Below are 69,729 nucleotides of genomic sequence, written 5' to 3'. Positions count from 1 at the left end.
CTTTCCACAAGAGAGCTTTGTGTAGTGTACTCTCATAATTAAAACGGTGGAGAGTAATTAGAGTAGTTGCATTTGGTTGCTTCATTGGTTTCTGTCTGCCGGTGCTTGTTGCCCCCTCTTTTTGTGTTGGAAGAAAAGGCAAGATGCTCCAACCCCAAGTTTTATTCAATCTGAAATAGTTTGATCATTCCCCTTGTGCTCTGAGAATTGAGCTAGTTATAGATTCTGGCTGCTGTCTGCATTATGCTCTGAAACATTGGGGTTCACTGTACAGAGGCTCTTAATATCTGCTCGATAGCTCTTTAACTCTTCTGGGATGCTGTCTAGTTATATTATGTGTCAGCCTCATTTAATAAAAGTGGGGCAGGGGGGAAACCCCTTTCTATTCAAAAATAAATAAATTATGTGTCAGTCCCCTGCTTTCTGTGCTGACTCAGTGGTTCTTATACATTGCTTCCTCACATTCAGGCCACACCATTTTTCAGCACACGTACCACCACGATTTCTCGTTGGCCAAGGCTTAAATCTCTTGAAGCCATCAACAAACTGAAGTCTTCCTGCTTCCACCAATCTCGAATGATGGCAGACGTCACAAATGGCAATTCACACTGTGATATTCAGAGAAAATATCAAGTCGTGGTTGCTGCTACCCGTGAGATGGGCATTGGGAAGGATGGTGCATTGCCATGGAAGCTGCCTAGTGACCTTAAGTTTTTTAAGGACCTCACAATGGCCACATCAGACCCATCAAAGAAAAATGCTGTTATAATGGGAAGGAAAACATGGGAAAGCATACCCACTAAGTTTAGACCATTGCCCGGTCGCTTGAATGTTATTCTGACTCGTTCAGGCAGTTCTGATTATGCAAAAGCTGAAAATGTTGTTACCTGTGGAAGCTTGGATTCTTCCTTAGAACTACTAGCATCTGCTCCCTACAGCTCAACAATCGAGAAAGCTTTTCTAATAGGGGGTGGCCAGGTACTGAGGTGAGTTATTGGCTTTTGCAGGAATATTTTTTTGATGCACATTGTTCCTAGTTATCTGGTATCATAATCACTTCAACCACAATATTTTGCTGCAGGGAATCGCTGAATGCATCTGCATGTGAAGCCATCCATCTTACTGACATAGAGTCCACCATTGAGTGTGATACTTTTATTCCTCCTATTGATCCATTGATCTTCCACCCGTGGTATTCATCTTCTCCAGTTGTGGAGAACAACATTAGGCATTCTTTCGCGACCTTTGTTCGCGTTAGAAAGTCAGCAGAAGAAGCTAATGATCCTAATGTCAATGATACTAAGAAGGAAAAGTTTGAAATTCAGATTTTTTCATTTCTACCAAAAATGATCTTCGAAAAGCATGATGAGTACCAGTATCTCAATCTTGTTCAAGATATACTACGAACTGGTGCTCGGAAAAATGACAGAACAGGAACAGGAACAATATCAAAATTTGGTTGCCAGGTACCGTCCCTCAATATTTTCAGTATTTCTTTTTTGATTTGATGGAAAAAGTTAATATTTGTTTCTTTCTTACCAGATGCGATTTAACTTGAGGAAGAATTTTCCATTACTGACAACAAAGGTATTACATATGCTCTTTGTTGAATATATGTACTTCTAGTTTTCAATTATAACAATACTGAAGTCAGTGTGCTTGCTACTAGAAGTCCAGAATGCAATGTTCTTTGGTCCTATTATTTTGGTAATTTATTATTTGACGGAAAGAAAGCATGGATGAACTGTGAATTGATCAAAACACCAGCCTTTTCAAGTTTAGGAAATAGCAACTGCATCAGGCTAGTGTGTTTTTTAATCTTTAGGAACCTGAGAAGATACCTGCCTTCTTAATTGGGCTAGTGGACATCAGTATTTGTTGTTTCTTAAGCTCAGATGGTTCTGAAGTATTTTTTTTTCTTTATACCAGTATAATGTTAGACACTCACATGCTATGAGATCCTTACATCCTAACTCTTAGGTCCCATGTTCCAGTAAATTGCAAAAATTGGATGCCAATTAGATCATACACTTATTTATTATCAATTAGGGATACAAGTGGCGTGGCACATATCCCACAACCCAGTACTCGTTAGTATTAATTTTGCAGTCAGTGCACTAATTGAAGAGTTTCACAGGGTAAGTGGGCTGCTACTTGCATCCCTATTATCAATTGCACTTATCCATCACCAGCTATGCAAATGTATTTTTCTATGGGTGTCAGACATCACACAATTTGAATTTGGTACTATTAGTTCATACACCAGTATAAAAAAAATCTTCTTCTGAATCATGAACAGGAAGTTTTGGGTATTATCTCCCATGTGGCCTGCTTTATATATTCAGAGAGTAGAATATTTTACCTTGATCTTTAATGCATTCTTTTGTTTTTTGTATGGTTTTTCTAGAGGGTGTTTTGGCGTGGTGTTCTTGAAGAACTGTTGTGGTTCATCAGTGGCTCAACGAATGCAAAGGTATTTGAATATTTATTTTCATTGAGTTGCACAGTCCTTAAGTTTACATGTTGAATAGCCACTTTTGGGGTTGGTGTCTTGGCTGGATGATGGTAAAAGGACAGGTAATGAACCTTCCTCATAGAGGAGTATGCACTCCTGTGGTCACTGACATATTTCTGATTATGGATACTCCTTCATAGCATATTGTGCTGTTCACCTTAGAACCTGCTTCGTGCTGTAATTACGCCGATGTGTGATCAAGTACAATGACTATTTTTGGACTAGCCTTTTCTGAATAATCCCCTTCCATAAATTTAAGCCCTTCTGGTGTCTGTCAAGTATTATTCTTTTCCAACCCTATACAAATAGGTGATCACATGCATGTTATTTTACTGCCTATTCATTTTATTTCATATTTGAAGGTAACTCGTGTGTTTAAGCTGTTTGGGTCAACTCTTTTGAGCTTCTACATGATTGTATCGTAGTTAGCTATTTGAGTTTTAGTCCGGTTAGCTGCATTTCAGGACTAGATAGTAGGTCAATATTGCTGTAATGCGTTGATGGTTCATAGTTTTTCCCTTTTCATGACACTGTCCATAATTTTTATTTACAGGTTTTACAGGAAAAAAACATTCGTATATGGGATGGCAATGCGTCAAGGGAGTATCTTGACAGGTAACATCTCTTGGATAGAGCTGTGCACAGAAATAAAACAGTATAATATCCTAAACTTTGATCTGCCTGGCATATTTTCTAGTATTGGTCTATCACAAAGAGAGGAGGGTGACTTGGGACCAGTTTATGGATTTCAGTGGAGACATTTCGGTGCTGAGTAAGCTTACATTGTTTTAAGAACTCCTCTCTTGTTCCCTAACTGTGCCTGTCTTACTGTGTTCTAAACTGTCGTAACATTTCACAGATATTCTGACATGCATGCTGACTACACGGGGAAAGGTTTTGATCAGTTAGCTGATGTCATTAACAAGATCAAGAATAACCCTGACGATAGGCGTATCATTCTGTCTGCATGGAATCCAACAGATCTCAAGAAGATGGCACTTCCACCTTGCCACATGTTTGCACAGGTTAGTAACTTAGTATAGTTTACGGATAGTTTTTTCTTTGTTATTTTTTGTTATCTGGAAATCCTTATGTTTAGGTATGAAGTTGTATAGTATACATCATTATGTGGCTGCAATGTACATGACCGTACTCTATGCAAAACATGTTAACTGTTTTATCTGTATTAAATCGCTCATATGTTTTCTTGTGGATGTTGCCTATAAGCTAAGGTCCCCTCTGAAGATTTTAGATTGTTTCCTTTACCATGTTTCTACATACATTTACTTTATTTTGCAAAAGAATAAAAAGTTCCAAATCCTCTATATCTGCTTGTAAGTACTAGTATGATGCTTTCAGACGTGGATATGTTGTTGAAAATTGGTGGTTTTATAAATAATTTCCCCTTCGAATTGCTTCTATAAACAGTTAGTATGCTCTTAGCAGCTTATTTAGATATATATTTTTTATATCTTGCTCAAACTTTTCAGTTTTATGTCGAGAATGGAGAATTATCCTGTCAGATGTATCAGCGTTCAGCTGACATGGGGCTTGGTGTACCATTCAACATTGCATCATATTCTCTTCTGACATGTATGATTGCACAAGTTTGTGGTAAGTTTTTACTTCTTGACTTCTTTTTACAATCTCATGTATCTGCATTAAGACTTTGAATTCACATTAAGACCCTTGCTTGTTTTGTTTTGTTCTATGAGAACTTGATTTGTTGTTGAAGACTTGACGTTTTTGTTGGTCTATATGTTCCTTTGTTATGTCATACTGTTGTCACTAGAATTGTTCAAATGGAAACAGTTATAATAGTTTGTGAAGTTCCAAAGTTATTTAGTTTTTTAAACAGAAAATAATATAGAAGGAAACGATCCTAGTTCATAAGTGTGAAACTAAAAGGGTTACAATAAGAGGGAAAAGTATGACCTATAACAGGCCATGTCTCCATGATTGAAGCTCACAATATTTCCCTTTTCCTCTCTGGACAACCATTTTTTTTCCTAAAAATTTGCAAAGCTTTGCATCTTGATGCATTGGGAGATATAGCAAGTTATTTACATGGTCAAGAATGCATCTTACCCAATACAACGCCATTCCCATAGGAGTTATACCCCGCTGTAAGTAGCGGCTCGATGCCTACTTGCCCTGCCTATTAAGTTCATCTTTCAAATTTGTTTGTTTGTTTTTACAATTCTGGGTGCTAGGTGTGATCCCTTTAACTTGAATAATTCTGATCTCCGAGTAGTGTATAATTCTGATCTCCGAGTAGTGTATAATTTTGATCTCCGAGTAGTGTATTCAGTGGCGGAGCTTGAATCCCGATACTGGGCGGGCTGGGCAGGCCTAACCGAAGAAAATAGGCTATGGGCTCGTGTCTAAGGCGCCATAAGTGTACGTATTAGTGTATAAATTTCAATATATTGGGCAGGCCGCAGCACGGGCTGGACCCAACAAAGCTCCGCCACTGAGTGTATTCTCCTCCATGAAGAATCTTTTCCCAATATGGTAACTAAGATCCAGCAAAGTTTCCTCCAGCTGAAGACCAACTGTTCTTGCTGGGCCCTGAGGCTCCAGCCTAAATAGTGTGCAGTCATATTTATCTCCTTGAAAGTGGAGAATAATTCATGGGGGACTTGAGGCTTGACAGATTGTTCTCATACATGCCCTGCAAAAGGAGTCCAGAAATCCCATTACCTATAGATGAATATGCAGCAAGTCCTATTTCCTATATATAGTTTCCAACAGCTTCAGGTTATCTCTCAGCGGAAGGAACCATCAGAAAGTCTGTTACAAAGTACTCCCGCCATAAAGAAATATAAGGGTGTTTAAATCACAACTTTAGTGATCTAAACACTATTGTATTTCTTTACAGCGGGGGTATAATCTGAATTCTTTTACCATACTTGCACGTGACTCTGTGGGTGAAAGACTTTGTCAGACACAGTGGCGGAGCCAGCTCACCCGTACAGCCCGGGCATCAGCACAAAGGCACCCAGCCAGCGGCCATTTGCTCATAGAAAAAGTTAATCACTTCATGTTTAATACTGTAATTTCAATGGTGATTCCTGAGGAGAGCCCGGGCAGCTGCCCGGGGTCGCCGGGAGGTGGCTCCGCCACTGGTCAGACACACCATTGAGATTGATGCGGGTGACAAAAAAGAAAGACTACACGATCCAACTCACCCATTTATGCCCAAAATCTTCATATACTGTTTTTCTTTTCTCAAACACTGCTCTGTGCATAATCTTGTGAAAATCTTTCTCATAAATATTAGATTTATGGTAGAGAATTAGAGACACAACTTGTGACGTATTCAAATGCCCAACAAAAGCAGTCCTGAATACTTCTGCGCTCGCAAAAACCTTGTTGTTTGTTTGGTATGATTAGTTGGAAGATAATAGCTTGCAACCTGTGAATCAACATCTTTGCCAGCAATGTCAAAGGGCCCTTTAGCAAGTACATATTCCATGTGTGGAATTTCGAAATTCCATAGGAAATATTCTCAAGTCATGCTAGTGCAAGGAGCATATTATGTTTTCTTTTAATACAGTAGGTGATTTTTATCTTTATGTTTTGCATTGAGTTTCTCCACGTGTGTGTGTGTGTGTGTTCTCTATGCGCGCAGATCTTTCTCCTGGAGAGTTTGTCCATGTGATAGGTGACGCCCACGTCTACAGCACGCACGTGCAAGCCTTGGAGGAGCAGCTTCAGAAGCAGCCCAAGCCATTTCCTGTAAGCATTCCTTGAGCAAAAACGTGGCCTTATTGCACGAAAAAGAAACCAGACAGTTGCTGGCTCCGCGCTTTCGCATTTGAGCAACTTATTTATGTATCTCTGATTATGTTTGGCATGGATATATCACCTGCAGATCCTGAAGATAAACCCTCTGAAGAAGGATATAGACTCGTTCGTCGCATCGGATTTCAAGCTGGCCTGCTACGATCCTCACCAGAAGATAGAGATGAAGATGGCAGTATGATGACAAGGGAGTTAACTTGGCATCGACCATTGATACCAGCATACGATGTCTACTCTTGACGGTGTCTTTGTTAACCAAGATTTGTGACAGAATCTCTAGGCAACTTTTTTCTTATCGAACGATCGATGCCGTGGTGGACCCCTCACGTTTTTACCATGGGCTCATTTTACATCGTCGAAGTTTTAGGTTGTGCCTGGATGGATGCAACCGGGTCGTCTTCGTCGTCGCCGTCAACTCTGGTTGCATCCACGCCATCAGTTCCCTATGAGACAAGGGAGGGCAGGTGGCCAGCTGTGGCCTCCACTATGGAACAAACTACTGGGTCGAATATCAAAAGGAGAAACCAAAGGAAGGTCGAGGACGGCTTCATCACAGGCTGGCAATTCACAGAGCTTCTTAACTGCTAAGAAACAAACAGTGCTTAGCGCATTTCCAAAGCATATTCATGCCGTCAAAGCACCCCGTCAAAAAGCCGCTGCTTTACGAATCACGGGCGCACTAATTCGATGTTCGTGACTATGCAGCCGGAATGAGCTTCACGCAAGAGATAATGGCTTTCTAAAGGTTGTTAAAACTTAAAAACCCAGATGGAGCTTGTTGATTGACACAATATTCGACCTCTCGAAATCATCTTAGCGTGCAAGGACGAAGTGGTAACGCAAAATTCGTTTAAGCCAACAGGGAAAAAAAATGCGTTAACACATGTCAGAAAACTACTAAGTACCGATTCGTGCCCCGTTCGCATTTGTAATGGCATCCAAAAGAAAGAGTGAGTGTTGGCCCTTCCGTCCATCCACATCATGTAAAACAATTCATAAAATATGTTAGTTTGTATTAAAATGCCCCTTTGCACATTAGCCCTTCTCCTTCTCTTCTTTCTTCACAAGTAGATCCTCATTTCTTTAGTCTGTATCCCCTAGGTTACTTCTTTTATTCACACTCAAGCCCATTAACATATTGTTGCAACAAAAGCATTTTCATCTCCTTGATTCTTTTAGACTAATTCTGCCTTATTGACTCACTGTTCTACAATATGTTTCAGAGAATAGGATTTTTCGCATTTGGACATATTAATTATCATAGCAATTGGTAATGAGAAGATATATTTTAGGAAGTGCACTTTAATTCCACGAAAATGATGAGAAAAATAGTGTGAAGATAATGCTCATCACCTAGAAAACAATTCATCAAACAAACAATGCTTGGCGCCTTTTAAAGCATATTCCATCAAAAGCACGCATCAAAAAGGTGCTACTGTAATTACAGAGCACAAACACACTAATCTTGTCTTTGTGACTATTCAACCAGAGCGAGCTTCGCGCAAAATATGACTTGAATTATATTAAAACTAGAAGAACTCGTCTGATAGACATAAGATTCAACCGAAGTCAACGGAGGACAAAATATTAGCACGTTCATTGCAAAATATATATATTATCACGTCTCAAAAAGTTTTTAAAAAAGGACTAACCAGACAACTCGTGAAACTTTGATAAACGTGCCACCAATCTCGAGATTTAACCCAACCACCATAGGGATGTCTCCTCAATACTTGCAAGATGACTTATAGATGAATTTGGTAACATCTCATTAATTCTTTACCACATTAGCAAAAAATGTTAATTGCACTTTTTTATTAGTTTTAGTCGCTACATATTTCACACACAAAGGTCATCATCCCTGCCAATATGAATGACACAAGTAAACAACTAGAGATTACCCTGTATCGGCGTATGCCCCATTAAATAAAGGGCTTGAAACGGCAGAGTCAGTCACCGACTCTTCAACCGCCCCTCCCCCCTCATCATCTGAACTAGAACAATCAATACAATAAATATTCTATCATAAATTATCTCTACATGAAAAAGAGTTAGCATCAAATGCGACATCCGGTCGTTATACAAACCCATGGTTCCAAGCGCAGACAATATGGTCTCTCTCCACATCGGCAACTATTGTACATGGTAGAATTGATAATGTCTTTCCTAAATATTTTTACCGTAGCATTGCATGAAAGTACCAAGCCCCCTTTTGACACATAGGATATGATTGCCATGGAAATAGATAAATTATAGAAAAATATGTTGCATGCATCTTGGTTTCTATAGGAAAAGATATATCATTTTGATTCACATGATCAATTCGTTGATCCGCCTCTGTTACGAACATTGTGCGCGGTTTGCCAGGGTGTACTAAATCTCTGTTACGGAGAGCCAGCTAGTTAGAATACATCAATTTAGCAACAATTAATCATCAATGATCTATACACTGCTGGCTCCCCTGCCGCTGCTTGGGAGTGTTCTTCCAGCTTGTCCTCTTCTCTCCAATTTTCTTGCAATTTCTGGGAGGGTTAAGGAAATATTTTATGTTACTGTTAAATTCCTATAAACTCCTACAAATCAAAGAATCCTAATTATTAATTTCTAGACCCTCATATATGGCGAATGGAATAGGTGACATTTGGAACGATTTTCATGGCATTTTTAGTTACATGTGAGTGGCATTTTCTTAAAAGCAACATGACATTTTTTAGAAAGATGACAGTTTCATTCCAGAAAATGTCTTGTCGCTGTTAGGAAACCGCCATCCCACAAATCGTTTGAAATGCCAGTTTGTGACGAACGTTCATCACGTAACATTACTGTATATTTACAATGTATATATTTTGATTCGGAAGAGTCCTAACTATTTACAATGGTAGCTATTATATTGGTATTGATACGCAGAAGTTGCAAAGATTACGCTTCAATCCTGACGCCGAAGACCCGGAGCCTAACGAGTCCTGCATACAGTATATATAATGAAAGCGAGTCGCCCGTTTCCTTTCTTTCTGTTCCTATCCCCCCGCCACCGCAACAAACCCCAAACCCGCACCAAAATCATCCCCAACCCCGACTCGCCGAGCCAAAACCCCACCCCCCGATCCATGGCGTCCTCCGGCGAGGCCTCAGCATCTGCATCGGCATCGGCATCGGCGTCGGCGTCGGCGTCGCCGTCGGGGGACCGACTCCGCGTGGTCGGCGCGTGGGCAGGGCCCCTGGAGGTGGAGCTGGGCGCCTGGACGGTGGCGATGCTGCGGGCGGAGGTGGCGCGGCGGGCCGGGGGCGTGGACCCCGACCGCGTCGGCCTCATCTTCGGCGGGCGCGTGCTCAAGGACGACCCCGCCGGCGTCTCGCTGCAGCAGGCCGGCCTCAAGGGCAACGCCAAGGTGCTCTCCACCCTCGCCTCCCCCGATCGCGGCAAGGCCCTCGCCGCCGAGGCCGCCGCGGCCGCGGCCGAGGAGGAGCACGCCAGCAAGCTCGTCAGGCTCTGGTAAGGGTCCTCCCTGATCGAATCCCCGAGGGGTATTTTGGATTTCGAGATTCCTGTCCTGTTCCCCCCCTGTTTCCGGCGGAAAAAAATTTGCAGTCGCCGCGAGCAGGATCTTCGATCGGCAATCTGAAATTAGGAGCACCGATGCCATTGTTGTACCATATATTATTACTGACTGCGGAAGAACACGAAAAAATAAAATCCCACCTCTCCTTGATTGGGGCATTGACTCTTTATAGCAAGTCAAGCACCCTGGTCAACAGTATGTGTCCTCACATGGTGGATGCAAATATGATTGTCAATTCGACCATAATTTACATCCATAATTAGTTCTGTGTAATGTAATGTAGAACGTGCCAGTAACACAAAACAGGGTAAACAGCGTGGAAGCAAGTGTTTCTTTCTCGGTTGACTAGACCATAATGTACAGTTTGTATAATTCAGAAATTTAGTAACTGAAGAAAATGAGTTGTGGGATAGAACTCCTACTGAACCTGAAGGAAGGCTGAGAGTATAGATAGATTGTGTGCCTTGATTGGATGTGTGATGGTGATGGTTAGTTGTATGTTGTGTATTGTATAAAGTGTTAGTAGCGCAGAATAGGTGGAGAGCAAATGTGTGTTCCTCAGTAACAGAAGACCATATTGTTTTGTAGGGATGCTGCACAAGCATTATCTCAAAGGCATTCAGATGGCTCTCTCCTTGACGAAAATTTCAACATAGCTCTCGAGGACCAGAGTGGCCAAAAAGTGATGTTTGGATCTCCAGAAGATATGAAGTAATATATATTCAACCTTCTGTTCAGTGGTTTTCTCATGTAGTTTATACTATTCAGCTCATCATCTGTGTTATCTCTAGGGCTTTGAAGATGGCTCTAATGCTTCATCAAAAGGCAAAAGTTCTTATCAAGAAGAACATCTATAAGGATGCACTGGATGTTTTGATGATGTCTGAGGTATACTGCCTTATGTGATTGTTTCGGCCGTACTGTAAGAAGCATGCCTGTTAAATAGCTGTATATTTACTGATGCATCTGTTGTGTTGCCAGGAAGCCTTTTCTCTTTGTGACGCTAAACTCATTGAGGTAACTTGAACTGTCAGAAGAATTATCTGTTACCGGCTCTATCAAATAGACTGCTGAAATATCTTACTTACTCTCCATTCATATTCTGCAGAGAGTTGATAATGTGCCAATGCTTCAACTGGATATAGTCTGGTGTTATTTTATGCTTCGTGATGTATCACGCTTAGAAGTTGCAGGGGCTCGCCTAAACAAGGCTAGGTTAGGATTTGAACTTTCCCACGGTAAAGATTCCACACGCTTCAGATTACTCCAGGCAGCCCGTCATGCAGATCTGGCTCTGTAAGGCTCTTACTATCATTTCTCAATCTCTGTTTTACCATACAGTTTTTTTGGTGAGAGTGGGTATTTTCATCGAGAAGTTGAGAACTAATTGCTGCATGTAAGAAGAAAGAAGAACTTAAATGTAGAGGAAGACCAGTAGACGGGGTGTTCATAGTAAAATCAACCAGTGATACCCACAATGTGGCCCTCTGGATATTGCATGCACATCTCTTGTTTTATCTTTGTTGGATTTTCGTCAAGAAAAAGTTCAAGGACATTCAACTTGTTCCAGTGGTCGCTCTCCAAGAGTGAGACCTCTTAAGTATTCTAGCATTCACTTACATTTTTTCCTGATTTATCAATACTGTTGCCTATGTAACAGCTATGTAAGACTGGAGCTTTTGGAAGGAGTGGTGGCCTATTATAATGGTCATACTGAAAAGGCACGTGGTTCTCTCAGTTCTGCACAGTCTAAATACATGCAGGTAAATTCTGTGGGCTGTCAGTTTTTGTATCTTATTTCTGTCTTTAGTACCATCGCCGTGCTGCTACTAAATGAGTAAATTCATGTTGACTTAGCTGCAAGTACCAGATGAAGCTATAGCAATGCTAACGGATATGGGCTACGATGCCCGAGCATCAAAAAGAGCACTAAAGATGACTGGCTATGATATTCAATCTTCTGTTGATCTCTTATGTGAGGAACGTGAAAAGAAAATCCGTAGAAGGGAGCAGGACATAGAGACAGAAAGAGAGATCATGTAACCTTCACATTGAGAGTCTTCCTTTCCTTCTATCTATCCTTCTCCTTTTCAGTTTTTGCTGACTTGTGCACATTTTGTTTTGCGTTATCTTCAGGGAACAAAGGAGATATGGTAAAACTCCCATGAACAAGGCAGTTGATATGCAGAAGTTGAGAGGCTTGACTACTATCGGGTAAGAGTATTTCGTTCTTATATTATATGAATCACACGTATCTTAGAACTAGATGTTGATTTTATCATGAAATCCCCATAGTCCTACATTTGGAGAATCAGATGCCTAACGCCCAATCTGGCTTTATTGCACCATACTTTGGAACCAATGTTTGTCAGTTTGTCACTGGGCTATTTGCCTTTTCTAGCGAACTATGCTTGTGATGGGTCGAAAGTCCAAAAAAGAGGCTCGCAGTCAGTTAGTACTATGTAAAATAATAAAATAGAATATTTTTAGTACGCCACCGCAATAGCAAGCACCAAGCAGGCCCTAAAAACCCAAACTGTTTTACCAGATTGTCAAGAAAGTTTAGATGAAAATCTATTGTTCAGTTAAAGTAAATATTTATTAGAGAACAATGCTAGTGATGAAAGGCAATGAAATTCGTTCTTTTCGTTCTTACGGAATGCCTTAGTTATTGTAAGTTCTGCCATGTTGTTCATGTTCAATTTTATCCAGTGTGACATGCTCTATGGAAAGCGGATTTTTTGCACTTGGATGCACACACACCTGGTGATCTGAGTTGAATCAAAAGGGACACTTATAAGTCATGAAAAAATATACTCCCTCCGTCCCAAAATAACTGTCTTAACTTTGTACTAGCTCTAGTATAAAATTGTACTAAGCTTAAGACACTTATTTTGGGACGGAGGGAGTATGAAATTTTATTGTTGGTGCATGATGTTGGAACGGATGAAACCTGTCAATTTTGGGAAAACACATATTGTTAATTTGTGTACTGAAGAAAATAAAATGAACTACTCCCTCCGATCCAAAATAACTGTCGCAGTTTTGAACTAAGCTTAGTTCAACCTTAGTTCAAAACTGCGACACTTATTATGGACCGGAGGGAGTAGTAAATTAATCTGTTGGTGTGGACCAGAGTGAGTATGACGATGATAGCATAATCTGTTGCATAGCATGGTTATCTATCCGTAGTAAAATATGGCTATTCAGCTAGTTTCCACAGACAGTCAAGAGGCATGATCCAGCTCACACCTGCTAGATAAATTAATGCACTAGCCACCATGGCTTCTTAGACATGTATATGGCAGTCATATACCACCGTGAGCGAGCAGAGTCCGGTCACCGGGGAATAAGCTTGGCTATAGCTAGAGTGATATTGCAGAGGTGGTCGACCTCAGTGTTGCGCGCCATGAGGATGCTCCGGTGTTCTGCTACGTCCTGACACCCTCTCTGGCACAGCTTCACCTCCGCCTGGCCTGCCGACACCAGCGCCTGCGACTCGTCGTAAGCCCCCGTGTCCAGTGCCATCGTCGCATCCGTCAGCTGCTCCACGGCTGCCTCGTACCTGCATGCATATATATGATCAATAACGCATGCCATCCATGAATGATCGGTAAAGTCACATTTGGTGAACACATCAGAGCTAGCTGCTTACCGCTCCCCGCAGTCCTCGAGGCATTGTTGCAGCTGTGCCGTCTTGTTGAAGTTGTCATCTTCGTCGATGCTCGAGAGGAACGTGGCTGTCTCGGACGCGTTCTTCTGGACAGCCAGGATGGCCGCCCTGGTCAGGCCCACCGGGTCAGCCGTCAAGGAGGACCGGTCCGGGGAGAGCCTCGCCATGCAGAGGTCGTAGAACTCGGCGGACTGCTTGCAGGCGTCCTCGATGGATAACGACCCGGTGGTCGGTGGCGCCGCGGCAGGGGAACCTGTAGATTGGGGCAACGCCACCTCAACGGTGAGGAGGAAGGGGAGGATGAAACCTATGGCTGCGTAGAAGGATGCCATTGGGGGTTTGGTTTGCGCGCTTGCGATGTTGCTCAAGTTAGACAGGACGCCATGCAAGGTTCCTACTTATATGGTAATGTGTTTGCCTAAATAAAGACAGGTTAACAGAGAGTGCCTGTGGCATTGCATTTTTACGGGTTATTCTTTACAATGGAGAAGAAAAGCATGGACCTCTTTATTACAAGGAGAGCCAGTGCGATCTACTGGCAGTTGTGTCACACAGTGCGTGTGACCGAGAGTTAGACACATAGAGGTAGCAGAAGATAGCAATTCCAGCTGTTTAACTTTTTTTATGAGAAACAAGAACAGTAGTAAAACAACATCCAACAATATTTGCAGATTTAAACTACATCCAACAATGTATATTATAGAACGTTTACATGGAAGTGGGCACTCGCACCAGTCCGCGCTGCATGCTCAAGTGCACTAATACATTTTTGTTTTTATGAAGTAATCTTGTAAGATTAGATTTCTTTATATATTTTTCACACATCTCTTCCGAGCGACTCTACATTTATTATTTACAAATGTCTCTAGTCGTCTTGTGGATACTGTGTATTATAGGAAACTTTATACCATGATTCACAAGGAAAAGTCTGAACTTATGATATTTCTCAATTCTGAACAGCACTTGCATTTTTCTCTTGTTTTCGGGCATTTTGCTTTTGTGCCTGTGTGAATCAAAGAAGCAAAATAATTCCAGCCACTTGTACGTGGTGGCAGTAAAACTAATATTACATGATCACGGCTATATTGATATTTCTCCTATTTCGTAACCAATGAGTTTAATTTTTGCAGGTTTGAGAAGTACCTTGCTGCAGAAGCACTCCGCATAAACGAAAATGATGCTGAGAAAGCATTAGATCTTTTGACAAATCCTGAACTGAACTGTGCCCTACAAGTACGTGCTATTTGCCTCTATTTTTTTTAACTCCTATCCTACCAAGATGCTCTGCAGTTGTTAACTCTTCCTTTTGTTCTGCAATTTCCACGCTAGAGTAAAATTCAGTCAAGGAGGAAACGACCATCTCATGGTATGTATGGGTTCATCATTGCTCTTCTGAATTGCGTTGTGGCAGATGAAATAGACTCACACCCCCTTCTGTGTCTTGCCAGTCTTGGGTGCAGGACCATTGAGGGCCGGGCCTGCCGCTGCTGTGGCTGCTGCAGTGGCTGGTAATGCTCCACCACAGATACCGGATCTCAACGCTGCCGAGGGCGGCAATCAGGAACAGCTTGTGAACAACGGCGCAGAAGCTGCGGCCAATGACGCAGAAGCTGCGGACAACGACGCAGAAGCTGCCGCCAACGATGCGGAAGCTGGGGCCAATGAAGAAGCTGTCAACCAAGACCAAGACATGGGCGATGAGACAGAGGAGGATGAAACTGAGGAGTATTTGATCGAGGAACAAGCGGGTGCGAGCCACGGGCAAGCTCTGGCCAGGGACGTGGATATGGAGAACGAGCTCGCCAACGAGCTGACGGGTGATGCCCTGGATGACTATGACATCGACGTCGCCAACGAAGGGCAGGCCATCGCGGAGTACCTGAGCCTTCTGGAGTCCGCTGCTGCTGCTGCTAGCTCTTGATTTGCAGAGATATATAGGCATCTTAAAAAGCTTCAGGTGGAAGGAGAATAGCCTCAGCCCGGGAGCTCGTTTGCGTGGTAGGGTTCGATTCTGTACATACGAATATGGTGCTACCTTTAGTGAGCTATAAGTGACACGTTAAAACCTGTTACCGTCGTGCTGAAGAAATTAATTCATGGACCGCATCTCACTATATTACGAGTTCCTTTTCTTCTGTAAATCTTGTTTTTTTTTTGCCCGTGTTTAAATATTGAAAAGTCGTAGTACATGATTTTAGTGGATAAATACCACTGCCTATTTTTCATTTATAAAAAATGCTGTCAGAATACCGCTAGCTGCTCGATAGGTTTACTGAACCACGTCCTCTGTTGTAACCGTTTTTGTACCACGTCTTCTGTTATTTTGAACTTTTTTTTGATAAAAATAATTCACACGAAGGATGTAGAGTGAAATACTTTTAAGATGTGAGCTACACGAAAATAAGAAATTCATGGATATTATAATAGCGAACAGCGCATGTGCTAAAAATCCATGTTTTTTTGTGTCACGTCTTAAGCATAGTGAAAATTTACACACATGTACTTTTTTTTTTGAGTACAATCGAAGTCGTTCACACACACGAGCGTACAATCACGCACGCACACCCTACCCCTAGGAGCACCTTCGAGAGACTAAGCCGACACATCATCTTGAGATTGACGAAGTCGCCACCGACGTCATCGTTGTCGACGGGAACGTCTCCTTCCACTGAAAAGCACATTGCCGAAAGACCTGAAATAAATTAAAAAAATACAAGCACAAAAGTATACCACCGTCCTCCTAACCATCATGATTTGCATGTACTAGAACACATCTATATATGTACATGTAGTTTTTTTCTTTCTGAAACTTGATTCTTTTTCGAATTTTTAAAAGATCGGGCCCCATGGAGGCTTGGAGCCCAAGATCCAAAACGGATCACCTTTTGAAATCATAGTGTAATCCATGGGTAGAAATCGTCACTTTTTGAAATCAGTAGAAAAATGAAGTTGTTGTTCAAGGGGACATTACAGACGAGACCGGAATCACATCAGACACCAGGATAAATAGTTTGAGCTCATCGACACCAGTACACAACATACAATTACACCTTCCATAGCCACTGGATATACAAATCTTACAAGATTTCAAACGGAATGATGACAATAATAATAAAAATAAAATAAATGTTGTAGTAGCACTAAATGAACAAACCGGAAGCGAGTGGCTTCATCGACACAACCTTGATTTCAAACTCGTGGCACAATAAATTATGCACTGCACTGCATGCATGCGCGGGAACGTGGAACGGACGGACGGACGGATCAGGCGCAGGTGTATCCCGGCGGCACGGCGCAGCCGCAGTCGTTGACGAGCAGCTGGAGGGCGAGGGGCACGTAGAGGGCGAGGTTGAGCACCTTGGCCTTGATGGCGGTGCAGAGGCACGCCGCGGCGGTGAGCCCGGCGATGCCCTGCACCAGGGGGCAGCACTTGACGCTGGCGTCGCCGATGTGGAGCTCGTTGCCGAGCAGGTCCAGGCACACGCCCAGCTTCAGCGTGTCGATCGGGCACGTGTCGGAGGACGGCGTGGGCGTCGGGGGCGTCGGCGCCGGGGTGGGCGTCGGGGGAGACGGGGTCGGGGTCGGGGGTGAGGGAGGGCACGCCTTGCGTCCGCCGTGGCGTTTGGGCGAGGGGGACGCCGGGCTCCCGCCGATGCCGATGATGGGACCGATGATGCCGACGACGGGGGAGACGACTCCCCCGGCCGCCGGGACTTTGCCGGCCACGCCGCCGACGGTGCCGACCACTGGAGCGACCATGCCGCCAACGGTGCCGACCACGCCGCCAACGGCAGGGGCCATGCCGCCTACGGCGGGGGTGACTTTGCCGGCCACGCCGCCGACGGTGCCGACCACTGGAGCGACCATGCCGCCAACTTTGCCGGCGACGCCGCCAACGGCAGGGACCATGCCGCCTACGGCAGGGGTGACCTTGCCGACGACGCCGCCCGCGGTCGGGGCGGCGCCACCGATGACCGGAGTGACGGTGCCACCGACGACGCCGATGACCGGAGTGACGGTGCCACCGACGACGCCGATGACCGGGGAGATGCTGATGCCGCCGCCCGAGGGCGTGCCGCTCGACGGCGTGCCACTGCCGCACCCGGAGGCGGGGGAGCAGGCGAGCACGACAGTGGGCGAGGAGAGCACGAGCATGGCCAGAACCAGCAGCGCGGAGACCTTCGTGGACTCCATTGCAGCAACCACCTGTGAGCTTTGGCGATCGACCGAGTCCGCTTTACGTGGGGTGCTGCTGTGCCTGTGTCTCCGCTCTCCGGTCTAGAGCACGCTTTTATAGGCGCGCGCGCGCGACGGGTCTGCCGCGGGGCACGCACGGGAATTATTGCAGCGCGCGCGCGATGCCATTGGCGTGCGGTGGCAATGGCATGCAGTGCGGATGGCTGGCTGAACCAGCCGGCCGGCTGCCGGACCGGTCACGTGGAGGCGCAGCGGCGGTGGGGGTCGCCAGTGCAGCTGGCCGCGTTGGCGCGACGCCGAAGCGGCCAAAAGAGGCGCGGCCGGCGTGTGACGCGCGCTTGTCCGCGCCCGCCCGCGCGCTGCATGATTGCTGCCTAGCTGAGCTAGCGTGATGCGCCTTCCGAGCTACGTAACGTACCTAGTTGCTTCCCTGCCTGGGCCTTGGACTAGGGCTGGATATGTGCGGTGTACGTGTGATCGGTCGCGCGGTGCCAGTGTCGTCGTGTCTTGTGCCCGTGTTCGTCTTCCTCGCGCGCTGCGTTCAGTTGAGCACTTGAGCCTGCACTTTCAGCTCAGCAAGAGCAGTGCAGTGCAGAAACGATGCGTGGAAGTGGAACTGAAGTTTCTGGTTTTTGTTGCCGCGGAATTCAGGAGCTATGAGCAGTTCATGTATGTATACTTTCATTTCAAGCTGCTGCACTTTCAGCTAGCATCCCGCAAGAAAAAAAACCCTGCAGTTTCAGCAAGAACTCGAGCTCGAGGTGCAGGAAACCATGGATGAAACTGAAGTTTCTGGCTTTGTTTGAGGAGCCATGGATAGTTGAGGTACGTGTGGGTCGGATGCTCCCTTGAGATGCCTTACTTACAATAAGAGGCAGAGTGGTGTGGTCGAGCTGGCCAGTTGTGGGTCGATGTCCATGTCTGCTTCACAGTAGGAACAGAAGGCTGTATCCCTCCAGTGTCATGTTTGGAGCTGTCCGGCCATTGCCCCAATCATCTCCACGGACCTCTAGCTGATACAAAACCTAGCGAAGACCCCCTCAGCATCTGCTGGGAAGAGAGCTCGATCGATACGTTCAGCATTGCAACTGCATTGTGCATGCATGCATGTGAGAGACTGCGTTCGCAGGCCAGCAGGGCAGCAGGCCTCGTTGGGGTGGGTCGACCCTTGCTGAAGCAAGCGACTGAATCAATCAATCAATCAACCAAGCAGCACCTTTTGCATCGATCGATCTAGGCTCGCCAAGCCCGGCTGGCTGGCTAAAATGTTCCATCGGGCGGTCTAGTCAGTAGTCACACACATCTTACCGGTAAAGGCTTCGACGGTAGCAAAATGATCATATCCGATTTTTTTCCCAACCGGAGTCACATCCGGCTTAACATTCGTGAAAAGGTCGAAAGAGTGAATTTTGCCCCGACCGGCGCCAGCACACGACATGGATGAAGATCGTGCATGCTCATGCGACGGGGACGTACGTGGCCGCACTCGTGAGACAGGATCGAGAGAGGCCAGTTCAGCGCGATGGGACGTACGCAGACGCAGGTCGCCTCGTGATCCATTTCATTCCGGCCGATCCAGCCGCGCGCGCCACGACGTCTTTGGCTGCCACCGCCCGCCGTGTTTGGCTGCACGCATCGTTTCGGCCGGCAACCAGGCCCGGCCCTGGCTAGCGAGCAAGCCAAGTTTGTGGCGACGGCGTGAGCTCCAGCCGGGGAGGCATGGCATGGGCGGGTGTTTGGTCGCACGTGAATTCGGGGAGAGAGACGGGCAGGCCGAGCAGGGATCTCGTGTAGCTGTCTCCATGAGATTTTGTAAGCAGGAGCATGTTGATGCGAGATCAATTACCCCCCATGGTTGTTTCGGCTTCACTTTTCATCCAACAGCTTTTGCGCGTCGGCGTGGTACACGCACAAGTCGCGGACACTGACCGGACGCATTTTATATTGGCTACTTTGCATTCGTGTATTTCATATTCATATTATGCATGCAACGGTGAGTCATCCAATCAACGTACAATAAAAATCGGCTACAAACCAACACAAAATCGGCTGCAAATCACATAAGATCAGTTGCAACTTTATTTTGTGTTTTGCTTTATTTTGATGTTTTGCTTTATTTTGTGGGGGGTGTTTTCTCATATTTGAATTCCTTATGACAACTTGACAAGATCTTCAGAACCAGGCCAACCTTGATACATTTTAATAGTTTGAATTGTATTATTTTGATCACATTTCAAATCAGTCTTAATTAGTAACATATCATACGTGTGCATTGTGCCAAAACATTTTCATTGTTTCAAATGAGATGTTCTCAAAATAATGTTCCCACCATTTTAATCCAATTTTGTATATTTTAGTGACATTTGAAAAACAATCGTGTATTTTTTAATTATTCAGTGCCATTTCATCGTTTCAGTTTTTTTGAAATATATTATCTTTGTAACCACACAAACCTAAATAGTTTTAGTCGTATTTCAATCAATTTTAGAAACATTTCACGGGTATCTCACAAATTACATTTCTTTTTCACTCATACTTCAATCAAGTCCCAAAACATTTCATGCACGTACAAAAAAATTTATTGTTTCAAAATAAAAATAAAAAGTGAGAAATATATAAATATGCACACGGGTATCTCAATTGTTGAAGTCATTTTTCAGTCAATTCCATTATACACGTAGTACTGAATATTCCATTATACATGTACTAAATAACTTCCACCAAGTATAAGCCTTTCACCAGGCCATATGCACGTAATCAAACAGTGTCACAATGCAAGGTTTACAAGCCAAGGAAGATTATCTTTTGGCATCAGCGCGTGTACATCCACCGGCCTGATCGATGCCCCCACTCGAACTGTAGAAATCAGTATGAAGAAGGAGATAACACGAGGCGTGGTCTACGTGAAGAATCCTATGTAGTAGGCACTCGAAAAAGAAAAAAGATACCAACCAAATTGGATATTGTACCACTCCCTCCGATCCACACTAATTAGCGTGTGCAGTGCCTCGCAGGCTTCATGTATAAGACCAACTCCACCGCACGATCTCAAACGAACGTCCGGTTTGGTCGGATTTTATTTGTTTGGGGCGATAATGGTTCGTCCATGTCCGCTTCTGTCGTCCATTGCGCGGCCGTACCTTAAATCATGTTCGTGTTGGACGTGATTAAAAAAATAAAAAAAACTTAAATAAAAAGTAAATAAACGTAGTTAAAAACTTAAAACATAAAATTAAGGGTCACGACCACAAAATGGCCAGTTTCATCGTCGTTGACATAATTCACTTTTTTTTTTAAAACGCCCGTCGATGTCGTGGCCGTCGTCGTCTTCAATGGCCACCGGTGTAGTCGTCGTCGTTGACGAGGTCGATGTAGGCCGGCGGCGTCCAGAGGTGGGCCGGTGATCCGTGGTGTGCGGGGGCGGGCTGGAAGCTGGCAGGTGCCTGCACCACCTCCTCCCGTGGCGAGGCGTCCCGCTTCGGTGACCGCGGCGGCGTGGGGCACCAGTTCACGCCCCCCACTGCGTGCGCCATCTCCGGAGCCGTGCACGACCAGCTCCACTACTGGCCCACTAGATCCGGGTGGAACGCGACCACCGGGGCGTCCTCCATCACCTTCTCCGCCTCCATCAGCTCGGGAATGGCGACATCGCCGGCCACAGAGAGGGCCATTGCGTCCACTAGGCCCGGCCATTGGCGTTCATCATGCGTGATCATGGAGTCCTTCATGACACGCTGCATGAGTCGGGCCTCCTCCTGCGCTGTCATGCGAGGAGGTGAAGGTGGTGACGGAGACGGGGAAGGCGACGGCGTGGACGTGAGGCAGCGCACCTCCCGATGTGGCCGTCGCGGCCCCGACACCGTGCCGGCGAAGTACGAGGCGCGCCGCACGTCGTGCTCGTCCCTGAGCCACGTGTCCCAGAGCATGGAATCGGGGGTGTACCTGTCGTCGTAGTAGAGGTCGTCGGGGAGGAGGAGGCGGCGGCGCTCGATCTCGTCGCGGCGCGCACGGCCGCTCGTCGGCACCGACGGGATCGGGACCCGGTCGGCGGAGAGATGCCAGTTGTTCGGGAGGTGGACGTCGCTCCACGGGACCGACGTCCTCGTCTCCCAGTAGCGTCGGCATACCTCAGCGCTGAGGTACCGCCGGTCGCTGGCCGGCGGGCCTAGGGCCGATGGTGAAGGGAGCAGGCGCGGAGGCCCGGCGCAGTGGCGATGCGGCCTCCTCCTTTACGGAGCCGTCGCGGCGTCCCGACGAGGAGCCAGCCTCGCGGTCGTGCTTCCCCTTGCGGCCGTAGTTCCAGAGCCTCATGGTTGCGAGGCGGTCGGCCGGCGAGTTCGAGGCTAGGGTTTGGGGTGTCGGGTTTCGAGGAGGCCACGGTGTGTAGTGGAAAGTGTGGACGACGACAGGTCCACGACTTCCTCATTTAAGAAGGGACCGCGACCGTTTTTTGATGGATGACAGACGGGCCCGGCCGCTCGTGTGCATTGATGTGGGCGGGTGGAAGGTAGGTGGTCGCCTGCCAAGCGGCCTCGACGCGAACGAGCGCGCTTCCGTTTGTTGTCCGCCGCGATCCAAATCCCGCGCAAGTTTGTGTTCGATATGGATCGCCCCGGACACAAAACGGACAAGATGGATCCTGGTCGTCTCGCACTCACTGAACTGATCGGTTTATCCCTTTTACCCCAAACGCACGGGTCGGACAGGATGGGTCGGTGGAGTTGGCGTACCGTGCAAACTTTCTGATTAATCGGCGACACATAGCTCTACAGCACCGTATACACAGGCGCCGGGGCCAGCGGTCATGGTCAGTTCCTGCCACACCTCCAATCTGCCTCCAGTAGTTCTCAAGTTCGGTGCTCCGTCACATCAAAAAGACCCGGTGAAAGATCGACCGACGGGGTCCAGGATCATGGGGATCGACGGATCTGATGCATGTGATGGCCATCCTGTTTCTCACCTCATCGGATGCCTTGCAATGAGCCAATGACCACGGAGTGAGGCACCTAAAGTTTAGGTGCACGGAGTCATCGTTTGAAACTTTGACCAGTGATATTTATGTAATCATATGAATTGAGGATGTAAAAATCCAACAAGCTAGCCATATGTTTTGGAACGAGAAATATTCATCGCCATTCTTGCTCAAATTTTTGTCACATGAGCATAACATATAAGAATATTGGACTTAACTACACAGCGGCGCCCCATGTGAGTCTTCTCATGCGGTGGTTAATTTATCTCCCTACAATGCATGCATGCAATGACGTCATCAAGATTCTTTCTATTGCCTTAAAAAAAATTAAAAGTTTTATCTCTAAAATCGTTAAATTAATTAATAATTCGTTTTCATCGTTGGCTTTGTCGCGACGAGATCTTTAAAACTAGACCACATGTCGACATGTTTCGAGAACTTTTTTTCTTCATTCATAATTACCATATTTTTAGACTTACTTGTCGTATTATTAGCCACTTACTTGTCCGAAAAAAATAACTTAATTGCCATTTTTTCTCGATGTGAACCATGTGCCGCATGTATCCATATTGCAGCACACAACATCGTGGTCTAGAAGAATATGCAGATGGAGTCACAAAAATATGAATTACATGCAAAGCGTCACACAGAAAATCGGTAGAAAAAGTGTTACACACAAAACATGTGTTGGCAGACCTTATTCACTAGCTATATGCATCTGGTTAGTACTAGTACTACAACTAGTAGTTTCAAGTTACATAGTTGCCAATTTTACAAAAACTTAGTTGTCAAGATGCTAGTTTAACTATGCCAAGTTGTCATATTTTACAAACGATGACCAAAAAAGATATTTTGTGGTCACCGGTTTTAAATAAGTTGAGTTGTAATATTTTTGCGTGTAATCGCTTAAAAAAAGTTGTTTGTGCTTGACATTTTGATTATGTCAAGATGTCTTATTTATACGCAATTTCCGAAAATTTGACGATTAAGTTATTTTTTATCAGACAAGTAAGTACTTACTAATATGACAAGTAAGTGCAAAAATATGATGAGTATAAGCAAAAAAGAAAGTTATCAAAATATATCAACATGGAATCTAGTTTTGAAAATTTCGTCGAAACAAAGTCAACGGCGAAAACGGATCATCGATTGAATTAACGGTTTAAGAGATAAAAGTTTTAAAATTTCGATCATTTAGAACGAATCTGATGACATCATTGCATGCATGCATGGGAAAGAAGACAAACAAGCCGCCGCATCAGATGTCCAGATGCGGCGCTTCTATATAGAATTTCTCAAGAATATTTTGGTGAACGCATAATATTGCATGGTGTGCATAAGTCTTCTGGAAGCTGCAACAAGGGCCTCCTCTTGCGGCCCTGCATCACGGTGTGAGCGTGGAGGTGTGGGTGGTGGCATCGGAAGGTGGTGTCGACCGGCCACACACTCCCTGGGGTGGTGTGGTTTTGGAGGTGGGCGTGGCGAGCTTGGGTTCCGGCGGTCCTTGTTGTGGCGGATTCCTCATGTCGCGAGCGCCTTGAGGCATGATCTCACCTCCATCAAAACTAGGGCAATCAAAGACCCCTCCCACCATTCTCGACTTTGGTGCACGATCTCACCTCCACCAAAACTGGGGCAACCCAAGACCCACCCTCCCCTCCCCCCCCCCCCAAAAAAAAAATTCTCGACTTTGGTGCACTATCTCACCTCCACCATAACTACCCCCCCCCCCTCCCAATTCTCGATTTTGGCTTCCCTTTGACAACAATGGTGGTTGTTGTGTGGTGTTGCGATGTACTCCCTCCGTCCGGTTATAAGTGTACAATACACTTTAATAAATGCAATTGCCTCCTCGTAATCACTCCCTCCACTCTATCCTCCAATCCCATTCTTCTCCCCCCTTTCCCAATCCTTATTCTTCTCCTTTAATTTAATTGGTGGAGGCTAATAAGAGGAGAGAGAACTAATATGTCATTCATTATGTAGATGTACACTTGTTGCCGGACACAAGAAGTATTGCGAAGCGTCTTCTCTGCTCCTTCAGGAGCCTATCGTGGTCTTCATGCCTCCTCTTTAGACGGGTAGTGCCCGATCTGGCTTGCTCCGTGGCGGGTGGGTTGATGACTTGATGTGGAAAAGGATTTTTCTTGACGGGGGTTTTGTGTGGTGTGCTTGTTATGGCTTCGTTGCTTTGATGACGGGTTGGTGCTTCCTACCTTCGTATCCGGTTTCCGTCCAATTTTTCAGAACTAATAATATTTCTTTGGATCACGATAACATCCATATGTGTGGTGGGAGCAACATCCATCTAAACGCATATAACACGCAGATTGCGCCAAGTCACCGCATGGATGCATGTGGGATCTTTTTTAATTTCCAATTTTTAAAATGTTTTATCTCTTAATGAAAAATATGATCAGAGATCCGTTTTCACCATTAAATCAATCACGACGAGATATTCAAAACTAGATCTCATATCAATATGTTCCAACGACTTTTTTTGGTTTAAAAGTTGCCATGTATATTGCACATGAATTATCATGGTGTTTACACTGAAGTTGCCATGATATGTTTCAGGTATTTTTTTCTTTTACCTTTAGAAGTAAATTTTGATGGATTAGTAAAGGATTGCCATGATCCATGCATTAAATTTGCGGTGATTAATTACTTATAATTTTTTTTACCATAAAAAATAGTTGAAAAATATACCGGTAGCTTTAAACCTAAAAGAAAAAATAGATAGAACATGTCATGGCAAACTTTAGTGTAAACACTATAGCAATTATAGTGTAACATCATGACAACTGTTGTCCAAAATAAAATTCATCGAAACATATCGACATGTGATCTAGTTTTGAAGATCTCGTCGATACGGATTTAATGATGAAAACAAATTTTTAATTGAATATTTTAATTAGATGATAAAACATTTTTAAGCCAAAAAACAAAAAAAATCCGTTGATATCATCTGTTTTGACGTGGTAAAATGAATGGTAATGAAGGCGTATGCACAAATTGCAAACGCGTTAGCTTTTGGGTATTTTCTTTAATGTGGAATGCTGTCCCATTTTGAGGGTGATGCACCATAAAAAGGGGATGTTCGTATCAACACAAACGTTGATGCTAACTGTCTTCAAATGAGACCAAGCCTACTCCAGTAATTAACTAAATGTTCAGACGAAGTTAATTGTAAATAATAGTATCTCCTTCGTGTCAAGCAACACAATTAAATTGAGATTGATCCATATATAGTCCACGCAAAATATGCCATTGCATTTGCATACCCAGGGAAGCCAAAAAAGGCAAAGAAGAAAGCAATCTTTTCACGTGGATATGACTCAATGCATGGGCGCTCGCTTCCACCAAACGAAACAATACAACATGTCAGACGCACTTGAAGCCGTCGGGGATCTCCGTCTTGCAGGCGCTGGCGAGGAGCTCGACGCCGACGGACCACTCGGCGGAGACGAGGCCGAGCACGACCTCCTTGGCGGCGACGCAGAGGCACGCGGCCGCCTCCGCCGCGGCGAGTCCGCCCACGAGCTGGCAGCACTCGCTCCCGAGCTGCGCGCCGGCCTGCGCGTCCGCGAGGCCGAGCACGGCCGCGCACGCCCCGAACTTGACGGCCTCCCACGGGCAGAACGGGTCGGCCGGGAGGCTCTTCGCCCACAGCGCCCTGCGTGGCGCGCCGCCGGCCGTGGGAAACGCGGCGGCGCACGAGAGCGTCGCCGCGGCGAGGAGGAGCGCGAGGACTGACATGGTGGTGCCCCGGCGAGCCATTCTTGCGCTCTGGCTGTGGCTTTGCTTTGCCGTACGTCGCCACGCGTGCTAAGCTAGTGTTTGCGATGCACATTTTCATGCCTTTTTTATACTGCCACGCACGGCCGTGCCGTAAAAAAAACAGCACAGTATATTTTGCGACGTACATACAGGTCCAAAATTTCCTACTCGATTTACTTTTATTTTACAATACAATGGACTACATGGTGTGTGTTCGGCATTATTTGCACCTGTGATTGTGAGGCTGTGACATGATCCTGAATTCCTGAATGTGATGATCGATATCCGCTCGCGTGGAATGACTGGCGATGGTGGGCAGCTCCGGCCGGCCGGCCGGTGGTCCATCGATCCATGGCCGCGTCCCGGCCGATAGTACAGCCAGAGCCAACCAGCGTATGGAGTATGGGCGTTTTCTCCATGAATGCGCTGCGTACGTAACGTACGTTGGGAGCTCATGTGACGATGGGATGGCTTCGTCGAAGGGAACAAGGCAGGCACAGGCCACAGGAAGACGCCGGGGCCGCAGGCATGCATGCCGCCAATGGCGCCAGGGTCGCCTTAGCTAGCTAGCGTGTTGCTAGCTTCAGCCTTTGGTCAGGATCTCCTCCACGCACGCAGCAGCGCAGACCTGTAGGTTCTCTGTGGAGTAGGGCAGAAGAGTTCCGATCGATCGATAGGGATACGATCTGTTGGTTTGGTTGGTCCATGGCTGATGGCTCCATGCACGCCATGCCCATGTGCTAGGGGCTGGCAGCTGGTGAATGGTGATAGATCCGGCGGCAGGCGCTACGACCAAGGTCAGTCCGTGTCCATGACAGTAAGCAACAGCAGCAGAGGGCAGCTGCTCGCGGCCGCCAGCCCCCCGGTCCACAGCTAGCTATTCAAGTTCAACTAGGACGTGTTTGGTTAGTTGCATTCATTTTAACTGCATTGCATGTGTTTTTCAATGATCCGATTGAAAAAAAACAGATTAAAAAAATCATCATCTGTATATAGTTTGGTTGTCTCATCTAGGCTAGCTGCGTGAAGGAACTAAGAGCATCTTCACTCGCCAACACAAACACACGCGCATGGCAGTTTCAACCCCAACACCATCTCCCCGCATGGCGCGCCGCTGCGTTCCTCCCCACCGGCCTTCAGGCACAACCCGCATACTCCCTCCCCCGTGTTCAATGCCGGCCTCAACACCCAGTACATCTACTCGCCGCCGACGTACTCGTAAGTAGCCTCGCCTGCGCCGCCTCTGCGCCATGGTGCCATTCCATTCACGCCTGCTTCCGCGCTGCAGTGTAACCACACCGACGCCGACATTGACGAGATCATCACGAGCGGCTCCATCGCCACCACGTCCTACCCGGGGTACGACGTGCGGGATGAAACAATGGACACCCCGGCGACATTGACGATGAGATCGACAACGCCGAGGAGGAAAGGGGAGGAAGAGCCGGTGAAGGTGGAACCGGAACTAGTGCTGAAGAAGAAGGGGGGAGAAAAAGCGGGCGTCGAACACCAAGCCAGCCGAACCCCGCGTAAAGTGGACGTCAAAGGAAGACGAGTGCCTTGCCGAAGCATGGAAGACCGTCAGCATGGACCCGATCACCGGCGAGAATCAGAACACCGAAACGTAGTGGACGAGGATCAAGATGGCGTTCGATGAACGCAAGCTGGTCAACCCTGACTTCGTCCACGTCCACATGGACCGCAACGAGAAGGCCATGTTGAACCACTGGTCGGCGATCCAGACGGCCTGCAACAAGTGGCATGGGATCGTCGAGGAGGTCGCTGCTTGCCTGGAAAGTGGCGCCAACGTCGAGGGTCATGTATGGACATAGTTCGTCGCGTCGCCGTGTACTTTACCGACATCTTTTGTCCGCGGTTGTGAAGATGGTTCGGATGTTCGTCATGTATCGCGCTGACAACGAGGATCAAGAGTTCAAGTTCCTTCACGTGTTCTCCAGGATTGAGTCGTGCAAGAAGTGGAGGGAAGTTCGGCTCGCTCTCGACAAGGCCAAGGAGACCTACAATCCGGACGCGCGTGCCCCGGCTGTGGCAAACGAGCATCCCGATGGCACCAAAAAAGCCAGGGTGGCGAGCGACGCGACGCCCGCTGCCGAACCACTGCAATCTTCGATTGAGCAATGCATCACCGATGCAAAGAGCAGCGCTGCCAGGAGGGAGGAGAAATCCAACACACGGTGGTCGACATTGATGACGAACCAACACGCCAAGCTCGACCTTCACAGGACCAACATCGCTGCAAAGAAGAGGAACATCGACCTGGCGTTCTTGATGAGGGCAGACACGTTAACGATGGACGAGCAGGTGAAGGCGTGGTACCTCGTGGAGCGCGACCTCATCTTAAACCAGATGCCCGTGCCGGCGGCGACCACAGTAGCAACCACGACGACAACACCAACGACGACGCCCAGCCCGAGCGCAGAAACCACGCCGATGACGAGCCCGACTACACCGATGACGAGCCCGACCCTTGCAAGTCCCGTGGCAGAGGAGCCACATTACGACGAGCCGACCGTTTGATTCGTTTCATCCCTACTATCCCTCCTTCTGATCGCCGAACTAATGGGTCTGTTTGATCTCGCCGAACTATGGTACATGCTGATCACTGACTTGTGGCATGATGATCGCCGAACTCGTGGTGTCTTTTGGGCAACGGGAAAGACAAATTTAAAAAAGTTGGCGTCTGGGGGCCAAAACCCGGGGGTGCGGCTGAAAACTCGCTCGCCGCCAGGACGGAAAAAGCGCCGACGCAACACCAAAAAGGCATTTGCCGGGTGCACTGGGGGCCAAACGGCTGGAGATGCTCTAGTTTTGACTAACCATTTGCTTGCCTGCATTGTAGTAAACTCACACAGGACATGTTGTTTGGTTGCAATTTGCATAAGGTGGTGTCACCACTTCTTGCTAGTTGTGACCTTAGAGCATCTGCAACAGATGCTGACTGAATTGCAAAAACCATCATATTTCGGACATGTGTTGCAGAAAACCACCTAGTCACTAATTTGTTGCAAAAATCATCGCGTATTCAATAATATTTTTGCAAAAAGCACTGATTGAGTGATTTAGCCCGTTTGATCCAGATTGTAAGGAGATTATTTGGTGAAAAAATTACAAACACACCCTTAGAACTTAAATAGAAAAGCAATCAACCCCTTCCTCCTATCCTGGCCGTCGCGGCCGTGGTGCTTCTCCGAGCGGCCGCGGCAACAAGTAGGAGCGGCGGGCGACATCGGCGGCGAGCAGGAGCGGCACGACCGTGAGTAGCGAGCAGCAGCGGCAGACAGTAGCGACACGACCGCGAGTAGCGAGCTGCGGCGGCAGGCAACAGCGGTGCGACCACGAGTAGCGAGCAGCGGTGGCGCTAGCTTGCTCCTGCACGTGGAGCCGACGGGCACGTCGCCACGGAGGCTGGACTCGAGCAGCAGCACGCCGGCGCACTGCTTGAGCACCTCAAGGCTCACGCGCGTGCCGTCCAGGCACCGGATCCCGAAGTGCTCCACTAGGGCCACCGCCACCTCCTAGTCTTGGCCGTCGTCCCCGGGTAGCCGCAATGATGAGTACCTGTGACGGCGAGCATCAGCAGCCGTGGGTAGCCACACCGGTGGGGAGCACTCGTCGGCCGGTGGAGCTCCAGCAGTACACCGGCTAGGGACGAGCCGACGGCCAGGGAGGAGGGAGCCCGCCCCACCCCGCTAGCAGGACTAGGGAGGAGGGAGGTCGTCTCGCCAGAGCCTCACGGTGACCAGAGAGGAGGAGGGAGACGATGAGGGTGGGAGGGGGCTGGTTGCTTTCTCATTTTCTGAATAAGGGTGTCTTCGTGAAATCCACGGAGTAGTATGCCAATTTTTTACCAAATCATCTCCTTACAATCTGGCTCCACTTGTCAGAAAGTGAGCAAACGGGCTAAATCTCAGTGCTTTCCGCAAAAATATTATTGAATACGCGATGATTTTTGCAATAAATTAGTGACTAGGTGGTTTTTCGTAACACATGCATGAAATGTGGTATTTTTTTGCAATTCACTTCCAACAGACGTCCAAAAACTGTTCCGCGTGATAAAAACAACTTTTTGGACGCTGGACACGCTCCAACAGATGCTGCAAAATAGTGCACACGTAATTTTTTTTGAACATGCGCTCAAAAACGCTATCACACGCTGCAAATTTGGGGCGCCAAACCACACGCGCTTCATAATTTGCACTGCGTGTTCTTTTGCGCGCGAATTTTTGGGCATGTGGAAAACCAACATTGGCCGCGGCACGCTAAAAGTGCTGCAATGACACTGTAAAACTAGTGCTTGATATTTTTACGCATCTATTGAAGATGCTCTCACCACACACGATCTGAACATACTTTCACTCCTAGCTACGAAATAAATTACGTTCATCCTAACTACTATGGAATGAAAATACACATTATTAAGAGTCACATGGCTGAATAGGGAAAAATTCATCATTGATGCTAACTAGATCGCAGTCCATCCTCTTCCTCTTCTCTTCCTATTCTGTTGTTGCTGCTTCTTCCTCTTCTTTTGTTGTTGCTCTTGCTCTTCTTCTTCTTCTTCAGATCCTTGTCTCACCTCTGTTATCCCATATTACTTGTGCCTACTAAATCATTTTATTTTTTCAGGCTTCGTTGTCAAATACCTCCACACCATGGTCGGAGCTAACAACATCATCAGGCGTCACATCTTCCTCCTTAGGCGCCAGTCCATCACAACACCATTACAGGATCCAGTTATGCAGAATGCAACAAGTAAGAATAAGCTTAACCTGTGTGGGGGGAAAGCGGGAAAGTGTGGAATGACTTGTGATCTAGGATCTTAAACATGTTCTTTAGAGTTTCAAATGCCCACTCAATAATAACTCTAAGGATTGAGTGTATGAGATTGAACAACTTTTGTGGAGTCCTAGGATAGTTCCTACCAACGAACTCGTTCAGATGGTACTTGACTTTTCCGAAGGGTGGAAGGACACCTCGCCGGCATGCATAGACAACATCTATTATGTAGAACTTTCCATCGAGAATGTTGATGCCACCAGGACGACTCATGCTGTCATTGAGAATGTTAGCATCGTGTGCCGAGCCTTCCCAACCAGCCATCACATAGGTGAACTTCGGATCGAAGTCAACAACATGAAGTGTTTCCTCCCACCTGTATATTGCAGATTGTGACCTCGATACTCCGGTAGTGAAATGAATACCATCTATTGTCCCAATGCAATCCTAAAATGCATTACAAGATTGTGTTAGTGCTCACCCTGAACAATATAAGCATTTCAAGCCACGAACTACATATTGTCAGTGCTCACCTTGAAGTATGGATGCCATATTGGGCTAGTGCGAATCTTGAAAGGAGTCTGGCCGGTTGGTGACCTGGTCATATCTCCTCTGAGCTCTCGGAACATAGAGCACTTGCCTGAAGTACCTTGAGATGTTCTTCATTGATCTCCTGAATGTGTTGTGAATAACTCTGAACCTCTGGTTACGACCAACAACATGGAGAAACATGGCAGTTACTCATCCACACTAGCATGGATGCTATCTTGTAGCAGCTCCCTGCTCCTGAAGGTCTGGACAAGTCTGGCAAATTGTGCTCTATTCATTCGAAACATCCACATGGCCTCTTTGTCGTAGCAGTTATAGATGTAGTTCAGATTCGCGATCCTCGCCTGATCTTGGATAAACATTGGACCATAATTGATGGCATGCCTCTCACCATGACGAACATCTCTCTTGCATGAACACGAGCCATGCCTAAATCACACCTATATGTGTTGCTGCCTAAACTACCAGCCTCATCCGTGTGTCCATAACCTAGTCGACATCGAGGGTGTCTTGAGCAATATGAAAATCGTGTAAAAACAGATGCGATAATGCTTGCTTCTTAGCAGGGGTGTCTTCGTGTTAATATAGGCACATAGCGCCGGCTAGGGTTACATAAGATTTACAGGGTGGTTAGGTGTTGGATTGATCTACAAGTCATAACCCAACAACCTTCTAGAGCTACAACTTAAACCGGTTTATCTCTACACCGGATATACATTACAATGTTTAACACCCCCCCCCCTCAATTACAACTATCTAAGTTGAGTTTCTAAATGCTTCTAACTGCCGAACAGTAAGTGGTTTAGTAAAACCATCTCCAACTTGATCATCAGTTGGTACAAATCTAATATTCAATAGCTTGTCTGCCACTCGTTCACAAACAAAATGGTAATCAATCTCGATGTGCTTTGTCCTGGCATGAAAGATGGGATTAGCAGACAAATATGTTGCACCAAGATTATCACACCACAATGAGGCTGCCCTTGGATGTAGAACACCCAATTCTGTCAACAAATTCTGAACCCAAATGATCTCAGCAGTTGCATTGGCTAAGGCCTTATACTTAGCTTCAGTACTTGACCTGGACACTGTAGGTTGCTTACGAGCACTCCATGAGACTAGATTACCTCCAAGGAAAACAACAAAACCTCTAGTGGATCTACTATCATCAGGACACCCTGTCCAATCCGCATCTGAGAAAGCACTTACAAGCATAGAGTCTGTTTTGCTGATTTTAAGTCCATGACTCTTTGTTCCCTGAAGATATCTCAGTATCCTCTTTACTGCTGTCCAATGTACACTAGTAGGAGCATATAAAAACTGGCACACTTTATTTACTGAGTATGAAATATCAGGCCTAGTCAGTGTCAAGTATTGTAATGCACCTACAATACTCCTGTATTGGGTGGAGTCCTCTGCTCCCAATATTTCTCCATCATGAAGAGACAGTTTTTCAAAAGTAGACAAGGGAGTGGTAGAAGGTTTACATCCCTTCATCCCTATTCACTGGAGTATTTCCTGTACATACTTTTCGTGTGACAAAAGAATTCCAGTACGTACACGTTTTACCTCAATGCCAAGGAAGAAGTGCAAATCCCCAAGATCCTTAAGTGCAAAGTCCTTGCCTAGATCCTTAAGAAGAGCCTCCACCGCTTGAGGAGAGGAACTTGTGACCACAATATCATCAACATAAATGAGCATAAAAATAGCGACTCCATGCTTATGATAGAAGAAAAGTGAGGTATCTCCTTTTGATGGAACAAAACCTAGAGATTGTAGTTTTGAAGACAACCAATAGTACCAAGCCCTAGGTGTCTGTTTCAACCCATATAATGCCTTCTCAAGCTTGCACACATGATGAGGTGAGTTAGGATTTTCATACCTAGGAGGTCGCCTCATGAACACTTCCTCTTCTAGAATGCCATGCAAGAACGCATTCTTCACATCTAGTTGTCTCATGCACCAATTTCGGGACACTGCAATAGAAAGGATAAACCTAATCGTAGCAGCTTTAACCACAGGACTAAACGTGTCCTCATAGTCAATGTCATACCTCTGTTTAAGTCCCTTGGCAACCAGGCGTGCTTTATACCTGTCAACACTGCCATCAGATTTCCTTTTTACCTTATACACCCATTTGCAATCAATGATATTTCCGCCCATGGCCGGAGGGACTAAGCGCAAAGTCTTGTTTGTCATGAGAGCAGAAAACTCCTCATTCATTGCCTCCCTCCATCGAGGCTCACCAAGCGCTTCTTTTAAAGTCTGTGGTTCACCTGTGGCACAAAATAAGCCCCAACAGATACAACCATCACGATATACCTTTGGTTTAATAACTCCACCCAGAGATCTGGTGTGTGCACGCTCAGGTGGAGGCAGGGCTGGGCGTGAAAGCTGTTGCTGAAGGCGGTTTGACGAGGAAGAATCGGCAGATCCGGAGTCCACAGAAGATCCTGGGGTAGACTCCTATAGCGACTCCTGTAGGGATTCGGTTGGTGACGCGTCGGCTACATGCGAGTCCGCGCCACGCGCTGGTGACCCACCTGCCGCTGCGCTTGATCCTCACGCGGGCGATCCACCGGGCGTCGCGCCCGAGGGGCCAACCGCCAACCCACATGGCCCTGTTCTGGCCAGCGGAGACTGTGCAGCAGCACGCGCCGGGGACCCACCTGTCCCCGCGCCTGGGAGGCGTGTCGCAGCACCCGAGGGCCCGACCAGCGGCGCATCACCTGGTGCAGCATCTGGCGCGCCAAGGCCCGAGGCGGATGCGCCTGGCACAACAACACCTCACGTACCAAATTCCGAGGCGGATGCGCCTGGCACAGCAGATCCCGAGGCGGATCCTGTGGCAGATGCCGCCGGATTTTTTGTGGAAGGACCTGCACTGTTTGGAGACATGAAATCATGCATGTTTGCGCCATTTTCAGCATCATTTTCCTGCAAACTTGCATCCGGAAAATTATCAGCGGTAGAGGTATGAGACATTGGCATATTGTCAGCAGTATTGTCCCCTTCTCCTAGAGGTAATGGCGATGAAGGGAGAAGGTGGGAGGGTAGCAAAATGAGTTCCTTGCGGAGTTGTGCACCTGCATTGGGATGAAGTTGTGCAAAGGTAAAAACTTGCTCATCAAATACCACATCACGTGAAACATAGACCCGACCGAAGGCTACATCAAGACACTTGTATCCTTTGTGCATGGTGCTATACCCTAATAAGACACATTGCTTGGACCAAAATTCAAGCTTATGTTTGTTGAAAGGGCGTAAGTTAGGCCAAACGGCACAACCAAAGATGCGAAGGAAATTATAGTTTGGTTTGATGCCATAGAGACATTCAAGAGGTGTTTGATTGTGAATAACTCTACTAGGGACACTGTTGATAAGATATACAGCGGTGGAGAAGGCTTCATCCCAAAACTTTAATGGCATAAAAGCATGAGCAAGAAGTGAGAGACCAACTTCCACAATGTGGCGATGCTTCCTCTCAGCGGATCCATTTTGCTGGTGAGCGTGGGGACACGAAACATGATGTGCAATCCCAATGTGCTCAAAAAAGTGTTTAGGTGTTGATATTCTCCTCCTCAATCGGTTTGCATAGCAAGAATTTTACGATCAAATTGACGCTCAACAAGTTGTTGAAAGAGATGAAATTTCTCAAAGACGTCAAATTTGTTTTTGAGTAAATAAATCCAGCTGAATTTACTGAAATCATCTATAAAACTCACATAATACTTTTGCCTGCCTACAGAAACGGGTCCAGGACCCCATACATCTGAGAACACAAGTTCTAAGGTAAACTTTGACACACTATTGGAACGAGAATAGTGAAGCTGATGGCTCTTGGCCTTTTGACACGAATCACACACTAGCAAATGATCTTTTTTATTGGAGATAGGAAGACAAAAATCATGAAGAACTTTCTGGACCACCGGTAAGGCAGGATGCCCTAAGCGTTTGTGCCACCGCGAGGTAGATGGTTTGACCACTCCAAGGGATTGTGGATGAGGAGCCTCTTGACGGCCAGAGACTGGCCACAAGCAACCCCTACTCTTGCTTTGAAGAATGGTTCTCCGAGTGCCCCGATCCTTAACAAAAACAATTTTAGGGTAAACTTCAAGAAAGGCATAATTATCAAGCATGAGTTGGTAGGCAGAAAGGAGACTTTTGTCGGCTTGGAGAGAGTGAAGAATATTGTTAAGATCTAATGAGCCATGAGGGGTTGACAAAACTGAATGACCAACATGGGCAATGCTCATACCTTGACCACTAGCTGTGTGGATTTGTTCTGTGTCGGTGTAGCGGTCATAGACAACAAGTTTCTCCATTTCTCCCGTTACATGATCGGTTGCGCCAGTGTCAAGATACCAATTGGTATCTACTCCATACGAATGAGCAGCGTTGACGGATCGGTTTCCACCACCTCCGCCTCCACCACCCGTAGGGTTGCGGATGTTGTTGTTGTAGCTGCGGTCATAGCGCTTCTTGCAGCGCCATGCTCCATGCCCACTCTCCTTGCAGATTTGGCAGTTCTCGAACTTGCAATCACCGCCGCGATCACCACCTTGGCGTGATGCCCCCACCAGAGTTGTCGGAGGAGCGTGCTCCCGTGTGATTGTTGTTGTAGCCACCATGGGAGTTGTTGTTGCCGCCGCCGTTTCCACGACCATGACCCCCGCCCCGAGAGGCTAGGTTTGCGGAGTAGGCACTGGTTTGTGCGGTGATCCGGGCCTCAGCAGCAAGGAGTAGGGAGAAGAGCTCCCCGAGGCCGATGGGTTGATCCGTGATGGTGCGCGTGGAGATGGCGGAGACGAAGCCGTTGTACTCGGGCTCGTGCATCAAGCCCTGAAGAACGTGAGAGACGATGCCGTCCTCATCCAGGGGTTTCCCGACCGCTGCGCTGCAAGCTCTTCGGCCAGGCCCTTCATCTTCAGGGTGAAGTAGGCTGCTGCGGAGGAGTCACCCTTTCGGGTACTCCCGATCATCGATTGCAGCTGGATGATACGCGTCGTGACTGCGAGGAGAAGCTCTGGAGAAGCTCCTTCCATGCTACCGCAACAGTATCGTAGTTGCTAACCTGAAGGAGGATATCACGGGAGAGAGACGCGAGCAGGAAAGTTAGCACCTGCTGGTCCTGAGTTAACCAAACCGCATGTTCGGGGTTTGGCGTGGCGACGAGCTCCTTCTTCCCGGAGACATCCTTCTCCGCGACGAGCTCCGCGGCCGGTTCCTTGATTAAGCCATCAAGGTAACCCATCATGCCGGCAGCCTCGACATGAGGCAACACTTGTGCCCCCCAAACCAGAAAAGTCTCTCTGGTCAACTTCTCGGTGATGGTGTGGCCGAGCGATGCGATGGGGGGGGGGGGGGGTGGCCATGACGACGGCAAAGGAGGAAGACATGACCTAGATGCGATGGAAGAGTTAAGCTCTGATACCATGTAAAAACAGATGCGATAATGTTTGCTTCTTAGCATGGGCGTCTTCGTGTTAATATAGGCACATAGCGCCGGCTAGGGTTACATAAGATTTACAAGGTGGTTAGGTGTTGGATTGATCTACAAGTCATATCCCAACAACCTTCTAGAGCTACAACTTAAACCGGTTTATCTCTACACCGGATATACATTACAATGTTTAACAAATCGATCCTACACCGTCCCCACTCGCTTTTGGGTTGCTCCCTCGCATGAGGCTAGATTTCGTGTCATGCCGCCGCACCAAATTCCATCTCTCATCATCCCCCACTCGCTTTTGGTTGCTCCCTCACGCGCGAGCTTGCACCACATTTAGTCTGACTCGCTGGAAAATGCTGATTCGAGGGTTTCCATCTAGCTAAGCTCTGGACTGTTTTAGGGTTCGTGTTCATATGCGCCAGTCCACCCCGTATGAAACCAAACACAGTTTTCTTGGCCTAACTCGACCTGATTGGGGTAAGATGCTTCCTCAAGAAACTGGGTAACTGAAGATCATGCCGTTGTATAGGTACATTTACTCCAACATATATTACACGCAAGTTGTCCTCAACCCTTTCATTTACACACTGTGCATCTAAACTGTACAATGTTATATATGATGTTACTATATACCAACTGATTGACCACATCTTTGACCCTGTATGATGGGATGGCCTCCTTCAGTGGACTAATACAGGAAGGAATTCAGGGCCGTCACCACCTTCTCTGGCCTGCATAGCGCAAACGCCGTCAGTGATCCTCACAAGCATACAATGTTAGCACGAGCACACACAGTGTCTTGTATGGTACCCACGTATTGTGATTTTCAGAAACTGGGTAATAATCCACATGAATAATATGGCGCAGGTGAATACTTAATGAGGTTCAGGTGGAGGAGCAGGACACAAATCGACTGAATTTACTCTGCCACACAGAAGCAATTACCAGTCCTCTTGAGGCATGTGACCGGCTCCTTCGATGGGCTTCAGCTTCACCACTGATGGATTGTTTTTCTTGAACTCCTCGGCTATCGAGAGCGGTAGGTACTTGTCGGACTCCCCCCATGCCAGCAATATTGGTTTGTCCCAGCTGCAGGAACATTACCCAGAAGAGGGTTTCAGTACAGCAAAAACGCTCGATAAGTAATTTGCCCGTGATAGTTATACTGGGTGCATGTGTTAAGACTTCAGAATGACTAGTGAGTGACACTAGAGCTTACTACACCAAGCCTTAAGTAAAGACACAGCCTGTCTGTTTTAATTATTTTTTTGGAGGATAAGTCTACCTGTTGGATGAAAATCCAGCCGAAATTCTGCTTAATACATCTTGAAAATTGGCCTTCCTGGCAGTTTCAAGTAATGCTACAAAAACAAAATAAATACAAGAGTGAGACGTTAAGGTTGCCAAACAAATAAGAACAAGTAATTTGGAAGTCTAACTAATTTATTAAAGAAAATGGCAAGCCAACCAAAACACTAGAATATAATCAGTGTAAGATTTTGCATTGAGTGGGGTTCTATTTTTTTTTCTTTTCCAATGAAGGTTAATGCAATGAAGCACATAAAGTGAAAACGCATATGCAATTTTACGAAACAAAATGCATAGGCAAAGAGGAAAGTACTTGGATAAGATAGTCTTGAAGAGCAAAAATATGACTACCTTTCCTTGGATAAGATAGCTTAACAGATAGTAGGATAGTTAGGTCAATACGCATAGATATATCGTGAAGACAATTTTCCGAGGGGAAGGCATGTGTATATATAGTTATGCCTAACGACGATGCATGGCTTCAGGTGATTTAAAGTTACCAAAGCATGGTTAAATAATGTGTGGCTTCCTATGTAAAACTTGCATTCCTTTTTTTAGCAAAAATAGATTCTATGTTTGGTAATTTAAATTTCTTTTAATGCACATAGACAATAGAAAGTGAATATAAGAAAACCAGGAGACTGCGAGTAATGACAGACCAAATCCAGGTGCACCACTTGATAGATACGGCAATCTGTATACATCGGCCTTCTCTGACTTCAGCACGTACCTGTCAAACAAAATGGGGTTCAAATGAAAATTTCTCACCAAAGGTGAGTGATAGCCTCTCGTAGGCTTTTGCAAAAAAGAAAAACTCTTCCAGATAAGTGCGCTACACTGCTACAAAGGTACTGATGGGGTATGAACAAAAAGTAGCATCATTTGGAGAATAAACGGAAGTTATTCTCTTGTTTCAAGCAGCATGCACTTTCGTAGGAAACAAAGAGGGCTACTGCTAACAAAACTGGCATGGTATAATAAACAGAGTTTTTGCGACAAGGATACATACGGGCTACCTGCTTCAATGAATCTCTCAGCCAGGATAGCATTTTGGCAGGTAAATTCGCCAAGAAGTGGGAACCTGCATTAAAAAAGATTCCCTCAGTTCACATAGATAAGTATAAACTTATAAGTAAAAAAAGAATATTAACTAAAATATTAGTGAAAAGTAAGAAAAATCTAGGTGAAATAAACATCTATAACACCACCAGCTTTCCAAAAATATTTTGGATTGAATAGCGAAACCACTGCATGAAATAAATATCATTACACTTTACCCAAAATAAGAAATAATAGATGAAAGAGTTTTGTTAGAAAACAAAAAAGATATGACAGCAATAGAGCGTATGTGTGTTCCAAGTCAATTTAGTTGTGGATTTCCGCTGCTTAAATGTTCAGATTCATACTAGTTTTGAAATCTTCTGAAGCACACTGGTTGAATTTACAACGTAGAACAACTAAAATTAAGGAATAAAGAGAAGCATCAATAGCTCACCTGAGCTGCTTAAAGACTCCAGGCACTGGAGAAGAAACAGTAAGTGGGCTGTTAAGGATTGCTATCTTAAGAAGTTTGTTCGAGTTCTTCAATGCCCATGTCAGACCATAAGAACCTACAAGAAATCCCTACAAAGAAATGAATGAAATGATTCAGACAGTCCATATGAGAACTTCCAAGGCAAGGATTTTCCGAAATCTTGCAAATACGTACCTGGACAACTAAGAAGAATGGTTCAGTGATATTTAGAGTAACAAGAAGTTCATCAAATGCCTTATGGAACTCCTCTTCTACAAATGGTAGAACATAAATGTGTCTTTGGTTAGTTTTATAGACATATTTGTAGCAGGAATTTCACAGACATTTCCTCACCTTTGAAATCGAATCCATATCCAGGCTGTGGCATCTCACTGAACCCAAATCCTAGCCAGTCAGGCGCAAAGCAATGGTAGCCAGCATCTGCCATCTAGTAAGATCAATAGCTGCTTAGAGGCTGGAATGGTTGGTTGTAACAAAAGCATAAGTGTGTATATTCACATCATAATTTTTAAGCTTTTTGAACGTTTCATTCAAAAATGATTAAAATTAAACCCCTGTTATTTTATCAATTGCATATTGAAGGTCATTTCCATCTGGTTCTCCAAATCAAAACAACAGTCAAGTTTGAGGTTGTTAATCTGCATCAAGGCATGACACAAATAACGTATGGCTCTAACTTTGTACCCAATACAATTATCTAGATAGTACAATGGTAAATGATTTACTTCCAAACATGTAGCTATCTTTGTAATTGACCAGTTCAAATATTATTAATGTTGTTTTTAAGTAAGGCAAAACAAGAACAGCTAGTTGTTTCATAGTACTAAGGTATAGAATGCATGGTCAATGAAGCTAACCTGAGCCATAACCGTGCGATAACTAAACGACTGAGTTGGAGCACCGTGAAGAAACATAATAGTCCCACGCCGTGAATCAGGAGAACCTACAATTGTATTGTGAATTGTATGAGAACTAACAATCACATGAGGATTGTGTTTGCAGAACATGGAACAAATATTCTGATGATCCTTGTATACTGAAGAACATGACACATCACACACACACACAAGCTAAAACATCAATTTTATAGCAGCAGCACCAAAGCCAGCAGCAACAAGCTTTGTTTTCGCGTTTATTATCAAAGTCCTCTCCGCAACCCGAAGATGAAGAAGCAAATCAGTCACCTGTTTGCCTCACGAACCATCGAAACTCCCCTGATCTCACGCTCTTGCCGTACTCCCTCCCTTTGTCCTCCGTCCTCTGCACGCAACAATGTACGTACGTATACGATCAGCCATCAGCGGCTGAAAAGCACAGCAAGATGGATCGGGCGAGCGAGAGGAATGGGCATTACGTAGAGCATCTGGCCGACATTGCCGTCCTGGGCGGGCGACGCGGGCAGCTGGATGGCGCTGCGGCTCGACGGGTTGTCCGTGACGAACCCGAACGGGTTGAACGCCGGGTCTCCCTCCTCCTCCTCCCCCGCCGCCGCCGCCGCCTTCTCGTCCTTGCTGCTGCTGCTCGCGGCGACTATCGCGCGCGCGCGTCTCCGTCGCGTCCAGCCGCTCCGTGGGCCGCGCCAGGAGGAGGGGAAGGCGACGGTGCTGCGCCTTGAAGCGGCGGGGACGGAAGTGGAAGGGGGCAGGAAGGAGAGTGGAGAGGAGGAGGCGGAGGTGGAGCAGGGGCAGCCGGACATGGCGGCGGCGGTGGCTGCTGCCTGGATCGGTGGGGGTGGAGTCCGGCAGAATGTGGCCGCGAGGCGAAATGCTTCGGTTGGCTCAGCGGCGCCGCGGCCCGCCAGCCACGGGAGCCAAGATTCTCTGGATTGCCGTGGGCCCTGCCTGTCGTCCCTGATTTCTCTATCCGGTGGATTTTTTGAAAAGATCCATTACCTCGTAAGCCGTTTCATGAATGGTTAAGCGTCATTCTAGTGGATTATAAAAATACGGGAGAAATTTTACCAACATGCGTAAACTTATACTAGATTTTATTTATTGCTATAATTTTTTTTTAACAAAGGTCTTGTCAAAAGAAAGTTCGTGACAAAAGTCTTATTACAATTTTTTTTGAGAAGTCAAAAAGGTTTGCATAAATTTTTGGCAACACAGGTACTATTGCAGAATTATTTTACGATGAAGGTCTTGTTGCAGAAATGTATAGTCTTTTCATATCCGATGACCGTGCGAGCCGAGTGTGACGTTCTTAATTTAGTCGTACGTTAATCATACACGCAAATACGTATAACCAAGCTCAAGGACTCACGGAGAGATATCACAACACAACACTAGACACAAATAAAACAAACAAGCTTCATATTACAAGCCAGGGGCCTCGGGGGCTAGAATACAGAAGCTCGAGAAACACAAGAGTCAGCGGAAGCGACAAATATCTGAGTACAGACATTAAACATGGGGTGCCTTAGAGAAGGCTAGCATAAAAGATAGAACGATCGAACGAGGCGAAGCCTCCTGCCTGGGAACCTCAAACTACTCCTGGTCTTCAGCGGCCTCCACGTAGTAGTAGGTACCGTCGGGGTAGCACGTGTCGTCAGCGGGATACTCCATCTCCTCGGCCCCATCATCTGGTCGCAGCAACAGATCGGGGAAAAGGGGAGCAAAGCAACAGTGAGTACTCATCCAAAGTACTCACAAGACTTATATCAAAACTATGCTAAGTATGCATTAGTATCAAATGAAGGGGGTTATGTGGACTGACCGCATCAATGCGAGAATAGAGAGATGGGACTAGTCCTATCAAAGACTAGCATCTTCAGGGGTCTTGCAACAACAGACGAGATTAGAACAGGGGTAACACAATTAATAGTCATATTGTTACAACAAAATTAATTAAAGTCACGCCCAGAGATCCTTCATCGACTCCCTGCGAGGAAGCAATCCCGGGGCAAACATTCGAGTTAAGTAACCATTGTAGTTTTATAAGATCGGGGCACAACTCCAAATCGTCATGTAACCGTGGACACAGTTATTCGAATAGTTTATTTCTTCCCTGCAGGGGTGCACCACAGTACCCCACACGCTTGATAAACTCTGGCTGGAACATACTTTCCTGGGTCATGCCCGGCCTCGGAACATCAACACGTCGCATCCCCACCTAAGCTCAACAAAGAGGTCGGCCCGTCGGTCTAAATCCTAAGCACAAAGGGATTGTGGGTCCACTTGCCCTCTGTGCTCTTGCACGATGCGTGGGCGGCTGAGGTCAGTCCTAGCACCCCTTATACAAGCGCGATGCATATCCAGACCACTCAAGCACGCGCTGCTCCATTACCGATGTTTGAAGAGATTCGGCTGATACCACCACGACGAGTACCCATAACTTCTCCCACGTGAAGGTTAGTGCGAAAAGGTCTCCCGACCAACTCATATCAAAAACTCAAATCCATTAGCATTTTAAATAAACTCGAGGATGTGTGGCAAGGACCAGAATGCTCAGCCACACCTTGTCACATTCACGCGGGAATCCACCCGTTAAACATTGTTCATCAATGTTCCCAGTAGTACGATCAAGTAACGGTGTGGTTGTAACATCAGAGGGATCCGAGGTATCACCCTCGATGGATGCCGTATGATGTACACCATAAAGGTGGCCAGGGAGGAATCACCCTCGCTGGACCAGCTTGAAGGGTTGTACGACAGAGTCGTTGTCGGAGGTGGGGCACGAGGAATCACCCTCCGAGAACTACTACCGGTCAACTTCACTACAATGCTAACATCAGGGTATGTAACGACGTGTCACCCTCGGTACCCGATAGTAGCCCTGCAGCGTCGTACAACTTAGGGGGTTGTAAGTGCGGTGTCGGGTCTTGGCTCATCAATCAGTTGATCGAGACTGGACGATAAAGCGGGGCAACTAGTCTAAGGGGTCAGAGGGGATGACTGAGCCACCTATACTAAGAAGTTTAAAGGGGTGGTACTGAAAGTAGCAGTTCATCAAAACCAGTCTATGCATCAGATATAGGAGCTATCTACAATAGTAGCAAAATTCTAGTGCAAGCAGGAGGGAGAAAGAAATGGGCGATATAGGGATGATCAAGGGGGGTTTGCTTGCCTTGCTGCTCTGCGGCAAAGGGCTGATCGTCATGAGGGTAGATGTACCCGGCAGCAACGTCAGTCTCGGGGTCTATCAGTAAGAAGAGAGGGGAAGAAACAATAAATATAAACACAAATACAAACACTAAGCATGACATGTCAAAGCAGGATTAGGCATGAGCTAACCGCAGTGCTATCCGTCATAGACGGGTCGGGGAAAATATCAGATGATATTTCCCGGATCTCTGACTACTACCGATCAGACGAAAAACGGAGGAAAAGTTTCACGTTTGCTATGCTAGGGACGTGTGACAGACGAAAGATAGCGTATCCGAGTTCGTCTCGTTTTGTTGATCAACTTTCATGTTTAAAATATTTTCATCTAACTTACTATTTATTTTATATTAATTTTAAAGTTTTATTAAATATTAGGAATTAAACATATTAAATAATTTAGATATTTAAATATGACAACATTGTAATGTCAGCATGACATTAGCAGTCAACAGGGGTTTGACTGGTCAAATATGACTGGCCTCACATGTCATTGGGACATCGAACACACACATACACTACACGCGCACACATGTGTATATACAAATTTATTCATACACACATTTTTACATACATATCTATATACATTCATACATCTGCTCACGAAATATCTTCATATACACAAGCATACATAATGTGAACCTGGGTATTTGTTTTGCCAAAATCACGGGTATTTACTTTGCCAAAATCATGGGTATTCACCTTACCAAAATCCTGGGTATTCACCTGCATGCACGTGCATACACATGCCGTTGCCCCAGAGGTGAGTTTGCGTACGGGGGCGGACGCCAGCGGATGGCGCGCGCGGGGCGGATGGGTGGGTGGGGGGGGGGGGGGGGGGGGGGGGGAGCTGCAGTCCAGGAGGTCTGGGGCGGCGCGGCCAGGGGCATGGCCCGTCGGCCACGAGCGTGACGAGGGGAGGGGGACGCGAGCGGCCAGAGCGTGGTGCAGCGAGGGGAGAGGAGGGGCCGCCGGAGAGCAGGGTGGCGCGGTGGGGTGCGGCTGACGGGCGGTGGCCGGATCTCGCCGGAGTTGGGAGGAAGGGGAGGGGAGGGGCGGAGCCCCGGTGGCACACCAGGCCTGTAGGGGATGCAGAGGCCTGGGGAGGACCGACGAGGAAGAGGCGGCCGACGGCGGACCAGTGGCCGGCGACGGATCTGACCGGCAAGGGGAGCCGCCGGGTGAGAGGGAATCGGGTGAGAGGGAGGAGAGAGTAGGGTGAGTGGGACGAGGCCGGCGCAAGCACGAGCGTGACGAGGGGAGGGGACGCGGCCGACCGGAGCGCGGTGCAGCGAGGGGAGAGGAGGGGCCGCTGGAGTGCGAGGTGGCTCGATGGGGTGCGTCCGACGGACGGCGGCCGGATCTTGCCGGAGTTTGAAGGAAAGGGAGGGGAGGGGCAGAGCCCGGGTGGCTCACCATGCCTGTAGGGGATGTAGAGGCCTGGGGAGGACAGGCGAGGTGAATATAAAATGTTATTTATACACGTTTTGCAGTATAGATTTTAATGCCTTCCTTTTCTCTTAAACACTGTATAGTTGTGGTATACATCAGGAATAATTTTGTACATGTTTAACATTTTTAATACATGACTACTAGTTTATAAAATGTCATGTACATTGTTATTGAAACATGTTGACCATTTCTTCTTACAAACATTTTATTTAATGCTATCAACATATTTTTTAACAGGGGACAAACATTTTTCTACCTCTGTACACACATTTGTTTTGAAAACTAGGTTTTTGTTTGTGGAATATTCATATTTTCATTTTTTAATATAAACAAAATTATAAAAGCAAATTTTTTTTTTTTGAGAATTCTCGACTAATTTTGTTGATGCATCAAAGTGCATATAGGTATGAGGTTTGGGTCATAAGGGTTCCCCAACCAAATATGTTGACCTATATCTAAGTTACGTGCAAACATGAGAAGATTGTGAAATTTAAAATTAAAGTTTCGTACGTTCCAAAACAAGAAAACAAGACTCCATGCGATGTTACTGGGACGGCCCACCAGGGGCGTTCGGATGTGTGCTTCTACGACGTTCCTATTTAGCGGAATATGCGCCAGGGAAACGCACACCCATTTTAACATTCTTATTTTGTTTGGTGGTTACAATGCGTTTGCCTGTTCATACCCTTTTGAAAAATGTACACGGTTTAACAAAACTGGTCATCCATTTGTAAAAAACTGTAAAAAATATTTAAGAATTTCATAAAACTGTTCACCAATTAAAAACATGATCATGATTTCATAAAATATTCACGTGTTTTAGGAAACATTCTTGAATTCGAGGATGTTGTTTGCTAAATGAAAAAAGAAAGTAAAGTGAAAAAAACAAAAGAAAAAACGAGCATGGAAAAATAAAAAAGAAGGAAAATGAAAAGCAGAAAAAACCAAACGCAAAGCACAGAAAAAACAAAAACAAAAACGGGCCTACGTGCGGAATGGGAGCCGCCTCGATATATTGTCGCTCCCGCGTGACATATAGAGTATTATTATTATTATTATTACTGTACGTATGTTTTAGACAACCGCGTGACATATAATATAGGGGTGGTGCGATTGGAGGTGTGCCCGGATCTATCTACTGGGCTGAGCGTGTGAGTCCGAGCGAGTATAGGTATAATAAGTATAACCTCACCCGGGCGGGCGTTCGGTTAAAACCTAGACGGCGGTGGCTCCCCCCTCAACCACGACAACAAGAAGAGCAAATCTAGGCGGCGGCGGCGAGTTTCCCTGCCTGGTTAGCCTCAAACCTCATCTCAACCCCCTAGATGGAGATGGACTTCAGGGAGATGGCGAGGGGACGCGGCAAGGAGAAGGAGGAGAAGAAGGAGATGGAGAGGATTTGGCTTGGGGAACTCCGGAGGATAGAGAGAATATACGACAAGGAGATGAAGACGATTTCGGTTGGGGAATCCAGAATGGGGATGGATTGGATTCGGAAATTTCGGAAGCTGAATGCATTATTCGGGGACACAATAGTGGATTCGGAAGATATGAATTTGGTTCGGAAATTCTGCAAGGTGGAGAGGAAATACAGGGAGGAGATGGAGATCCGGTCGAGGAAGGACATGGGGCGGACCACCTATCTTGTTCCCAATAAGAAGAGGGAGGTTCCCAATAAGGCCTTGTTTGGTTCCAGAGGAACTAATCCCCTAGTGGAATTAATCCACTAGGGGATGAAATTTATCCCTGCCTGTCACCAATCCACCGTATAGCTCATCCATGTCAAACCACTTCTCTTCAAACTCATTTGGTTCTCTCATACTAAAAGGGGGGTTTGGTTCAGTTATTAATGACCCATCAATTTCAACAAGAAAAACAAACATCCTAGATAACATAAAAACAAACATCCTAGATAACATAAAAACAAACATCCTAGATAACATAAAAATTGATGTGCACCGTATAACAAGATAAACAAAAATCCTTGATAATCATATAAAAAATGGTGTGCAACATAGCATTTGAATGCAACACTAGCATATATAAGCAAGAATTTTTGTGATAATTCAGCACAAATTACATATCATCCTTGATAACTTAGTACAAACTACTCCGAACTTTTGCGATTCATTCGAAAAATAGATAAACAACTCTTGTTCCTCGATTGCGCACTTCTCGTCGGTGGGCCTACTCATATCCATGTTCTTCAGCTGGCATTTCTGGTTCAAGCAAGGCATAACAAGGGTCATGAACCATGAACTCATCATTAAACTACAAGATACTGAATATATTTGTGCAACTACATGATAGTACAGGACCCATATATTTGTGGAACTACAGAATACTGAATATATTTGTGCAACTACAGAATACTACATGACCCATATATTTGCAACTACAGGATACTACACGATTAATATATTTGTGAACTAATAATACGATGACTTTAATAGCCAGGTTCTAAAGACGGACAATATATATGTGACATTTGCTTTCCCGCATATAAACATCCGCTAGATGGTAAAACTGTGTCTAGTGTACTAATGGTATGATGGCTTCACGAATTGAAGTGTCACTGTACAAATGGTATGCAGATAACAAAACATGTGAGGGTGTGTCATTTATACCACCTGGAAGAAATATTCAACACAAAACAAGCAAAAGCTGGCATACACTCTAGTGTTTATGATTGTGAGTACAGTAAAACAAGCATTTGCAATATAAGTGTAAGTGTAAGTACGAGCTGAGATGATTATGAGTATAGTATAGTACAGTAAAACAAGCATTTACAGCAAACACAAGCATGTGATGGTTAAGTGTAAGTACGGGCATTTTACTTCTTCTTTTTTTACTCCACCCTTACAAACCTTAAGTAAAACAACAAAGTATGAAGCTTCCACCATAATATTTGCAATCCATGCATACAATCCATGCATGCATTTACAGTAAAACAAGCATGTTGAGAACCTGTCACAATCCTTGACTTGAGTATGTTTAATCCTCATTTCCTATGCATGCAAGACATGTTATTTCAGCAGTAGTGATATTTCATTTATCTGTCCATTTTTTTATTTAGTTGTTTATGCAGTAGTGATAGGTAGACAAAAACATAGCAAAATATCCTAGCAGTGCAGTAGTGATAGGCAGACCATGTATCTAGCATGCATGCCCATGACAAATCAAATGTAGATTTCTAGATGCAAGATATTATAGTATACCTGACTCAAGCTAGTCTAGCCAATTGCCTCCTTAACCACATGATGCGACTTGATGGATCGGCGCTGAGGAAAATCTCTCTCTTTTGTTCATTCATGAAAACATTAAAGGCATCTACTTTTTCTTCAGTGGTTAGCTCTTCAATTTCGTTCGCCACAGCGATGCATTTCTTGATTGAAAACTCATCTACATCAGCCTTGGCTCTCTCCCTTGCTGCAGCTTCCTCTCCAGCTTGCTTGGTCTTCATGGCAATATAGCTCTCCATCATCCCTGCAACATTAGCTTTCTTGTGTTTCTTTGGCTCCTTCTCCACTCGCTTCCCAACAGTACCTTGAACCTCCATAGGATCTTTTCCAACCGCTTTTTTTGGTTGCTGGGTAGAGATGCTTATCTCATCGTCGTCGTCATCATCATCCACTCTCTCTTCAATATCCAGAAATGTGCTCTCTCTCTCGAAAGGCTCATCAACATTATCAACTTGAGTAAGAATAGGATGTTGAGAAGGTTTAGATGACGTGAAGTTCAAAGTTCCTTCAGCTGTTTGTCCTACACAAGGAAAATGACATAAGAGATCAATTAAACATAGTTGAGGATAAGCATGTTGATTCTGAATTTCGATTTCTAACATGTTGATTACTCTAACATGCTTCAAAGAAAAAAAAAACACTGTACTGACTACTCTAACATGTTGATTCTGAATTTCGATTTCTAAATAGTTGAGGATCCAACAAACAGAACCAGCATAGTATGACAAGAGAGCCATTTATTAATTAACCACACTTTGACAAGCAAATTAAGAATGACTGGGTGTAGCATATCTCCATCTCATGCCCCTACCCCCTACCCAACCAAAACAAGAGGAGGGAGCAAGAACTAGCAACATGGGGGGCACACGCAAAATTAAGCAAACAACATGAGGTGGGAAATTAAGCAGGAAGGGAAGGAAGGAATGAAGGGGGTGCTACTCAGTATAAATAAGTTCAGCTCACCATCATGTAGCTCTCCTAAAGCATCAAACAATGGAAAGGAAGCCCTGTTGGAGCGGAACTTCTTCGCTTTAGGAAATGACTAAAAAGAGAAGAAATTAATTGGTGAATAGCCACACAAGAATTTATCACAATGATGACAGAAGGCATGTACAAGGACAAAATTAACTTACAATGAGAATATTTTCCCACAATGCAGGTTCAACCACCACCATCTTCCTTGAGTCATCCCATGAGATTCCGCTTTGCATCCTTGCTTCTTTGAGGAAGCGATAGTCCCTTTTGAGCTCCTTTTCCTTATTTTGTATCTGCAGCTTTGTGAATAAAGCATATGGATGCTTCTCATTCATTTCTCTTGTTATCTTGTTCCATGCTTCAGTAGATCATCCATTGTCTCCCCTAAATGATGGGTTGTTATGCTCATGAAACAACTCAACTAGAGTCTTCTCTTGTTCAAAAGTCCATGATGCTCTAGCTTTTGGAGATGCCCCTTTCCTTTTTGAGGTACAACCTTTTGGAGATGTCCCTTTCCTTTTTGTACTACAAGCTTTTGGTGACAGCTTCTTGGACGGAGCCACGAACTTCGGAGAAACTCTTCCAAACATCATAGCTGTTGAGCACAATAATGTTAGTAACATTGTTATCTAACTTAGTCATGAAAAAATTATGTGCTAACAATTATGGAAAGAAACAAAGAGTTCAGATTACTAACTCTTTCCACATCCTCACTCCTCCCCACATCTTCCTTGCTACTGTTGGCGATAAATGACATAATCTTCCCACATCTTTATTGCAATCGTGTCTCTATCATTATCTCCATGAACTATTTGATTACTCAACGACTCCACATCATTGTGGTATTGATTATCACCTCCCGGGAGATCAACAAAATCCCTCGCTGGTATGTTATTGGGCTGATTGTCTAACCACTCCTCGTCAACTTTATGCATTCTAATGATATTATGAAAAACCGCAGCAGCTGCCGGTATCTTGACTTGGTTCTCTATGCGATGAAATGTACCAACTTTGAGGATAGGAAATCGTTTTTTTAAAACCCCCAAAGCCCTCTCTATATAATTCCTTAATATAGCATGACGAAGGTTGAATAATTCCTTGTAGTTCCTTGGTCGATGTTGACCATGTTGGAAATCTTTCAAGTCATATCTAACTCCACGATATGGAGGAAGAAATGATGGTGTATTTGCATAGCCACCATCAACAAGGAAGAATTTTCCTTCAGGAACTTGAAACCCATTATTCAAAGCGGATCTAAGGACTTTCGCATCCGTTGCAGATCCCTCCCAGCCACATGAGATGAAAGTGAAATTTAAATCAAAGTCGCAAGCTAACATCACATTGTGACTTAGTGTGCCCTTTCTATTCCTATATGGAGCAGCTTTGTCTCCTCTTATAGTAATAGGGGTATGGGAATCATCGATTGCTCCAATGCAATTCTGGAAGGAAAAGGATGAAGAATGATTTTGTGATCTTGTGAGAAAAATAACTACTTCATAGCTAATACCTAATAAGGTACCTTGAAGTAGGGGAAGAAGCGTGGATTTGTACTAATCGTCTGATGGGTGTGTTGAACATTGGGAAGTTTTAGAAACCTATAGGTGAGAGCAGGGACTATGTTGAAAAATGCCTTGATATGGCGATGTAATGTCTCGCCGCTGTACTTGAACTGGAGTTGTAGATCTTCAAATGATGCATTGTGTGAAAGCATGTACAAGAAGAACCCAAGTTTTTCCTCTACCTTCACTCTTGTATCACGCATCAGATTCTCTCGTCTAAGATAGTTAGCCAATGACTTGAAGATCTCAGGTTCCATACGGAATGCTACTCGGCAATCCATCACGTGACCTTCAAGTATTTCTCATAGGCGCTCCTTGCTGGACAATATCGATGTATGCCGACGCTTTTTGGGTACACTAGGACCCAAGAGGTGCAATGCAGGCAACAAGAAAAGCATAATATCATCATCTTCCTCCTCCCTCATCCTCTTTCCATACACACTTGTCGAATTCATATTACCACTAAGTAACCATCAAATAAAAAAATGTAACCAACAGGATGTCAATTTTTCATCAATGTAATGCATATCATATATGGCAGCACACACATAAATCAATGACAAAGGTAAAGGATGGATGCATCAAACCTGAATTTTTGACTTGATTTTTTCGACGTTGTTGCTTATCTCGCTTATCTAGATGATGAACTGGTGTCTTAACTGGATCCCACGACGGAGGTAATTCGTCCTCTCCCACTCAACCTGCAAAGAAAGTGATCTACAAAAAAAATAATATTAGATAACATTTATGCCAAAGAAACTGTACTGAAACTGCAAACAGAAATTGGATACTAGAAACTAAAACTGCAAACTGAAACTGCAAGGGTAAAGGTAATTCTTCCATGAAGCCTATGACCCTCTCTGGATGTAATCCACTGAAATAGTTCATGGCAAACAATCAACTATCAAGGTGTTGTGAAAGATTGCATGCTGAGCAACAAACAACAAATCAATGCTACTGACGTCCTGGTAACAGAAATGGGATGTCTCGTCTCCCAAAACATAATTTAAAAAAATCAGTGTGCCTGCATCCAGAACTTAGATATAGTAGAAAATCAGTGTGGCTGACACTAATTACTAGCAGATATCCTGAACTTAGATATAGTAGAAAATCAATGCTACTGATGTCTCGTCCTGGTAACAGAAAAGAGTGGCCGACACTAATTACTAATCCGAGCAAATCAGTGTGCCTGCATCCAGAACTTAGATATACTACAGTAGACAGACTGGCAAAGTTTGAAAATGAAGCAATTAGCTCCTACTAGTCACAGCTGGCCAGTACAGAGAACCAAATTCCTAGATGAGCGCATAACATGCCCCTCAACAGGCCACCAGAATGTAATCCTAGATACTGTATCTTTTAAAACTACATGTCGCTGATGTAAGAGGATGCACAAGTGTAAGACCAGGATTATTCATGAAACACTAGATTCAGAGAAACAAGATTGATGCACTAGTTTCAGAGCTATGCCAAAGAGCTGAATATAGCACCACCAGGAGATTTGGTCACAGCTATGCCATCTCACTCGGTCTCTCCCTCACCTTCCCCTGTCCCAGCAAGATTGTTTGGATCCACCATTCCCTCCCCAACCGCCTCCAAGATTACTCAACACACGAAGCCAAGCCCAGAACTCACAGAAACATCGCACAACTCTGTCTCGAACCCTAGTGGATGTAGTGATGGCGTCAGAGCGGAGGCGGTCGGGGCTGGCGGCGGCGGCGGACGCCGCGTCGTGGTGCTGCGGGCGGGCGGGGCTGGCAGCGGCGGCGGACCCTACTGCTTGTGTTGTCGCTCCGCGCGGACGAGGGGGAAGAGGGCAGCGGGGTAAAGATGCAGCAGATCGGCAAGAAAAAGGAGAGGACTTACCGGAGAGAAGGAAGCCATCGTGGTCGCTGGAGGCACCGCGCCGCCGCACGTTGTCGTTGCCGGAGACAACGCGTTGCCGCCGTCAATTTCGCCTCATCAACCCTAGCTTCCGTGCGCTGTCTCGTGTGGATTTAGTTCCACACCTCCGAGACGATTCTTCTGGAGCCCGTGGAACATAGCAGACATACGTGGTTTGGGCCGGTATCTTCCCCATCGTGGCCCAGACCAAACAACAAAATAAAACCCACGTGGAACAGTTCCCGGCCTGAAACAACCCACGTGGATTGGGCCAAGATCCCAGGCAAACCACGTGGTTTACCTGCTAACCAAACGAGGCCTTAGGTGGAGTCTAAACCAAGATAGCTCAATGAAGAAATCATGGGTTGAAAATATCTCATGATCAAAGAATTGGTGGATTTAATTATCTCATAGTTGAAAGAAAATCTCTTCGAGACTCCTACACTAACAAGAAAGCTATAATACCACCTCAAAGGACAAGGAAGAACAAATGGACTTGGAAATGCAAGAGAAGAAAACTTTAGGTTCTCCAGTAAGAATCTAGAAGAACACTTTAGAATGAATGACATCTTGACGAACCACCAAGAAGGACCTCCGTATACAAATGAATGATGCAAAGATATGAAGGTAGAAAAGAATAAGATTATGACCTTGCCAAAATTTAGATGAAGGTTCACGAAGAGATACTAGAGAAAACTTGGAACTCCGGAAAAGAAAAGATAAGAAAACTTGAGAAAAAGGAATTGATACCGTGAGGCACTATGGAAGAAAGATTGAAATCACTATGAAACAGGAATAAGAATTATGTTATGCTTATCCTTCATCAAGTTTAATTGATTACAATCAATGGATTTAGCGTAGCACTTCTTCTTCTAGAAATGATTGAGGAGAGAGATAAGCATCACTTGAGGAATGATTGAAGGACGCACCGGTAAGAATTCACAACTGAATGGGAACACCACGAATTAATGGAGAAACATGAGAATGAAGAGATCAAGAGCCACCTGAGAGAAAACTTGAACAAGGCACCGTATAATCGAGAGATGAACGAAGAGACAACAATGGAGAAGAATTGAGGATGAAAGCTGAAAGTTGAGAACGAAGAATCTTCTAAAATGATGGCCTTCGGAGGATCGAGAATGAAAACAACTCAGAGAAGCACCGGATAGCAAGAAAGGGATACACATGATTGAAAACAATTAAGAAGATGTCATAAAGCTGAAATGATGAATCTACAAAAGAATGACAAGATTGAGAGAAATACCCCTTCGAATTGCAAGCTGAGAATGATGACGAGAACAACACCAAGAATTACTGAGACACTCCGGAATAATGAAGAATGAAAGGTTGAGCCAAAGAATGAATTAATTCAAATAGATCTTGAAGAAGTAATATGACTGATGGAAATCATACTTACGTCATAGTTGAAAAGAATTAATGATCTCCGGGAAAAGATTAAAAGAGCCAGGAAAGATCCTGGGAAAACCTATGGGTTATGGGCCCACTCAAAGAAACCACCGTTGAAAGGATTGCTTAGAAGAGAGATATTGCACCAGTATGAAAACCTGATGAGGTTTAGCGCCTCGAAATAATGAAAGATCTGCAACAAGAAACTCTGAGATTTCTTCAACACACCGGATAGAAAAGAGAGGAATGAATAAACAAGATAGGTTGACAAGAATTCCCAACATAGGAAAGAATTAACAAGGATGAAAAGGATATGATGAACACGGACAACTGAATTAAATTCACCGAAAAAAGATAACCAGATTGAAGGAATGATGCACTAGAACTCCTGAGAATCGTCACAATGAATCACCGAGTAAGAGAGAAAAGAACAGACAGCGGAAGCACAATGAAAAGAAAACTCTTGGATGAAAATTGAATCACTGAAGAAAAGGGCGGGAGGGCGGGAAAAACAAAGACAACTTGAGACAGATGAGACAAATTCTGGAAAGAAAAGAGAGACCGATCTGCACAATTGGAGAAGATTGAATTCACTTGAAGAGAAGCACACCGGTTGAATGGAATTGATACGATGACTCTAGTTGAAAAGGAAATGACATGACAACTCCGGTTGACAAGAATTGATAAGATGATCTGATTGAGCAAAGAATTCGCATTCACATAAAAATATGAGAACACAGATTAGGAAAGATCTGAAATCATCACTTGACATTGAAGCAACTTGAATTACCGTATTGAACAAAACAATGGGAGAGGCTTATGAAACAAGCCAGAACAAACTCATGAGAAAGATTTCGTCCGATATTTTCGTGGACAGGATCGCACGGGCTCGAACCTTACAGTAGCCATCAAGTGCAAGGCAGTGCACCCGACATACGAAGCGTCCCCGAGTCGTAGCAAGCTACAAGGACTCTTTAAGACACAACGAGAACCGTTGTAAGTTGACCATCAACAAACAAATCCACTAGATGTCGAACCCCAACCTAACATCATGCATTTGTTGGAAGATTGTCCTATAAGCAACTACTTGAATTCCCACCTAAGAATTCCCGAAATTATCTGGTCATGCAATCTGGTACACGGATACAAGGAGTAATAATCACACAACTCCTATACTAACCCGTCACCTGTATCACATTCGTCAACACACAACCAGAATCTCGGACCTTCATCTACAACAGACCCTCGTGATCACAACGATACAAAGTATAGCAGTACTCCCGAACAATCTGCACCAGTACTGGGGACATCGGGGTTATCTCGCCACTACTAGTATTGAAGCAATTATGAACATCCTTCGTTCTGAGATACTAAGAAATCTGAATGATAACGATGTGCTCGAGAATCCCCTGGAGCTCAACTCCCCGGAAGAAAATCAAGTCAGACAGGAGGCACCAAGACAGAACTACGTCACATCGGCATCATATAGATTCCAAGAATATCTGCGTGATCGTAAAAAAAATTTGAGTGAGAAGAGGAGTAGAATAAATTATTACGTCAAGATTCCTCACCAGAGCATAGAAGAGGAGAAAAAAGAATCCTACTCTCCGATATATAACTAGACTCAAAGTAGTTTTTCACTAGACTCGACTCGGCCAAGTTCGATCAATCAAGGGGGCTCCTAGGTCGGTACTGCTCTGATACCAACTTGTCACGCCCAAGATGCGACCCTATCCTCAATTTGGCACGAGGGCCTCGTCAGGATAGTAGCGCATCTCGTCGTGTCGCAAGAATGGATATCGTTACAAGTACATGTACTGAAAAGAAGATATATATATATATATAGAATTGGCTTACACTCGCCACAAGCTACATCAGAGTCACATCAGTACATTACATAATCATCATGAAAAAGAGCAGGGTCCGACTATGGACGAAAACAAACGAGAAAAGAAGAACGATGTCCATCCTTGCTATCCCAGGCTGCCGGCCTGGAACCCATCCTAGATCGATGAAGAAGAAGAAGAAGAAGAAGCAACTCCAAATGAACAATCAACTCGCTCGCGTCAAGTAATCTTTACCTGTACCTACAACTGGTGTTGTAGTAATCTGTGAGCCACAGGGGACTCAGCAATCTCATTTCCAAAGGTATCAAGACTAGCAAAGCTTAATGGATGAGGTATGGTTAAGTGGTGAGGTTGCAGCAGCGGCTAAGCATATATATCTGGTGGCTAAACTTACGAGTACAAGAAATAAGAGGGGGAAGATCTACGCATAGCGGACGTGAACTACTGTTGATCAAAGGAATGATCGTGAACACCTACTTACGCCAGACATAACCCCACCGTGTCCTCGATCAGAGAAGGAACTCACGAAAGAGACAGTCACGGTTACGCACACAGTTGGCAAGTTTTAATTAAATTAACTTCAAGTTATCTAGAACCAGTGTTAAGCAAAGTTTCCACATTGCCACATAACCGCGGGCACGGCTTTCCGAAAAGATTTAACCCTGCAGGGGTGCTCCAACTAGTCCATCACAAATTACCACAAGCCGCATAGAAATCCTCAATCACGAAGCTCGCGATCTCGTCGGATTCCCTAGTGGAAAACCTCAACTCTGAGATTACCCAAAGCATCATCGGAATCCCGATGCACAAGATATTCCGTCAAAGGTAAAACTAATCCAGCAAGGCCGACCAACGTGTCGACGACCCCGATAGGAGCCACGTATCTCGTTCTCAGGACACGATGGATGGAAAAGCCTACAGGTACCAAATCTTGAGTTGCCCCGTGGTGGCCCCGCAGTCTGTCCATTTTGGACCAACACTCATGAGGAGCACTGGCTCGGGGGTTGATTAAATTTCCTCGGGTTAATTACTGCCTATGCAGTTCATTAGTTATTAGGCAATTGTAGTACCAAAGTTGGGCCTTGCCAGACCAGCTTTAATCTAAAACGAATTATCAATGGGGTCCCCATAACAACCCCGATCGTGTTAGGAGCGCTCATTTATGGAACATAACACCGGTAGCCGAAACTAAGGGGGCAAAGGTGGAACAAAACACCAGGCTAGAAAGGCCCAGCCTTCCACCTTTTACCAAGTATATAGGTGCATTAAATTAAATAGCATTTAATATGGTGATATGACAAGGAACCCATGTTATCACATGGAAGCAACTGCACCTGCAACTAGCAACACTAACACATGGTTAAGCAAGCGGTAACATAGCCAAACGTGGTTTGCTAGGTCGAACAGGTTGAAGGTTATCATGGCATTGATGAGAGGCTGATATTTAACATGTAGAAGGCAACGAGACATAATCGATAGAAGCGATAAAACTAGCATGGCAATGATAGTAATGGTATCTGGGGAAATGGTCATCTTGCCTGAGATCTCGCTTGGAAGAAGAACAACTCCGAGAAGTCGGCGAACCAACGTAGTCGAACGGGTCCTCACATTCCGACACGCTTGCGGAACTCTATCGAGACGGAGCAAACCAGAAATAAACATCAACACAGATATTCACCACATGATGCACAACCTACTATGATGCATGATCAGTTCAAAATGCAGGGGATGGCATGGCAATTCACCTCACGCAAACACTACACATTAAGTGAAGCTCGATATGCAACGAGTTGCATATCGACGAAACTCCATGATTAATTATTTAATTCACTCCCGATTATTTACACGACAATATTAAATGTTGTTTAACATGGCAAGGGGTGAAGCGGTGATCCTACATGACATCCTAGTCGGGTAACGCGCGGAGCATAGATCGGAGCTACGACACAAGGAACATGCAACACAAGATAATTATGCCATGAATGCGTCATGCATGCAAGTTACAACACCACGGGCAAGAAAAGAAAGAAACATGTGTCGCCATGGCGAGCGAGAGGGAACCATGGCGGCAAGACGAAAACGAAGCCACGACAACGTTCCTATCCCGATAACTCGTCGAGATAACGTGCCAACGTATAGGGAGCGTGTGCGGGAACGGTAAATAAAGATGGGGTGATCCCGTTACCCGGTTCCCATCTGTCGAGGGCGCGACGGAAGAGAGACAACGTGCAACGGGCAAACATACGGCGCAAACATACATACAACTCATACAACATATGCGTTCGTACACGACATGTCTCATCGGTATACCTTTGAAGTGCGCATATCGGAGGGGAACGGTTCGAAGCGGTGAGCGAACAAAGATCGTCGTGGTCATCGTGGAAGTAGTTGTACACGGTCTCGTCGACGGTTGTCGTTCGCTTGGCGTCGGTTCGTGGGTCTTCGGCATCGGTAGTCGAACACGTTCCGGGGGTCGTCGAGGACGTAGTTGTACACGCGATCTTGTCGATGACTCACGGTGGCGGGGATGGTGCACACGGCGACGGCAGGCGACAGCACAAGCAAGCAACTCACAACAAGCGGGCGCAGTAGGCAGGCAAGCAACAACAACTAACACTAGCTATAGCAACTAGCTACCTACAACAAGAGCAACAACAACTAAGCATCTGCCAGCAACATCACTAAGCTACTACAACAACAACTAGCATCTGGCAGCAGCAAGCACAACATGCAAAATGCAAGCAAGAGCAAGCTAGCATGCAGCTTAGCAACGCATCAGGCAGCAAAACGGCAAGCACAACAACTGCTTGCGCCGATTCAGACTTGCTGCAGCAACTAGCCTATCCATCACGGCGCACAGCAACAACATAGCAACGGCAGCTCGGCAGGGGAACGCGGGGGACAGCAACACGCCAGGCAGCAACATCGCAAGCAGCGGCAAGGACGGGGGCGCACGGGACCAAGGCGGTTCGGCGACGACAACCGGAGGAGGAGGCCGGTCCCTAGAGGGGCGGCTTGGCAGGGAACACGAGGAGACTCGGGGAGGCGTCCACGGTGGGGCGGCGCGGGGGCCACGGCGGCGAGCTCGGCGGGGCGGCGCACTGCCAGCAGCAGCAACTCGACTCCATGGGGAGGTCGGGCACGTGGCAGGTGAGCAGCGCGGCACCACACAAACGAGGAGGAGGAGGTCGGGGCGAGGGCGAACGACGGCGAGGCTGGGGCAGCTCGGGCACAGTGGCACGGCGACCTGGGAACTGCAGGTGGGCGCGGCGAGCCGCTGGTGGCGCGGGGAGGCGATGAGGTCGGGGCGAGGCAAGGCTAGGGCGGCTCGGCGAGCAGCTGCAGTAGAGGGCTCGGGCACCTCGGGGAAGAGGGATCGGGGTAGGAGACACAGAGGGGAACGAGAGGAGGGAGAGAACGGTGCGAGGGGGAAGGAGACGCTGGGGGAGCGTCGCTAGGGCAGGGGGGAGCTGTTGGGCCTTGGGCCGGCTTACCTGGGGACGGGCTCCTCCTCTCTTTCCTTTATTTTGGTTTCCCCCCGCCCTTTTAAAAACAGAAAACTCAAACAAAATGAAAAAGGTTTTTAACAAAATAGAAAAAACATGCTTTTGGCTCCTTTGAAAAAAATATACCCCAACTATAAAATAGCTTGGGCATTTTTAAAACGAATAAAAATAAAACCTTTTGAAGAATTACAATTAAAACCCTTTTAACAAGAGAATAAAATAAAACCCCTTTTGTTTAAAGAATAAAATAAAAGCTCTTTAAAGAAGAAAAGAAAATGAGACTGTTTTAGAAAATAAACAAAAGGAAAAAAAAATAAAGGAAACCCAAGGGGTTGCCCCCACATTTAATAAAAGGATTTTTAAAAGAAGACGAATTTATTTTGAAGGTGTTAAAACTGAAATCTTTAGCAAAACCACAAAAAGGAAATAAGAGGGGAGAGAGGGTTTGGGACCACGGTGTAATAGGGTTTTGAGGTGGCTCTCACGCACCCACTCTCATCACTCCAACAAAACAACGCCACTCACAAAGCACTAACACCCAACAACACGGAGCAACAAGCAACACCGACAAAACATAGTTGACATGATGCCATGCAGGATGCGACGATGCAAACTAAATGATGATGCAACAAAATAAAATAACCACGTGACGGAAACGGAAATAAAGGGGGAATCTTCTGGAACGTCGGTCTCGGGCTGTCACAGTTCCGTCTCATGACATGTGCCGTCACTTTCATATTGCCATTGCATGATCGTAAGATAGCTAGGGAGATGTTTTAACGTCATACGCTAAGCTAGATCGTTGCACATCTTGGTATACTGCCGGAGGCATTTCCTATAAGAGTCATCATTGTTCTAAGCATTGAGCTGTGAGTAAATAAAAGTGTGATGATCATCATTATTAGAGCATTGTCCCATGTGAGGAAATAAAAAAAAGAGGCCAAAGATGCCCACAAAAAAAATATGGAAAGAGGCCAAAGAGCCCAAACAAAAACAAAAAAAAGAGAGCAAAAGAGAGAAGGGACAATGCTACTATCTTTTTCCACACTTGTGCTTCACAATAGCACCATGTTCTTCATGATTGAGAGTCTCTTGTTTTTTCGCCACCATATACTAGTGGGAACCTTCATTATATAACTTGGCTTGTATATTCCAATGATGGGCTTCCTCAAAATTGCCCTAGGTCTTCGTGAGCAAGCAAGTTGGATGCACACCCACTAATTCTCCTTTTGAGCTTTCACACACTTATAGCTCTAAGTGCATCCGTTGCATGGTAATCCCTACTCATTCACATTGATATCTATTGATGGGCATCTCCATAGCCCTTTGATACGCCGAGTCGATGTGACCATCTCCTCCTTTTTGCCTCACAACCTCCACCACACTCTATTTCACCTATAGTGCTATATCCATGGCTCACGCTCATACATTGCGTGAGAGTTGAAAAAGGTTTGAGAAAGTAAGAGTGTGAAAACAATTACTTGGCCAATACCGGGGTTGTGCATGATTTCAATTCGTTGTGTGGGGATGATGGAGCATAGCCAGACTATATGATTTTGTAGGGATAACTTTCTTTGGCCTTGTTATTTCGAATGTTCATGATTACCTTGCTAGTTTGCTTGAAGTATTATTGTTTTCATGTCAATAGCAAACTATTGTTTTGAATCTTACGGATCTGAACATTCATGTCACATGAAAGAAGTTGCAAAGGACAAATATGTTAGGTAGCATTCCACATCAAAAATTCAGTCTTTATCACTTCCCTACTCGAGGACGAGCATGAGTTAAGCTTGGGGATGCTTGATACGTCTCCAACGTATCTATAATTTTTGATGGTTCCATGCTATTATCTAGTCAACTTTGGATGCTTTGTATGCATTTTATATCTTTTTTGGGACTAACCTATTAACTCAGTGCCAAGTGCCAGTTCCTGTTTTTTCCGTGTTTTTGACCTTTTTTAGAGGAGAATATTAAACGAAGTCCAAACGGAATAAAAACCTCCGAAAAGATTTTTTCCGTAACAGAAGATACGCACGGAGCTTGAGAACCAAGGCAAAGGGCACCAGGGGAGGCCACAAGCCCCCTAGCCGCGGCCTGGGGGCCGCGCCTAGCAGGCTTGTGGGACCCCCGTGGCTCCTTTTCCCTACTTCTTCCGCCTATAAATCCCCGGGAAATCTGAAACCACGGAGGAGAGCCACGAAAATACTTTTCTGCCGCCGCAAGCTTCTGCCGCCGCAAGATCCCATCTGGGGACCGTTCTGGTGCTCTGCCGGAGGGGGGATTCGGACACGGAGGGCTTCTTCATCAACATCATTGCCTCTATGATGATGCGTGTGTAGTTCACCACAGACCTTTGGGTCCATAGCTAGTAGTTAGATGGCTTCCTCTCTCTCTTGGATCTTGAATACAAAGTTCTCCATGATCTTCATGCAGATCTATCCGATGTAATCTTCTTTGCGGTGTGTTTGTCGAGATCCGATGAATTGTGGATTTATGATCAGATTATCTATGAATCTTATTTGAGTTTCCTCTGATCTCTTATATGCATGATTTCATATACTTGTAATTCTCTTCGAGTTGTGGGTTTCGTTTGGCCAACTTGATCTATAATTCTTGCAATGGGAGAAGTGCTTGGTTTTGGGTTCATAACGTGCGGTGACCTCACCCAGTGACAGAAGGGGTAGCGAGGCACGCATCGTGTTGTTGCCATCAAGGGTAAAAAGATGGGGTTTATATCTATTGCATGAATTTATCCCTCTACCTCATGTCATCTTGCTTAAGGCGTTACTCTATTTGTTATGAACTCAATACACTAGATGCATGCTGGATAACGGTCGATGTGTGGAGTAATAGTAGTAGATGCAGAAAGTATCGGTCTACTTGTCTCGGACGTGATGCCTATATGTATGATCATTGCCTTAGACATCGTCATGAATTTGCGCGGTTCGATCAATTGCTCGACAGTAATTCATGCACCCACCCACTACTGAAATTCAGAAATTTGCCGTCTGCCAAAGCGGACGGCAAAGGGTGCAACCACGGACGGCAAAGGCTTTGCCGTCGGTCAACAGACGGCAAAGTAGACGGTAAAAAAAAAATCTGGTGAAGAGGTTCTTTGCCGTCAGCTTTCCCAAAGCGGACGGCAAAGAATCTTTGCCATGAGGGGGCAGACGGCAAATTAACTGGGACGGCAAAGGGTGCAACGTCCCCGTTAAGTGTTAACGGCAGGCCTCCTCCCTTTGTCGTCTGCCTCCCCTCCTTTGCCATGTGGGCAGACGGCAAAGAGGGGAGAGAGAGGGGGCAGATTCCCCCCTTTGACGTCTGCCTCCACCCCTTTGCCATGTGGGGGCAGGCGGCAAAGAGGGGAGAGAGAGGGGGCAGATCCCCCCCTTTGCCGTCTGCCTCCCCCCTTTTCCATGTGGGGGCAGACGACAAAGAGGGGAGAGAGAGGGGGCAGATTCCCCCCTTTGCCGTCTGCCTCCCCCTCTTTGCCATGTGGGGGCAGACGGCAAAGAGGGGAACCAACCCCTTATTTATTTATTTTTTGTTATATCCAGCATTTTTAACAATAATCAGGATATATATATATATATATATATATATATATATATATATATATATATATTTGACATAAATAAATTTCTTTCCGTACTCATAACCATATTAAAATAACCTCTTATATCCAGCTTTCAAGTTGCATCCACGTGCATACAAAGTTTCATATATTACACCAGTTTCATCCACGTGCATACAAAGTTTCATATATTCATATACTACAATAGTTTCAATACAACCCATGGTACAAGAAATCATCTTCAAGCATTCCATCAATATTTTCCAAGCTTCCCGTGAAGTGAAGGTAATCTGCAAAATGACAAATAAGAAAGTTAGAAGAATAATACTAGATGAAGTAGTGTATATATAGGTTATTTCGGAGAGAAATTAGCTAAGTATAGACCATTTAGGAGCTAACTAAGCTAATTATGTCATTTAGGTGGAACCCTAGCTAACTATAGGTCGTTTCGGAGCTAACTTGGGTAAAATAGGTCATTCCGGAGCAAACTATGCTTATTAAGCCATTTTTGATCTAGCTAGGCTAATTATAGGCCATTTAATACCTAAGTTAGGGGGAATAGGTCATGTTGCAGCTACGTAAGCCTTATTATGTCATTTAGGAGAGAACTTAGCTAAGTATAGGTCATTTTTTATTAAATAGACCATTTAGGAGCTAACTAAGCTAATTATGTCATTTAGATGGATAATTAGCCAATTTAGGCTTTGTTGGATGAGTCTAAGCTACGTAGAATAAGAGAAAGAGAAGAAGAAGTAAAAGAAGGAGGAGGACGAGGAGGAGGAGGAGAAGGAGAAGGAAGAGGAGAAGAAGAAGAAAAGAAGAAGGAGAAGGAGAAGGAGGAAGAAGGAGGAAGAAGAAGGAGAAGGAGGAGCTCCTTCTCCTTCTTCTCCTCCTTCTCCTCCTTCTTCTTATCCTCCTCCCTCTCCTTCTTCTTCTTCTCCTCTTCTTCTTCCTTCCTTTCATTTTTCCTCTTTCTTCTTCTCTCGTCCCCTTCTTCGGGCTAAATTGGCTAAGAATGCCTTTTTGGAGCTAATTATGTCATTTCGAGGATAATTAGCTAAGTATAGGTCATTTTTTATTAAATAGACCATTTAGGAGCTAACTAAGCTAATTATGTCATTTAGATGGATAATTAGCCAATTTAGGCTTTGTTGGATGAGTCTAAGCTACGTAGAATAAGAGAAAGAGAAGAAGAAGTAAAATAAGGAGGAGGAGGAGAAGGAAGAGGAAGAGGAGAAGAAGAAGAAAAGAAGAAGGAGAAGGAGAAGGAGGAGGAAGGAGGAAGAAGAAGGAGAAGGAGGAGCTCCTTCTCCTTCTTCTCCTCCTTCTCCTCCTTCTTCTTATCCTCCTCCCCCTCCTTCTTCTTCTTCTCCTCTTCTTCTTCTTCTTCCTTCCTTTCATTTTTCCTCTTTCTTCTCCTCTCGTCCCCTTCTTCGGGCTAAATTGGCTAAGAATGCCTTTTTGGAGCTAATTATGCCATTTCGAGGATAATTAGCTAAGTATAGGTCATTTTTTTATTAAATAGACCATTTAGGAGCTAACTAAGCTAATTATGTCATTTAGATGGATAATTAGCCAATTTAGGCTTTGTTGGATGAGTCTAAGCTACGTAGAATAAGAGAAAGAGAAGAAGAAGTAAAATAAGGAGGAGGAGGAGGAGGAGAAGGAGAAGGAAGAGGAGAAGAAGAAGAAAAGAAGAAGGAGAAGGAGAAGGAGGAAGAACGAGGAAGAAGAAGGAGAAGGAGGAGCTCCTTCTCCTCCTCCTCCTCCTCCTCCTTCTTATCCTCCTCCCTCTCCTTCTTCTTCTTCTCCTCTTCTTCTTCTTCCTTCCTTTCATTTTTCCTCTTTCTTCTCCTCTCGTCCCCTTCTTCGGGCTAAATTGGCTAAGAATGCCTTTTTGGAGCTAATTATGTCATTTCGAGGATAATTAGCTAAGTATAGGTCATTTTTTATTAAATAGACCATTTAGGAGCTAACTAAGCTAATTATGTCATTTAGATGGATAATTAGCCAATTTAGGCTTTGTTGGATGAGTCTAAGCTACGTAGAATAAGAGAAAGAGAAGAAGAAGTAAAAGGAGGAGGAGGAGGAGGAGAAGGAGCTAACTAAACTAACTAAGCTAACTATGTCATCTAGCTATCTTTTATTAAATAGGTCTTTTTGGAGCTAACTAAGCTAATTATGTCATCTAGCTATCTTTTATTAAAACACTAGAAATAACATACCTAAGTTAGGGTCAAGCACGGTGGCTCTGGCTTGTTTCACCTGGAGAAGGCTGCCCTGGAGAAGGCTCGATTGTAGAAGGGTCGTGCGATGCGTTTCGGGACATATTCTGCACCAAACATCGTTTGCAATGTGTAGTTAGCATGAGGACACTCTTAAGATCACTCCACTGAAATGAAACTCACTGTCAATGTTGTGTGGGGAAAGGAGGTCTTTGAAGTAAGGGAGATCCCATAAGCATGACTTGTGAGTCCAGGCGTGTTCCGTATTATACCCTTTGAAGTATCCTGGACGCAAAGGATCAGGCTCGAGAGCGTTTAACTGATCAAGGGTCTGTTGGCCTGTCAACGCAGCTGGTGTAGTGTTTTTGACAACTCTACCTTTGATGAAATTCTTCTTGTCTTTTCTGAACTTATGGTCAGGATCCAGGAATTGTCTATGCATGTCGAAGCAAGAATACTTGCGACCAGCCTGCAGCCAACGGAACTGAAGAGTTGCCTTGCATGTGGTGCACGGGAACCTTCCATGCACACACCAGCCAGCGAATAGCGCAAACACCGGATAATCATGCGTCGAGTACATGTACCACACATGCATTTTGAAATTTGTTTTGGTAGCCGCGTCGTAGGTCTTGATCCCATTATCCCAGGCTTCTTGCAACTCATCCTTAAGCGGCTGCATGTACACATTCATATTCTTCCCCGGATAGTTGGGCCCTGGAATTATCAACGTCAGGAATATGTTCTTTCTTTTCATAATCTCTCCGGGTGGCAAATTTAGTGGAATGACAAATACAGGCCAACAACTGTATTGTGCTGCCGTCATACCATACACATTGAACCCATCCGTGCTGATGGCAACTCTAGGTTGCCTTGGATCTTCCGATTTATCCTTATGTAATGCATCGAAGTGCCTCCACGCAAAACCATCTGAAGTGTGTACCAGCATCTTGTTCCCATCCGCATCTAGTTCGGTTCTTTTGCCCAATTTGTGCCATGTCATCTGTCTGGCCGTCTCTTCGACCATGAAAAGACGTTGAAGTCTTGGTACGATTGGCAGATATCGAAGAACACTAATGGGGATTTTGGTCTGATTCTTCTCACCCATGCCGTTGTCTACCACAATATATCTGGAAGAATTGCAAATGGGGCAATTTCAAGGCCGCATACTCAAGCCTAAATAAGGCACATCCATTCTCACAGGCATGTATCTTCTCATAGGGCATCTTAAGTACACGGAGGATTTTCTCTGACTGGTACAGGTTTGCAGGCAGTACATGGCCTTTGGGTAGAAAGCGTCCAAATATCGTCATCATCGCGTCGTAGCATTCTCTGCCTAGGTTGAATTGAGCCTTCAGAGCCATTACTTGTGCGATGACATCCAGCTGGCAAAGCTCAGTCTGCTCGTGGAGAGGACGTTTTGAAGACTCCAGCATTTCATAGAAGGCCTTTGCAGATTCCTCCATCTCATCATCCGAATCACGAGCATCATCAAAGTCTTGCACCATGTCTTCAATCCCGGTACCATGCTCGTCGGTGCGACGACGAATCACCTCAGCTCTGGCACGTTGGTCAGACTCACCATGAAAAGTCCACACCGTATAATTAGGCGTAAAACCCCACTTCAGCAGGTGTTTACCCATTTCAAACTCTGTCTGCTTTTTCGAGTTGTCGCAGTTGGGACAGGGGCACCATGTTTTATGCTGGCCATTTGCAAATGCGGCTCTCACAAACCCCCTGGTTTTTGTTAACCATTCATGGGTCATGTCTTTCTGACTAGGGTGACCAGTGTACATCCAAGCACGATCACTCATGTTGCCTAGCTACCTATGGGGGCACAAGAAATAAATATATAATTCATCATCTATATTCATACGCTAATCAAGTTTGTCAGTTTTATTACGTCCATGCAATCTACACGCTAATAGGTAAAGATAGGTCCTAATCCCACCCGAGTATGTGTAGACTGGGTTCGTTTTCCCATGCTCTGCTCCAGATGCGACGCAGAATTTCGGCAGCACCTGCCCGCTGTTCTCCTGATACACGTCTCGGCAATAAGCAGAGAGGATGTGTACCCGGAGAACAACAGGGGAGGCACTGACGAAATTCCACATCGGATCCGGAGCACAGCATACGGGAAAACAAACCCAATCTACACATACTCGGGTTGTCCATGGATAATGTTGGACAATTCGAAAGGATGGCGGTTATAAATATGCAAAGAAATGCATATTTATAGATGTCGCCCTTTCGAACGGGAGACGCATACTGGTCACGCATACTCATGATTGAAGAAACCTATAGCTAGCAAGTTTCATCGGCACGAAGACAGGGACAGAGCAAATTAAGGGGGTAGGAGGAGAAGTCATTTGTGCTCACCAACAAATGCAAGGGCGGAGCTCGTCCAACGCACGTGGAGGTCGTCGAACAACTGCACATTGAAATTCACCAGATCAACACAAATATGATGTTTTTATAATTAACATAATCGGAAAATATGTGACCTAACTCATAATTTACAAAATTATGACCCCGTCGGCTTAGTGGCGGCGATGGTCGGTGGTGCCGGGTGTCGGTGGCGTCGATGGTCGGTGGTGTCGGGTGTCGGTGGCGTCGGCGGTCGGGGGTTAGTTGTTGGAATTATGCCCTAGAGGCAATAATAAATGTATAGTTATTATTATAATTCCTGTATCAAGATAATAGTTTATTATCCATGCTATAATTGTATTGAATGAAGACTCATTTACATGTGTGGATACATAGACAAAACACCGTCCCTAGCATGCCTCTAGTTGGCTAGCCAGTTGATCGATGATAGTCAGTGTCTTCTGATTATGAACAAGGTGTTGTTTCTTGATAACTGGATCACGTCATTGGGAGAATCACGTGATGGACTAGACCCAAACTAATAGACGTAGCATGTTGATCGTGTCATTTTGTTGCTACTGTTTTCTGCGTGTCAAGTATTTATTCCTATGACCATGAGATCATATAACTCACTGACACCGGAGGAATGCTTTATGTGTATCAAACGTCGCAACGTAACTGAGTGACTATAAAGATGCTCTACAGGTATCTCCGAAGGTGTTAGTTGAGTTAGTATGGATCAAGACAGGGATTTGTCACTCCGTGTGACGGAGAGGTATCTCGGGGCCCACTCGGTAATACAACATCACACATAAGCCTTGCAAGCAATGTAACTTAGTGTAAGTTGCGGGATCTTGTATTACGGAACGAGTAAAGAGACTTGCCGGTAAACGAGGTTGAAATAGGTATACGGATACTGACGATCGAATCTCGGGCAAGTAACATACCGAAGGACAAAGGGAATGACATACGGGATTATACGAATCCTTGGCACTGAGGTTCAAACGATAAGATCTTCGTAGAATATGTAGGATCCAATATGGGCATCCAGGTCCCGCTGTTGGATATTGACCGAGGAGTCTCTCGGGTCATGTATACATAGTTCTCGAACCCGCAGGGTCTGCACACTTAAGGTTCGACGTTGTTTTATGCGTATTTGAGTTATATGGTTGGTTACCGAATGTTGTTCGGAGTCCCGGATGAGATCACGGACGTCACGAGGGTTTCCGGAATAGTCCGGAAACGAAGATTGATATATAGGATGACCTCATTTGATTACCGGAAGGTTTTCGGAGTTACCGGGAATGTACCAGGAATGACGAATGGGTTCCGGGAGTTCACCGGAGGGGGGCAACCCACTCCGGGGAAGCCCATAGGCATTTGGGGGGGGGGGGTCACACCAGCCCTTAGTGGGCTGGTGGGACAGCCCACCAATGCCCTATGCGCCAAG

At 45.4% G+C, this 69,729-nt stretch overlaps 6 protein-coding genes and 1 pseudogene across 8 annotated transcripts in view; 3 read left to right on the top strand and 4 right to left on the bottom strand.

Annotated features, from left to right (window-relative positions):
* Window positions 1-6,672, top strand: part of LOC123428176 (putative bifunctional dihydrofolate reductase-thymidylate synthase) — a 7,454-nt gene extending 782 nt beyond the window's left edge. For 2 of the 3 annotated variants that reach the window (XM_045112357.1, XM_045112355.1), the window contains exons 2-11: window positions 469-986; window positions 1,082-1,466; window positions 1,543-1,587; window positions 2,408-2,473; window positions 3,069-3,130; window positions 3,213-3,287; window positions 3,375-3,540; window positions 4,006-4,129; window positions 6,150-6,256; window positions 6,393-6,672. In XM_045112357.1, coding sequence (XP_044968292.1) covers window positions 577-986; window positions 1,082-1,466; window positions 1,543-1,587; window positions 2,408-2,473; window positions 3,069-3,130; window positions 3,213-3,287; window positions 3,375-3,540; window positions 4,006-4,129; window positions 6,150-6,256; window positions 6,393-6,503 — 1,551 coding nt within the window. In that variant the 5' untranslated portion in view covers window positions 469-576 and the 3' untranslated portion in view covers window positions 6,504-6,672. The remainder of the gene's footprint in view (window positions 1-468; window positions 987-1,081; window positions 1,467-1,542; window positions 1,588-2,407; window positions 2,474-3,068; window positions 3,131-3,212; window positions 3,288-3,374; window positions 3,541-4,005; window positions 4,130-6,149; window positions 6,257-6,392) is intronic. The other variant, XM_045112356.1, reaches the window with a different exon arrangement.
* Window positions 6,673-9,368: 2,696 nt separating this feature from the next.
* LOC123428174 (NEDD8 ultimate buster 1) lies at window positions 9,369-15,669 on the top strand. The gene is made up of 11 exons (XM_045112353.1): window positions 9,369-9,815; window positions 10,471-10,593; window positions 10,674-10,770; window positions 10,864-10,899; window positions 10,991-11,178; window positions 11,543-11,645; window positions 11,740-11,921; window positions 12,019-12,096; window positions 14,686-14,788; window positions 14,885-14,921; window positions 15,004-15,669. Exons 1-11 carry the CDS (start codon window positions 9,430-9,432, stop codon window positions 15,474-15,476), a joined length of 1,806 nt encoding a protein of 601 aa, XP_044968288.1. The 5' UTR covers window positions 9,369-9,429; the 3' UTR covers window positions 15,477-15,669.
* Window positions 12,104-14,677, bottom strand: LOC123428175. The gene is made up of 2 exons (XM_045112354.1): window positions 13,538-14,677; window positions 12,104-13,447 (listed from the first exon to the last, which is right to left on the bottom strand). Exons 1-2 carry the CDS (start codon window positions 13,885-13,887, stop codon window positions 13,222-13,224), a joined length of 576 nt encoding a protein of 191 aa, XP_044968289.1. The 5' UTR covers window positions 13,888-14,677; the 3' UTR covers window positions 12,104-13,221.
* Window positions 15,670-16,584: 915 nt separating the features above from the next.
* Window positions 16,585-17,884, bottom strand: LOC123428173 (elastin-like). Its single transcript, XM_045112352.1, has one exon. The coding sequence runs from the start codon at window positions 17,747-17,749 to the stop codon at window positions 16,820-16,822; it is 930 nt and encodes a 309-aa protein (XP_044968287.1). The 5' UTR covers window positions 17,750-17,884; the 3' UTR covers window positions 16,585-16,819.
* An 8,053-nt stretch (window positions 17,885-25,937) lies between these two features.
* Window positions 25,938-26,717, bottom strand: LOC123431058 (putative lipid-binding protein AIR1). The gene has a single exon (XM_045114871.1). It carries the CDS (start codon window positions 26,502-26,504, stop codon window positions 26,109-26,111), a length of 396 nt encoding a protein of 131 aa, XP_044970806.1. The 5' UTR covers window positions 26,505-26,717; the 3' UTR covers window positions 25,938-26,108.
* A 95-nt stretch (window positions 26,718-26,812) lies between these two features.
* LOC123428867 lies at window positions 26,813-29,042 on the top strand (annotated as a pseudogene).
* Window positions 29,043-37,774: 8,732 nt separating this feature from the next.
* On the bottom strand, window positions 37,775-41,940 carry LOC123428172 (haloalkane dehalogenase 2). Its single transcript, XM_045112351.1, has 11 exons — window positions 41,499-41,940; window positions 41,329-41,404; window positions 41,002-41,087; window positions 40,478-40,571; window positions 40,319-40,395; window positions 40,106-40,233; window positions 39,620-39,691; window positions 39,270-39,340; window positions 38,588-38,663; window positions 38,248-38,391; window positions 37,775-38,033 (listed from the first exon to the last, which is right to left on the bottom strand). The coding sequence occupies exons 1-11, from the start codon at window positions 41,838-41,840 to the stop codon at window positions 37,991-37,993; spliced, it is 1,209 nt and encodes a 402-aa protein (XP_044968286.1). The 5' UTR covers window positions 41,841-41,940; the 3' UTR covers window positions 37,775-37,990.
* Window positions 41,941-69,729: the final 27,789 nt, after the last annotated feature.

The sequence above is a fragment of the Hordeum vulgare genome, chromosome 2H, assembly GCF_904849725.1.
Source record: "Hordeum vulgare subsp. vulgare chromosome 2H, MorexV3_pseudomolecules_assembly, whole genome shotgun sequence".
Lineage (NCBI taxonomy): Eukaryota > Viridiplantae > Streptophyta > Magnoliopsida > Poales > Poaceae > Hordeum > Hordeum vulgare.
The sequence above is the reverse complement of the archived record's forward strand: the minus strand, read 5'-3'. Positions and strand labels throughout refer to the sequence as shown.

What these genes read in the sequence shown, in the direction of transcription:
- LOC123428175 (XM_045112354.1), bottom strand. Translation starts at nt 13,887, where the DNA reads ATGGCATCCTTCTACGCAGCCATAGGTTTCATCCTCCCCTTCCTCCTC. An exon ending in CTCGAGGACTGCGGGGAGCG is followed by an intron (nt 13,448 to 13,537) that starts GTAAGCAGCTAG and finishes ATATGCATGCAG; the next exon opens with GTACGAGGCAGCCGTGGAGC.
- LOC123428172 (XM_045112351.1), bottom strand. Translation starts at nt 41,840, where the DNA reads ATGTCCGGCTGCCCCTGCTCCACCTCCGCCTCCTCCTCTCCACTCTCC. An exon ending in ATCGCACGGTTATGGCTCAG is followed by an intron (nt 40,572 to 41,001) that starts GTTAGCTTCATT and finishes TGATCTTACTAG; the next exon opens with ATGGCAGATGCTGGCTACCA. An exon ending in GCTGGATTTTCATCCAACAG is followed by an intron (nt 38,392 to 38,587) that starts GTAGACTTATCC and finishes ATGTTCCTGCAG; the next exon opens with CTGGGACAAACCAATATTGC.
- LOC123431058 (XM_045114871.1), bottom strand. Translation starts at nt 26,504, where the DNA reads ATGGCTCGCCGGGGCACCACCATGTCAGTCCTCGCGCTCCTCCTCGCC.
- LOC123428173 (XM_045112352.1), bottom strand. Translation starts at nt 17,749, where the DNA reads ATGGAGTCCACGAAGGTCTCCGCGCTGCTGGTTCTGGCCATGCTCGTG.
- LOC123428174 (XM_045112353.1), top strand. Translation starts at nt 9,430, where the DNA reads ATGGCGTCCTCCGGCGAGGCCTCAGCATCTGCATCGGCATCGGCATCG. An exon ending in CGTCATGCAGATCTGGCTCT is followed by an intron (nt 11,179 to 11,542) that starts GTAAGGCTCTTA and finishes CCTATGTAACAG; the next exon opens with CTATGTAAGACTGGAGCTTT. An exon ending in CACAGTCTAAATACATGCAG is followed by an intron (nt 11,646 to 11,739) that starts GTAAATTCTGTG and finishes ATGTTGACTTAG; the next exon opens with CTGCAAGTACCAGATGAAGC.